The following is a 72,089-nucleotide window of genomic DNA, read 5'->3' as shown; positions in this document are numbered from 1 at the left end:
AAAAACACATTTTTCTGCCTTTGGATCAAGCTTCTTCCGTAGCTCATTTGGCACATGAACGTATGCAACACATCCAAATACCTTCAAGTGCGATACATCAGGCTTCTTGCCAATAAAGCATTCTTCAAGAGTCATACCATGAACTGCAGTTGTGGGAGTTCAGTTCATAATATAAACAGCAGTATGAACAGCCTTAGACAAAAAATGCTTCGGCATATTCTTTTCAGCTATCAAGGCGCGTGCAACTTCTGCAATATGCCTATTTTTCCTTTCTGCAACCCCATTTTGTTGTGGGGTATACCTGCATGTGAACTGTCTCTTTATCCCATGAGACCTAAGAAAATCATTGAACTCATTCAAGAGGTACTCTCCCCCTCCATCTGACCTCAAGCACTTTACTTTCAAGCATGTTTCTCTTTCAACTGCAGCCTTGAAAGTTCTAAACTGCTCAATCACTTCACTCTTTTCCTTCATAAAATATACCCACAGCTTTCTCAAACAATCATCAATGAATGTGACAAAGTATGAACTACCTCCAAGAGATACATTTTGTGTAGGCCTCCAAATGTCTGTATGCACAACATCAAGGATATTTCTACTTACATCTCTGTCATGTGAAAAGGGTTGTCTTGCCTACTTACCAAACTGACATGCTTCGCATACCTTATGAAATTCTGCAACTCTAAATGTAGGCAAATGTGTAACCAACCCTTTGGACTGCATTAATTTCAGCCTTTGTACATTTGCATGTCCAATGCGTTTGTGCCAAATTTCAATAGCTGCAACAACACCTTTTCCTTTAGCATACATAGCACCATTCATAGTAGGAATTCTAGCACCCAGAGTAAACATACGTCCAACTCTACTTCCCTTTGCTACCAACCTGCACTTGTCATTGAAGTCTTCTACAAAGCAGCCCTTTACATTAAATTTGACTTGTAGCCCTTGCTCTACCATTTGACCGACTGACACCAAGTTCTTTGTAATAGATGGCACATGTAATACATCTGAAAGACTCTTTGTCTTACCATCATACAAGGACAAGGAAACTTTTCCAATGTGTGAAATTGGGTGGCATGAATCATCACCCGTCTGCACATAACCTGCATTTTGCAAATCTTACATCTCTCCAAACCATTCTGCTTTGCTAGTCATATGATTGGATGCACCTGAATCAACATACCAAACATAATCATGTGTTCCCTTTCTTGTAACAGCATTTAGCATATGCTGCATAACAAACAGACGTTCATTTTTGTCTTCATTCTATCGTGAAGACGATGCATAGTTTTCTTGCTGCAACTTACCACTGCAAATATCATCTTTCTTAGCATAACATTGGGCTGCAATATGACCTGTTTTGCCACAGTAGTGACACATAATACCAAAGTTGTTAGAGCCTCTGTTCTGCCATCCACCTCTTCCTCTAAAGCTCCCCCTACCTCTAAAGTTACCACGACCTCCTGAAACCTACATATCGCCAAATTGCTGATTCAATCTGTTTTGTTGGTTGTCACTATCACGTCCTGTACCACAGCCTCTTGAAGAGAACCTGCCACGTCCCCTTCCCGAACTAGAGTAGAAAGCTTGGACCTATTCACCACTTCTTTCAGATGTCTCACTCTTCATGTTGATCTCTTCAGTGATCATAAGGGAGACCAACTCATCCAAATCTGGAAGTGGCTTTCTGACATATACGGAAGTTACAAAAGACTTCCAAGCCTTTTCATTGTTAAGTCCACCCAAGGTAGACGACACCAAATCATCATCATTGGGCATTGCATCAAAATCGTTGCCAATGCATCTGCAATGCTCCTTACCTTCAGTGCATTCTCATTGATAGACATCTTCCCTTTCTTCAATGTATTCAACTCTTGCTTGAGTTGAATCTTTCATGCCTTTGTATTTACGGAAAACATACTTTCAAGTATGGTCCAAGCTACATATGAATTCTCTGCATTTCTAATATATCCCAACATATTATTGTCAATTACTGTAGATAGCCAATACATTACCTTCTTGTCTTTTGTATTCCATTCCTTCCGTGCCTTTGTCTCTTCTGCAGTTGGAGGATCACTCACCTCTGGCTCCTTTTCTTCACCTGAAACAAACTCGTAGAGGCCTTTTCCAATAAGGAAGTTCGTGACACGGAACTTCCATGAAGGGTAGTTATTATTGTCGAGCTTCTCAATGATGGGTCTTCCACTATTCTCTACCATTATCACAAAACTAATACCAAACAATAAGCAAATCTTCTGCAACCCTCAACCTGTAGTGCACAGCAATACACCAGACACCTGTAAATAGGTGTAACAACATGAATATAATAAGTAATGAGTCAGTGGCCATGTGAGAGTCATAATGACCACCGACATAGTAAGTGTAGACGTGTGGACCCATCTAACCAGGTGGTCCATCATTAATGTCTGCATGTGTTGATCTTGTCATCTCAACAGTAGTGTCTCTTCCATAAAGAAAGATTCAAAAATATAACTATAAAACCTTTGGGCTCTATAACATCTTCATCTTTAGGGGCAATCCTCATGGGGAAAATTCTCATCATCTCTCCAAAACAATGCCATAGCTAAGATTCACCACTTCTTCATTTACCCCTTAGATCTCAACATGTGTGTGTGTGTGTGTGGCTGTTATCAATAAGTCTTACCACATAAAAGATTCTATTGACTTTTAGATTTAGTGATAACAAAGTGAAGTTTTGAGTAGTCCATGATTACATTGGATATAGAGAATTATATTAAGGTAGCAAGAGTGATGGTGAAAGGATCGCTATGGGGCTAGAAAGGGTGGCACTTTTACTTCTCACTAAACATTGTCAAGGAAGATAGCAAGGGCATGACATTGGTTGCATGCATGCATGCAAGCCATGAAGAAGAAGATCCAAGTCAATGTTGGTGAAGCTTTAGGAAAACACTCAATGACAGAGTAGCTTTTCAATGCAGGTGGACTATGCCTCTATTACTAAGAACTTCTGAATTTGAGGTTTTACATCAACGTAGGCCATGATAGGAAGGTCTTACTGAGTGCACAAGGTAATGACACTATCTAATCCTTTACAAGATAGGCGATATAAAGAGAAAGTAATGAAATGATGCTTAGATAGCATGTTGAAATTGATTTAGAACAATTTGACAAAGAGATGAAATGATCTATGTATTTATATCTAACACATAGCCTTAAAATGATCAAGAGAGAGATGATGAGAGTTAAGGACTTATTGAATATGCTTAAGGTAAAAAACCTAATCTCCTCAAGACTGAGATTCAACATAAAACATCTTCCACATACTAATTGAAAACAAGGTCATTGAGAAATGTAGCATCAATGGTTACAAGCACTCATCTCACAGTATATGCCTACAAGTCAGCTTTTGATGTGAACTTAATGATGCCCACCAAGTGTGTTCAGACCTACGATGGAGGTTCCACATCTGCAATGAGTGCCAGAGATAGTTAATTAGTGATTAGAGTCATTGTCAGAGTTAAAATAGTGATTGGGTTTATGAAAACCCTATAGCTTGCAATGAAGCTTTCATGGCTATGAGGACCCATAGTTAGGGTTTTGCTCTATGTGAGCAATAGAGAGGGAATTAGGCCAAACCATTTTAGGTTTAGAAGGCCCACCTAGGAGGACTTTCAATGCCCCATGGATGTTCCAACATTGCATTGCCTACAACATGCAACACCACGTTGAATGTCACGTTGCTCAAAATTACTCTTGATGCTAGTATTTTTGCAATGTTGGGCAGTAGAGCATGCAATGTGGAGGTTTTAAACAATAGGTTGGTGCACCGTGAGCTAGAAAATAGATCTCTAGAAGAACACATGGGCTGAAATAGTCTCCTTTGCCCTCACTAAGTCCTTTAGGTCCAATTTTGACTATGGAGATTGAGAGGTTCAAGTGAGAAACCACACACTCATGTGCACTTAGGTCAAGATGGAGTCAGAGGGAGCTCAATGGAATCGGAGATGGCTCTAATACCATGTTGAAATATTAGAGTAACAACATGGAAATGTGTGCATAAGAGGGAGAAGAGAGCTCAAGTACAAGAAAAAGATCTTGCTTAGTGAGTTGCTCAAGTACAACTAGAGTACACTCTCTCATCTACATTGAGAGTGACCTTTAGGCTGATTATATGGCCATTGGAAGCTAGGGTTAGGATTTCCCCTATCCTTTAGTCCATTCACACTTCACCTTCCCTCATGCACCCTTGCTTACATAGGGTTCTTATGCCACTTCTAACATTAGACAAATAGTAGGCTTGAGGTGTTAGGGAGCTACATGGCATCACCATTGCCTATTGCAGGTGACCTTCCAATTGCCACTCCCCTAGATTTGAAGCCAAGGCCCACCTCCTTTTAGCCTCAATACCTCCTTCCTAGATGATTTGGTTTTCTATTGCAGGTGACCTTTCAATTGCCACTCCCCTAGATTTTAAGCCAAGGCCCACCTCCTTTTAGCCTCAATACCTCCTTCCTAGATGATTTGGTTTTCTAAGAATGGTTTAAGGCATGGGAGTGTGCTAAGAAAGAGCTAGTATACCTTGTTACAACTTGATTGATTTATAATCAAGCAATAATCACTATGGTAAAGAAGCATGGCAGAAGCCAAGTGCACAAGAAAAGAGAGAATCTTGATGCTGCAAACAAATCATGGTCGCTTACTATGTGCCTTGTTCTATTCTCCTAATAATCCTATCTTGATTTTTTTGTTGAAATTTTGTAAAGTTCTTATAAAGGAGCAAGATCCATATCGAGTTAGTGTTTCCCAAGTGCAAGTGAAGACTAGATGGGATCTTGAGGGTGGTGTACCGACTCCTTTGTACTTTAAAGCACTACCAACATTCATCTCATACCTAGCATATATATTTGAGATGAAAGACTACAAGGTTGTACCCAAAATTGTATTTTGAAATCATGCCCTGTTAGATAGCATAGATCCACATCCCATTCTCATATGAGAACACCATAGAAATCACACTTGATTGTTAGCCCTCAACTTCATCCAAGCAAATTGTCAGTTAGGAGTGATCACAATTAATCTCAAACTCTACTTAGCCCTCCAGTTCATCTGAGCAGACTAATGCTTAGGAGTGATTGTAACTAAGCCCTCAAATCACATGAAAGCTTCAAGCATTTACCTAACATTGGCAAGAGATAGAATTTGGATTTTTGTGTAGCTTTCTTTTCATAAAGTAGTGACTCGCATTTAAACTGTCTTCTTTACCATATCATCTCATAGTTGAAAAGATTCCTGGACATAATAATGTTGAAATCAACTTGCAATCATCACAAAACATATGCATAGATAGTGTTGCCCTTGCCCATAAAAAAGGAATGCTTGCTTTATTAGATCTTTAAAGACCAAGGGTCACTAGAATTGCTCTTATCTTGTTCTTAAGGATTACTCTCATACATAGAGAGCTAGAAATTAGATTACTCTATACATTGGACTTCAAGGTCAGAAGGAAGGATGATTACTTTTATAAGTCTTTGGAATTCAAGGAGTTCAAATACTCATACCATCACTATGTTATGGCTCAGCTTGGACATAATTGGATATAAGAAGTTCAAGGTTTGGATGTCTTTAACAACTACTTGTCTTCAATAGTAGAAGTTCAATCGGTGCCCCTTCAAAATATGAAGAATAAAAAATAGTACAAGTATTTGAGGAGTACCTTCCAATGATCCCAAAGACAATGTTGGACTAGATCGACCATCCCCTTTCTATGGAAGAGGTCTCCTTTGTAGTGCATGGCATGAAAGATCAATAATTGATGGATTCCCAATCAAACTATATAAGTATCTTTTGGAGGTTTGCAAGGTTGATTCACTAATCTTGTTAACTATTGTTTCAAATCTAGAATAATGACCCCTAAGAGCAACTAGGGCATTGGGTGGGTAAGGCCTTTGTTTTGTTGGCTTGATATTGGGGTCTATAGATATGCATCAACACATCCAATAGTACCCTTTGAGGTTGGTATAGCTCCATATGAACATGTCTTGCAATTCCATCATAAGCTCAATGATCTTTCTCTCATCCTCCATCTAAGAGTTTATTAAGGATGAAAATCAACTTGGGTGGTTCTTCCTCTTTACAAGGTTCACCTCCTTGACCTTGATTGGCTGCTTTATGGATTCATAGGACTCCCCTTCCTATTTGGCACCAAGCATTACAACTATGCAATCTCTTTTCTTGAATATGTGAAGCTCTTAGGGAGATCTTGTAGTTTCTTTCACTTTTTCTCATCAACATCTTTGTTTTTTTGAGTATCATTCTTCACCTTCTTAAATGCATCAATAGGTATCTCTTTGACTTCTTAGCTTTTCTTGGCAATGGGATTTGAGGACCCATGTCCATGTTGATGCTAGACTCTAAGTTTTCCACAAGGAATTTGAAAGTAGGAAATACATTAGTGGGCTTAAAATCGCATTCATTTGTGACGGATAACCTCTAAGTATTCTATCCATTCTAGTTCGGACTTCACTCTTACTACTTTAGCATCTACTAGTAATCATTCCACCTTCCTAGACCTAGGATCTACTACAATTTGCTTTATTGTCTTACTATCAAAGTCATAGTCTATCAGTTTGTCATCTCTATCATCCCCTTCATCTTGTTTGGAGAATTTGCCCTTGATGTCACCATACTCATTCTCCTCAAGTTCTTCCCACTCTATAAGTGACATCAATAGATTATTGTGATGTTCAAATAACATCTAGTGTAGCTTGGTCCACTTCAACTCTCATTGGTAAAGCAATCCTCAAAGGTAAGGAAAGTGTCTTCAGGATTTGTCCTTGAAGCATCATTTCCATTGAGTGAGGATTTTTCTCAACTCCCACTAGTCGGCTTGGAATGTTAAAACACTTAGCTTTTTTGGGTTCATCATGAATCTAGCGACTATCAACCCAATCTTGCTAAGATCGAACCATTTGTGTAGTGATCTTCTCCTAACCATACTAACTCATCTCTTTGTGGGACTATTTGTATTCACTCTCTTCCATGAAGGGTAGGTAGCTAAGATGTGGACCCAAATCCTACTTATTCTCTATGCAGAAGTTATAGTTGCTAAGAGGCCTAGCTACATTTGTAGAACTAGTGTCTCCCTTGAGCATGCTAGAGACAATATCCAAGTCCATGGGTGTGGTCTTCCAACTCTCTATCTCCACTTTGACTGCCTCACACTTGTTGCTAAAAAGATTAGCCCATTACCCTAATACTCAATGATTTGTGCTTTTCTCATCTAGGGATGGCTCAATAATGGATCATAGTTTATGCCTTTCATATGCACAAAGTTTATTTTGTGAAGTTAACTCCTACGATCTTGACAAGACAGTCTTGTAGTACTTCCAATGGTCGAAGCTTGTGTCCATCGACTACTATACGATTGAAATGTACACTTTCAATAGTGGGCTTTCCCATTATATAAGCACAAATTGGTTAGCAATATTAACCCATGTGCTTGTGTCTATAATGGAGCCTCTACTAGAAGGATGTGTTGAGATATCGAGCTCCACTTGCGATATGCCAGGGTGACCGTTGTGCATTTATGTCACCGACTTGTCAGTTGCAGATGCGGTTGGTACACCACCCATGAATAATAGCTACATGACAGCTATCCTTATCTACTCTAGTTCGTGGCTCAGTTAGTATGCCACCTTAGTTAGTTGAGTTTGGTTTGAGACCCATATATAGGGTTCTTCTATTTCTTTGTATTAGTTCCTTTTTTTTGGCTTACACAACTAAGAAGAGAAAAATTGTTTTCAGCCTCCACCCTTGTGTGTATTCCCCCATTGTGCAAGCAAGAAAGCTACAAGTGAGACTCCTTCCTTCTCTCCCACAATCTTGACAGGATGGAATGTCACTTAGCTCATTCTCCAAATGTGTTGACTCTGAGAGGGAAGCAATGGTTGTTGTTACAAAACATGGTTGAGCGAGAAGATAATATAAGATATAGGGGAAGAAAAAAGAGCAAGTGGAGAGGCATGATGATACCAAATAGACTTGATTGATTTTAGTTGAACCAAATACATTCTTTTATAGCTTTTTCAACTTGATACCCTCACTTATCTTTGCTTATGGGAACCATTGCATACATTTGTGCGTGACCTCTTTGGTTGCCACCTCATCATACTTATCCACCCATATCTCTTAGACCTAGTTCCTATATGCATCAAATATGCTAAGAAACCCCCCTTGATGCATGGTAAATCATTACCGATTGCCACTATCATCAGGGATGTGATTACAAAAGAAGATTGTCCCCCTTGACTCCCTTATGATACTCATAAGCATGTGGTGTGACTAAGATGTAAGCAAATAGCTTTGGATTGATTTGGAAAGTTGTCCCCTTGGCTACATCATCAACGCCAATGGTGGACATTACAATCGTAGGATTTAGAATAGGTGTCCATTGGATGACCTTTCAAAATGGCCAAATCATCTACAAATTGTGCATTGATATTTACCTTTGTCTTTATAATTCTTTTCTTCATGATCGGTTAGTCCACAATGATTGCATTTGAGCCTTGAGTTTCTTATAGTTATGAAGACATTATGAGTAGTGGTTGAAGTTCCCCTAGTGGATTTAATTTTACTTTCTCTTTCTGTGTTAAAGATGTCTCAATGTTGTGCAACTTAAAATCTTCCATATTAGATAATGTTTCAAACTAGATTTTAATAACCATATATATCACAACTTGCTAATAAAAGAGCTTTGGTCTCATCTTCTTCTAGTGTTCTTTTTAGAATAGCCACTTGATGTTTAATGCCCTTATATTTATTCAAATGACTTGTGATCTTCCTTTGAGTTGAATTTTAGATTCTTAAGTTACATTAGTAGCTTCACCTTGGAATGCTTGGATTCGAGGTACTGAAGACTTTATTGAGCTCCTCCCATGCTAACTTCATACTTGGAATACCATCAATTTGATGTATGCATTCATCATCTAAGCCTACTGCTATGTATCCCGATGATTTCTTCTTGGTTTCTTCATATCCCTCTCCCAAACTTGTTGTGCCTCTCCCAATGATAATGCTCCATAGGCTATTCTACATAAGAAGTTACATCATTTTTTATTGCCAAGTGTGAAACCCAAATCTAGTAAATCTATCAATGACATCTTGAGTTGACACGATGCTTAATGGAGAGGTCTTATTGGGCCTATAGATTAATGCCCAATAGTGTCAACTCCGTATAAGATATCCTTCATATATTACAACGAGAGTTGACTCAATCTAATGAGCTAAATTTCTCATGGGAACGATACTCTTAGAAGAAAAATTGATTTATATAGGTACTAGTGTGAATAGGATTTTGTTAAAAGGTTTTGGAGGAGAGAACTAGTGTAAACACGCCTTAAATACAAACCAATTCGTAGGGTTAGTGCAAAAAGGGTTAGAAGAGTCAAAGTGGTTTAAGGCTAAAAAAGTCTTATGTAAAAAGTGGAGTGGCCACTGTTTTAATAGGCCGCAAAAATTCAATGGACCTTCTACTTGCAGCAACTCGCTTTGATTCCTTTCAAAACCCACTCAATTACCAATCAATTAGAAACTAGAGCTCCAAGATTCTCTGTCTGATAGATAGAAGATGCCCCTTGCTTGGTGAAAAAGCTGCCCCCATATCGTATATGAACCTGCCAACTATGAATGCATAAGGAACCTATGCAATTTTGGCCTTCTAGTCATTAACTTTGGGCCCTCTTGAATAAGTTTCAAATACGGAGGCAATGAAACATTGATAGCCTTTCTCCTCTCCATATTAAAATGCTCCAATATCATCCTAATATATCCCTTTTGAGACAACTAGAGTATCTTTTTGTCTATATCACAAACAATCATGCTAATAATGTGACCAACATCCCCCATGTCCTTCAAATTAAGGTTTCATGCAACCTTTCTTTAGTATATCCACATCCATGACTAACTTTCTAGCCAGGGACATGTATTCCACATAGAGAATCAAAATCATAAGCTAGCATCCCTAGCCTTTTTACATTATATATATTAGATTAAATCTCACTTCTACTATACCTCTAAAACTATATAAAGACATTAAACTTATGATATGATTCTTGGGGAGCCTATTTCAAACCGTATAAGATTTTATGTAGTTTGCATACTAATGGTTCCTTGCCTTAAGTCTACCCATGTGGATGTGGCACTCCTACCTCAACATTAGCTAGTTTTCCAAGCACTAAATCATGTAGAATGCACCATACATACTACTCACGCAATGGCTATCTATTCTTTTGAAACGCTACCTTGTAGATCTCAAGTGCTTTAATAGCATGTGTATATGTCTTATCCTAACTAAAATGGACATAATGGTTGCATACTATATTCTTAGATTTAGGATCCCATAGGTGATAGCCCATTTCTCTAGACTCTCCATATCTTAAACAAATACAATTTTTGGACTCGGGATAAAGTTTACTCCACTTATCCCTAAATACATATATAATTGCCTCATAGCTAAAAAATATACTAATGTGTTTACAGCTTTAACCTAAAACCATTAATGAGATCAATGTTAGAGAGTATACCATGGACTCATTCCTAAATGGTCATACTCATCTTCTCAGCCACACTATTTTGAGTAGGATTTTGAGGAGATATCAATCCTCTTTTGATACCATGACTTTCAAAAAGTTCATAGAGACATGAAAAGTCATTCACCACCACTATCATTTTTAAAGTACCTAAGCTTTTGATACCACAACTTTCACAAAAGTTTGTAAAAGCATGAACAATGTAGTCACCATCATTGTCAATTCTTAAGTGTTTAAGCTTTTTGCATGACTAATTCTCTACAAATACTAATAACTTTTGAAATGCATCTAGCACATTACTCCTCTTATAAAGATGGTAAGCCTAAATCTTCCTAGTGGCATCATCATGAGAGTGACAAACTATGAAGTTTCACCTAATGAGACTATGGTCATAGATCACACAAATTACTATGAAGCAAATCCAAGCACTTAAATCTTCTACTACCATTATTTCTCTTATGTGACATTTCATTTTGTTTACTAAAACTACAATGCTCATTAACCATTATAAAAATAGTTCAAATGTGGAAGATAATTTGAATAGCATAAAGCCTTTTATTCTAGTACTAAGATGTGTATCAAACCACGACGCCATAAAGAAACTAATGTTTGTGTAGTGATATCTACAACATTATCTTTAATCCTAGAAATATGCAAAGGATACAAGGTATCATATTTAAGCTATTTGGCAACAAGAGACCCTTTGTAAATTCTCCATACATGATCTCCAAAGATTACCCTATAACCATAGTTATGAAGTTGTCATGTACTAATCATAATCTTAATTAATTCTAGAACATAACATACATTTTGGAAGACAAAAAGAGATTCATTGGTAGGTGACAGACGTATATGCCCTATACCAATAACATTACATGCATAGTTTTACCAAGATGGATACATCCTAGTTCTCCACCATTATAAGTAATGAACTACTCTTTATATGTAGTGATATGGAATGATGCTCTTGAGTATAAAAGCTAATTATGATACTCCATTATCCACGGAAACCAATAATGTATTACCAAAACAAGATCTATATAAGACATCTCCATCATCATTGTTATATGTTTAATCTCCTCTATTATTGCATTGCCATTCTCTTCCTTTTTGCTATCATCTTTATTTGCCTCCCGGCATTTTACTTATTCTTCCACTTATAGCAATCTTTCTTTATGTATCTTTATTACAATGAAGCATTCCACATCCTTTTTACTATGAGACTTATTCCTTGACTTTCCTCTCTCACAAGAGTTAACATTTGACCTTTCTCTCACATTGAGTGCATTGGAGCTCTTTGACCATGCATTCTCTTCTATTCACCTCCTCAGTGAGCAAACTGCTCTTAACATTAGCATTAATAAGACTACTTGTAAGTTTGGAGTTACTAATGGTTTTCTTGAAAATATTCCAACTCTTAGCCAAGGGCAATAACAAGAACATAGGCTTAACCACATCATGAAAAAGTGATCTTTTATTATGTCAATTGACCAAAAACAGTATTAAACTCATTAAAATGGTTGGACATAGAATCCCCCTCCTTAGTGTGGACATGCATAAGTTTTTTCAACGATAAACCTGTGAAGCAATGCTTTTGTTTTCATACAAGTCACTAAGCTTTTCTCATGTACTAAATGTACTACCGGCCATGTCTTTTATATTAAAATACACAACCTTTGAGAGTGTCAACATGATAATGGAACATGATAACTTATATGTTTCTTTCTATACAATAGCATCCATGCCCTTAAGCTTAACATTATTATATTTGATTGACTTTATCTACTTCTTTTGAATCAATATATTATAGATTTTTCATTTTTAATAAGAACCAATTAGATATTATCCAAATTTTCAATATTAAATCACACCTTTTGAGAAGTAGATTAAGAAGCCATAACAACTACAATATGTCCTACACACCAAAATACCAAGATATGGCCAACTTCAAGTCTAAACTAGACCAATTGATTAGAATCCATGTAAAGCCAAAAAACAACTAAAATAACATCCCAAATTTGAGACAAATGTACACAAGAAAAAGATACAATCAATTGCAAGAAAAAAAACTACACAACCAAGTGCTCACTACAATGGCAAAGACAACACCATAAGCACCTTAAGTACATTTGTAGTTTTTTTTTGGGAAAATTTTGATTGTTAATCTCAAGTAAAACAACCTCCAAAACACACAAATCATGTTTCTATAGTGTGAAATTGGTTGTAGCTCAATTAATATTAATCCAAAGATTGCATAAATGAGTTTATATGATAAAAAAGGTATCTTGTAGCTCCTAGAAGGCTAAAAAACATGATAGAAATGAAAGAAAAGCCCAACACCTCAAAATTAAGCATAGGTTCTTTTCATATAAATAGCCTCCTAGAGCATGAGGATAAGTAGTAAAGCCCACAGACATTACTATCTCGACAAACCATCAAGTTTCTATTTCTTTCCTTTTATCTATGATATAGACTACAGCAAGCCCCTTGTTTAAAGACCCTGCTTAAATCCACTACTTAAGCCCTACACTTCTGGCAAGTAGACCCCCTGCTTAAAAATGACAAGCTACCCCTTGCTCAAGTATGCAATCTGCTTGTGTACATCAAAACCATGTACCAAACCCTATTTCTAAGCATCCAAAGACAAACTCTTTTGATTCAATACCAACTGCTAATGGCTACCTAAAGAGTTCCCAAATGGGCTATTTTAGTCCCCCAAATCAAGCCTCAACGGCATGAGTACCTCTTTGATGTAGATATAGGTCTCCATGATGAGAATAGTACCTTTATCAGGATGCAAATAGTTAGGCATAAATATTGTAGAAGAAGCTCAAATCATCAATCTTTGTAATGAAGCTTCGTTCCTCATCATTTCTTTGAGCATGAGCTCCCAAGAATGCCACTTTTATACCTATTGAGAGGAAAGCATCCTCAATAGTATTGACACGTTGGTTGAGTCCAATGTCGTGATAAGAGACCTGGCTCTACTTTAGTAAAATGGAACTAGTTGGTTCCTTGACTAAGTTCTTACCCCACTTCCATTGGAATTAGACTCATCTTTTGCTCCATTGAGCTAGAGGCTAATCCTTGCATTTTTTTTATTTTGCCTTGTTTTTGCGATAGTGGCACTGTGCTAGATAACACAATGGTGCTCATGTCATAACCAATGTTGGTTCCTTGCCTGGCCGCTTAAGCTTCTTGCATCCACTTCTTAGCCATGTCGATGATCTCTAATTGGTGTCCTATATTAGGGTATCTTTTCTCTTTAGAGGTTGCCACCTTTTTCATTTAATGGAGCCATAGCAGCACTCTTTGTGCTAGATATAGCATTGTAGATAGTTATGTTGGTTGTGGCTCTCTTCCTTCTCTTCTTTTCATTCTTCTTTATGGCGGATCTATTGGCCATGAAAGGTCCAATAATACTAATGCTAGCCTTCCTATCTTGTGCTTATGTGATGGCATTTGGGCTTGTGTGTGGGGGGGTAAGTACGAATGATATCCTCATCATTTAATGCTATATGTGTGATGCCACACTCAATTCATTGCTAATTTTCTTGACTGGTTCTGCATTTTGGGGGCACCTTGAGGGAACATGTCTTGGTTACCCACAATTGTAGCATGGTCTTGGGGCTATACTAGAGTGTTCTTCCTCTTTCTTTCCCTAGTATCATTACTTGGATAGGTTAGTAGTCCATAAGTACCATGCTACCTTCCTTATCAAATGTGACATAGGGATTCATTTTCTTCTCTTTTACCAGCTCTTTCACATAGTGGCAAGAGAGAGTGGTTGTGGAATGCCCAAAGGATTGACTTCTGCCCTTTGCAAGGCTAGTGGGGGTTAGCAAGGTCAATTGTGGAGGCCTCAGATACTACAGTGCTACCCTATTTTTTTGTCAGTAAGAATTTGTAGCATATTGATCCGGATAAGATAAGCACCTAAGGGCTTTATAGTAAGAATTTATAGCATATTAGTTTGGGTGAGGTAAGCACCCAAGGACTTTATAACAAGCATTTATAACATATTGGTTTGGGTAAGGTAAGCACCTAAGAGCTCTATAGTAAGAAACTTCATGCCAGAGCATCTACAATTCATGCACAACAATGGGAATCTTTACTACTTGGCAGGAAAATGCCTTCATAGCATATGCACTACTAATTTCGGCAATACCATTTGGGCTACTTCAGAGTCTTGATAAGCTTGGTTGTCTCAAATTGCTGCTACTTGAAGGTAGTGAGTAAGTTCTTAGTTATGCCAAGTCTTGAATCTCTTCTTGTGGATGTAGCATTGCTCTTTGCCCTATATCCCTTGTCCCAATATCTTTATCAATGCAGATTGTTGATGCACATGGTCTCATCTAAGATGTCATTTAAGTTGTGTCTATCTAGTGTGGAGTTATTACCAAGGCCTCATAAATTCATTCACCACATATTTCTCGCCTTGGGATTATGCTTTTTTGTAGTCAAGATTCATTTGTACAAGTTGTAAGCCTTAAGGACATAGTCTCTCATGCTTTCCTCCTCTTGTTGTGCTAGGTCCATGAGCTGCATTATGAGGTTGTCCACATATCTTAGCTTCCTCGAAGCATAAGAAAAATAGGTCCTCAAGCATTGAGAAGTGGGATTTCTTAATTGCATCCAAGCATGTAAACCATGTTCTCTCCTTATTGCCTAAGCATAGCCCAAAGGCTTGCTCCTTCTTGGTGTCTGAAGTGAGATGGTTGGCCTTGGAAACGTGTTCAAATTGCTCTATGAAGTTGTAGGACCATCCCTTGATCTATATTTCTCTATTGCTTGGCATGTTGGCAACATGTGTACTAAGTTGGATGTGGCATTAGTGTTGTCTAGAAACCTCCTTTGCACCAAGCCAGTGTGACTGAGTCACTTCATGACCCATCTTGCTCCTACTATCATTCAACTCTTGTTACATGCCCTCTTTCTCTCATTGGGCTTCTATGGTCAGGCCCATGAGCTTTTCTAGCATTGCCTTACTCTCTCCTATGAGCGTGTGTTATTGCTCTTCTACATCCAACAACTCATTGATATCCTTCTTTTTTTTCTTTCCATTTGCAATATTCCATAAGTCTTTCTTCATAAGAATTAGTTTGATTCTTATTTTCCCTGTATGAAATGCATAACCTTTGAACTTGGTGGATCCATTTTCACCATTAGTGGGCATGGTTTTAGATTTGAGAAAATTGAGAGGAATGTTAGAAAGCACTTACAAATAAGTGTTTAAAAACATGAGTATTTCATCTCAATGTAGAGAGATAATGGAATTTTGATAAGATATACATGGTATTATAGGACCATAATGAGAGAGCCATAATAGAAGGAATATTGGTAATGTTGAAAACAATACTATTGCTACTCTTTTCACTAATTAGGGAAAGAAGAATAAATCTCAACTATGACAAATGATGCCTTTCTAGTTGGAATGATCAGTGAGGTATACATTTCCCTTTTCATACATCAACCACCTAAAATGAACTCACATATATGATAATATCAATATTCGCATCATAGTAGATTTGATGTAGCTCACTAGATAGATTGTAGCTCCAAATAATGGTGTGCTTTCTGGACACTAGGTACATCTTCAGGGTAGTTGTGAGATATTTTATTATTAACAGAATTAGTAGCAGATCAAAGAGCTTATGAGTAATGCATAATAACCATAATAAATAGCAGTAACCAGTAGGTGAATCTTGCTCATCTTCAATAGCTCAGTCGTGATCTAATAGTCATAGTAGTGGGTGCAACAATAGCATTCCATGTGAATGCAATAAGTGTTGTTATGGATAGCTTATGTGGATGGCAAAGAGGACCAATGCTTGGATCTGATTCATCTTGTATGAGCAAATATCAATGATGAGCAAAGTAGCTTATTGACTATATCCAACAACAACTACTACAACAGATATGTTAGCTTGAACCAATAGCTAATGGTGCCAATTTTTTAGCATGAACAACACTTCAAAAAAATCCACCTAGTATGATTTATATGTACCCATTTTCAATATGTTTTGAGGTAGCATCAGTGATCTTTATCACAAAAAATTCTTGATAGAGTACAATTAGACCAAAAATATGATAAGTATAATGATCAATAATGAATAGTTGAAATGGAGAGCTTAACAATGAAGAAAAGAACCATCCTATAGCAATTGTAAATTTTCACAAATCTACTAAGATGTTGGGTGCATCTTGGCATTGAAGCAGAGATGGTAGCCATTCAGATTAGCTCAAATCATTCGAATTGAAATGGCAATGATCATAGTGGTAGGAGTAAAGAAGAAGAGGTGGGCAATTGACTACAAGAGCTCAAGGATTTATACCTATCATTGCTCTAAGATGCCATGTTGAGATGTTTTAAGAGAGAATGAGAGGGAGAGAAAATACTCAAGTATAATTAAACCAGAATGAAAGCACAATGACAAAGAGTTGTTTGTTCATGTAGAAAGGGTGCCTTTATATAGGCTTATAACCAAGTAGTTTAGAATGTGGATTTACATAGTGGTTTTGGTAGGTGCCTTTCTACTAGTGGTTTTTAGGTGGACAAGGTTGGTGGCTAAAGGTGGATTCACATAGTATAGTGGATGTAGGGAGATTCTCCCTTTATTAATGGATGCAAACCATAGGATAACCCATTAGCATATGTAATATGACTCTTGTGCAATCCCCCAAATACATATAAGGTATTTGTGATTTTAATAGATCCTAGACTTGAGAAAGGCTTGAGAGGTTCCTCTCAAATGCTTGGATGAAGGGTCTGATTAAGGCTTGAGTTTGGCTTTCCTTGGGCCATGGAGTGCTTAATAGTCCTAGTACATGATCGAGTGAAGCTATAGGTCTCGGGTGAAATCTCTCACATGAATGGTCCTAATATCAAATGACTTGATGCGCTGGAGTGATCTGTCAAGGCCAAGATCTTGGCTCTCTACTTGGATTTGGTTAGGCTTGATTGTTGGATTGAGCCTTTGCAAACTCAAGTGGGTTAAGGTAATCAAAATAAAGGTTCCTATGAATCAAGTTGAGGGTCGAAAAGTCGAGAGAGACTATCCTAAGTGGCTCTAATTTAGTCGATTGACTTGAGATGTGAAGGCTCAATGGATAGAATCTAACAAGGTCAAGGATTTGTCAACTTAAGCCATGGGAAGCTTGAATGGCAGGTTACTTTTGTGAATTGTGTGTTGCTTGAGTCTCTAACAAGGCTTGAGCAATGGCAGCTAGAGGTGTCAACCATGGCTGTAGTGCTCTTAATAGAGATGTGCATACAAGAATGCTAGAGGTTCCCTCTCAACTCGCAAGTTGCTCCTAGGCTACCTACGTAGAGCCCACACACACATATCCCCCTTACCAATAATAGAGGGAAGGTAAAGACTTGATGTGCTTAACTATGGTAGAAATGCAATTGGATAAGTCATCCTTAAAGAACTCATGAACAAGAGGCAAGGACGGTATAAATGACTGTCATCAAGGCTATGGTAATGGTAGCATTCCCTCAGTCTAGTTACTTCTCCCCTTAACTCGGCTTGGAAAAATGGCTATGGTGATGGGAAACCTATGACGTGGTCAAACAATGGCAACTTAGATGCAACCCTCACAAACTCTCTCTCCTCGCTCACCAGCTAAAACTCAATAAAGAATGAACCTTCTATTTTGATTCACACCTTATATATTGACAGTGGTTGAGTGTATGTACTCAAGTGGATAATCCATTCGCTTGGTTGCTCAACTGAGTTGATGTGGGGCCATTCAGTGGGATAGCCACATGTTGTACCATAGCTAATGTGTTATAATTACCTCGAGTGGTGCCATTAATAGTGGTGTTGACTAGATACTGATGTAGAACTAGCATTTAAACCTCCATTCCTAATTCATTCGTACCTCCTTAATTACTTAGACTTTGACTTGTACTTTGCCATTTCGACTCAAGTGCATCACTTGATCTGAGCCTATCTATATGTGGCTCTTTGTTGAGAAATAGAAAAATGATGTATGCTCCAAGAGGAGTTGTCCTGAATCCCATATGCACAGTGAGGAGAGTGGAACAACTCAAAGCCTATAAAGCATTGTACTTGACTATGAAATGAACACAATATCATGATGCTTTGTACTTTCAGTTAAGTGTCTGCCATTGTCGATTCTACACAAGATTGTGTTTATGAGTCCAAGATAATCTATCTTGGAACCTAATTCACTTGTGTAATAGTTTGTCTCTACTTGTCCACGTCATTATGAACTTGGTTTACATCTTTGATCCACCATAGCTTGTGTCATGTCCTAGATCCACATCATTTAACATGGTATCAGAGCCCAGTTGGGCATGGCACAGCTCACACTCTGAATCTCTAGTCTCCCTTCATCTCTAGTGATCTCTAACCGGCCCACATTCAGCTCATATCTTCAGTTTCAACTTCAAATCTCAGTTGGACCTTGTGGCAGCCATAGCCAGCAACACCCTGTCATCTTGAAGCTCCTGTATCTCACTCCACATACCAAATCTCTCTGAGCTTCCTTCTGGAAATTTGTTCTCCACCTCACAAAGCTTCCCTGTATCACATCAATCCATGAGATTTGGCTATCTGGACCTCAGCATTGTCACTATTGTCAGTTGCTGCCATAGCCCCAGTTTGTGACCTGCAGGACATACCTCACTTTGAGCTCTCATATCTGTCAAATCAGGCAATATTTCAGTGTGCTTTCTTCAGGAGGATTGTTCTTCTACTCAAGGAGATTCTGCCTATCACATCTAAGCCTGACATTGGATACTTACAAGCCTGGCATTGCTGAAATTTGACGTTGCTGCCATAACTGCGCCTAGTTACGTTTCGCTGATTTGCGCGCATACTGTTGTACCCGATCTTGACGATTTTCATGGGATTCTTGTAGAGCATGGAGTAAGCTACATTTCCATTTAAAAAAAATTCAAAATGATCAACTCTAGCTCTAGATATCTGGAAAAAACCAGGCATGGGTCAAAACCCTAATCAAGGAAGCCATAGCCATCAAGGTGCAAGCTCATTTTTTCTTCAATTTCTCATTCCCTTCAACTTAGGGCACACATTGCCACTCTTATCTGAGTTTGAACTCAATTCCCAGCAATATTAACACTTCAAATCAACAAGCAAGAAGAAGATCAAGCACCGACATTCAATACTAAGCTCAAGAATAGTATCTATTGATACTCAACTAGTGTCAGTTGACACTAACCTCCTTGTGACACTTCACAAATCCCCCTTGCTGGTCTTTTCTCAGTTAATTGGAGCTGCTCAACATGGCAGAACTTGAGCAAATAGCAAAGTTCAATGGAGAAGGCTTCCATGCCTGGAAGGAAAAGACCATGTACCACCCGATGCGAAAAGATTTATGGGACTTGTTTGAAGATGATGCAGATAACAAGAAGGAAGATGATGAAGACGGGTTCGTTGAAGAAGACCAGTTTAAATCCAAAGAATGGAAGAAGATGAATAATAAGGCACTAGGCATCATTGCTTAGGGATTAAGTGATGATGTGCTACATCATATATCTGGCATTAGAAATGCTAAAACCGCCTGGGAGGAACTTGATAAAATGTTTGGTAGTCAAGCAAAGAATTCAAAGGTAAAACTTCTCGTGCAGTTTTATAAACTGGATATCAAAGACAGTGCTTCTATGACCATACACATTAATAAGTTTAAGAGTTTAAAAACTCAACTTGCATCTCTTAAAAAGAATATTGAGGAAGATGAAGCAATAGCCGTATTGCTTGCAAGTGTAAACAAGGATCCATATGAAAATCTTGTGTCCACTTTGAGTAATGTTCCAGGCCTCACACTTAAAGATATTGAGCATTCACTACTCGATGAAGAAGGCAAAGTAAAAACCAAGAATGCAAAAGACAATGTCTCATCATCTAGGGACAATCTTTTGTATACCAAAGAAGCTGCTGGACCTAAAGGAAGAGGTCGAGGATTCATCAACAACAATAACAAGGATCGGATTACATGTCACTATTGTGGTAAGACTGACCATGTAGCCAATGAATGTTTCCACAAGAAGAGAGCCCAACAATTGCAAAGTGATCATCACCAGAACCAATTCATGGAAGAAGGAGAAGAAGAAGAATATGCTTCCACTACCATCAACAACTCTGACAGATTGTTTTGAAGAACTTTCATTGTATCTTTCATATGTTTTTCCCATAGTGGATCTTTCTTTTCCTTAGTGAATTTGATTTGTACAACCCTTGCCAAGATGTAAAGTCTCAAGCTTTAACTTGACTAGGCTGCCTATAAGCTAGTCTTCCGGGCCATGTTATCATGAAGGGGGGGCAAAAGCCAGCAAGTGTAGGGACTCATCATTTGAGGGGGGGTGTTGAGAAATAGACAAATGATGTATGCTCCAAGAGGAGCTGTCCTGAATCCCATATGCACAGTGAGGAGAGTGGAACAACTCAAAGCCTATAAAGCATTGTACTTGACTATGAAATGAACACAATATCATGATGCTTTGTACTTTCAGCTAAGTGTCTGTCATTGTCGATTCTACACAAGATTGTGTTTATGAGTCCAAGCTAATCTATCTTGGAACCTAATTCACTTGTGTAATAGTTTGTCTCTACTTGTCCATGTCATTATGAACTTGGTTTACATCTTTGATCCACCATAGCTTGTGTCATGTCCTAGATCCACATCATTTAACACTCTTAAGGCCGTTGACTTAGTCAATAGTGTTATGTTACTGTTGTGCTCGAGCACTCAAGTGCTCAAGTTGATAGCTCTACTTAAGTGCTCAAGTTGCCACTGCAATAAGCTATCAGGGCGAGTTAAGTCTAGTTATTCTCTAACACCAATGCTAAATCTTCTTTTAAATCAAGCACTCAAGCACATTAATTTTTAATTTAATAAGATTCTTTTTTCTGTATATTTTCTCCTCTCTAATTTTGTTTCTTTCTTTGCACTAAATTGAAATGCAAAAGTACTCATGTTTCTTCAAACAACCATTAACATTTCCTTTTACCTCCTACTCTAACAATGCTTGTTTTGGAGGCAAGCTCCTAAACATAGTGGAGAAGCAAGCACCTTTGTCTATTAATACCGATCTTATCCTAGCAACAAAACCAAAAATGTTGAGGCACTTGTGCACTCAACAATGGAATATGAGTTGATTCCGCTCTTATCCTAGCAACAAAACCAAAAAATTTGAGATACTTATGCACTCAATAATGGTACCTCACTGGACCTCTTATTGTTTCAAGAGTTCAATATCCTTTGGTGTGTGCAAATATACATATTGATGGGCCAAAATTGCAAGATGTAAAGGATGCTCTCTTGAATGAAGAGGTTAATAGAAAGAATATTGATGCTTCCCACACCTCTCATGCTTTGACAATTAGAAACAATAGTGGTAGGAGCGGTAATGACAGTTGTAGGAGAGACTCTTAGAAGTCTCATTCTTAGTCACATGGACAATCTTGGAGTAAGTCCAACGGTCGTAAGTTTGCATTGACTTGTTACTATTGTGGAAAGTAGGATCATATTCGGCCACAGTTCCATAAAATGGGTGATGACAAGTACAAGGAAAAGATAAAGGATAAAGTGTAGGAAAAAAATGATGATCACATCATTATCCATTGCAAGTTGAGTATCAAGATTAAATAGATTAATGTCGTACATACTGATTTTGATTATGACTATATACTTGCAGCTTTTTCTCTTAATGTTTTACAGTTGACTGATATCTCATCTACCTATGCTCAATGTTGATTGCTTGATTCAAGAGCTTCATTTTGTCACCCCTCATCATCAAGAGTAATTCCACACCTATCATAGTGTCATAGGATCTCTTAGATTGGGTAATTACCTAGCATCAGCTCTAGTTTCCTTCAGGCAATATATTTACTTTGCATGATGTACGTCATATTCGAGCTTTGACTAAAAGCCTACTTTCAACTGGACAGTCTAATAATGCAAGTTATTCTATTTCTTTTGGTGATTCCTCGTGGAAGCTTACTCATGGAAATCTTATCTAGCACTCCTTAACCCTTATATCTAGGTCTATCGATCATATTTTAGTAGCAATTGTAATACCACATGTATCATTATGGCATCGCTACCTTTAACACATGTCATTAAAGGGAATGAAAATGCTTATCCATTTGTAGTATCTTCTGCCTCCCCTTGACTATAAGTATTTTGATTCTTGTAATCATTACCTTTATGGTTGGCATACTCATAGTTTACATAAGAAGTCTAGCATTACATGCATGGGTGAGCCTCTGGTTCTTATTCATTATGATATTTGTAGATGCTCTACAAATCTTTAGGTAGTATAAGTTATTTCATTACTTTCATTGATGATTATTCACATAAGATCTAGGCATACCCCATAAAACAAAAATCGAAAGTCTTGGCTATATTTCAGCGTTGGCTTGCTTTTATTGGGAATGAGTTTAAATATAGACTCAAATACCTATGATCTAATAATGGGGAAGAGTATGTAACTAAAGCCTTTGAGTAGTTTTGTGACAAGAGAGATATTAAGCATTAGTTGACCACCTTGTACATCCACCTCAAAATTGTATAACTATTGTATGAATAGAAAGTGGGTGGACATGAAAGTCCCCTTCATACAAAGGTCCATAAGTTTCTTAGTCAATACATTTGAGAGATAGGGCTTTGGTTATCATAGACATTTTGAATTTTAATCCATAACTTCTATGTCATTTACTTATGACATATAATATTATAGTAGACTTGCTCAGAGAGTGACAAAATAATTGTAGATTTACATAACTCATCTAGTTCAATCCAATCCTCTATATCAAAATGTTAGGCTTTACACCCTCATGTCTCAATGGATTAATTTGCAATTTTCGCACTATAACCTACTAAATTTGTGCATTTTAATAGCTATAATTTATGCCATTCAACTTCTTAATATTAAAGATAGCACAATCATTCAACCCATCGACCATAATGCAAATGATAAAAGCATAATCGAAGACAAAAATACTACTGTCAATGGTAGCAAAACGATCCCAAAATAATAGCTAAATTAAGGACTAAGCAAAAGAAACTGTCAAAATACATAACCAATTGAGTAAAGCTCAATATATAATCCAAAAGCATATAAATATTACTAACATGTGACATAAGTGCCAAGTCCAAAGTAAGTGATCAAATTAGTCCACTATAAAATAATTACATCTAATACATATCAAAAAAATATGTACATGAAAAAAATATTACATTTTTTTAAAGAGTGAATTTCTACCAAGTATAAGTATCTCCCATTTGAAGTAAATCTGAAATGCAATATACATCAAAATATCCAAAAAACCAAAGCATATCACAAATATATTTGAAAGCATAAGTGTTAAATGAAGCTTCAATATTTGTAAAAGCATAAAAGCTCAAAACGACTGACCAAAGCCCAAGTACATTAAATGTAGCTCAAATCTAAGTACCAAAGCATTTTATAACCATATCTAGACTCATACATTAATATTAGACATCACTGTAGACATGTAGTATACCTAAAATATCATATAAGCACAACAGTCATTCAAAGCATGAAGCTTGCTGTTATATGCTTGTTATCCAAAGTGTTAGAACAACAATAAGTATATATAGTATACCTAAAATAACATATAAGCGCAATAGTCATTAAAAGCATGAAGCTCACTATTAGATGCTTACTATGCAAAGTGTTATGACAATAATAAAGCTTTGTAAAACTAAGCTAATCAAGCTCTTAATAATCCAAGTAGCATCTCAAAAGCATAACCATATCATCTGCACATCAAAATAGCATTCCCAAAGCTTCAAACATGCATTATGAAATTTAACGTTTGCTATCCAAAACAAAACTGCTTTGTTTTTTGTTAAACAAAAAATTAAAAAAACACAAATTTAACTCTATGAGTCCCCATATCTGTGATTCTTGTCACACTCTTCATTTCTAGCTATAGAATGTCTAAATTCAATATTGTATATGAAAAACAATGCTATCAAACTGCCATAATGTCCACGACTTCTACAATATACTCTATATCCACTCAAAATGGATAAAATGGTTGCTCCTCAGCTCAATAAGCACTCAACAAGACTTAGCTAAGCCTCAAAAGCTCCTCAACAAGTGAAGAGCAAGCTAAAACAAGTCATAAGGAAAAACCCAATGCATATCTCAAGAGGAAGAAACAATGGCTACCATGAAACCTTGAGTTGAAGCTTTAAATCTGATCTGAATCAAAGGATGAAGAAGCTCCTTGAATTGTCAGCTTTGATACTAGTTGTAAGATAGAGCTTGAGTAAAAGCACACAAGCCAAAGGAAGAGATGAGAGAGAGAGAGAGAGACAGAGACAGAGAGAGAGAGAGAATATGTATGTGGGAACTCCAACTGTCACAATGTGTGACCGGCCTTTCCTTGTTCAAATGTCATTGAAAGAATAAAGAATGAAGTGACTAATGGACGCTTGCCACTTGCAATGTACATGTATGCGACAATTGTCGATGTAATGAATACACGGGCGATTAGATAGAGACACCTTTACCCCTAACAAAGGGAAAGGAACTCGTATCTAGGCTAATGTGAGAAGCAACAAACTAGAGATAAGCTATTAAGGATAATTAAAAGCCTCAAGGCTAGGCCTAGCAAGAACAATGTCTATTGCACTCACTGTAGAAGCCACCATTTTTCATCTAAATGTCTTAATTTGAGTAGAGTTTGCTCACACATTGAAACATAAGGCCATTAATCCAAAAGTATGCTATATACTTAGATAACACCCATGTTGTAATCCATATACGAATAACCATTATCAACCCAACTAAGGGCTATCTTATGTGACAAAAGCATCATTGGCTCTCCTTTACTCTAAATGAGCAAAGGCCTATAATTCCTAGGGGAGACATAAATCCCACAAGGTTCCCAAACCCACCTAACCCAATAATCACTCTTACTAAGCAATATTCATAACTAGTATGTGGAGGAACACAAAAAGAAAAGCCATGTATGAAACCCTATCTCTCTTATGTCAAGAAGGTAATGCAATTCTTATTGTCTGTAGACCCATTCTAGTGATGATCCTTGGGTAGAGAAGACACCATGGTAAGGTATAGTAAAAAGAAGACATCTCTTATTGGCATTGTGGTCAACCTATGCATGTATCGTCCCAAAGCCCTAAAAGCAAGATTCAAACATGGATAACAAACCACAATTGAGATACCTTAAAGGGAGCATCAAAGACTTATTTTTAGATTGCTTGAAACAACAAGCTTTCAAAAGTAAATCAATTATCCCTCTATATTGCTAAGTCTCTTTGGTGTTGAGTCATTGGATAAGGAGTACGGTTTCTCATCTCTAAATCTCATGGCTAGGATAATACACAAAGCTTGAAGTTAGCCTTCCTAGATCCTAAATGCTGGATGGACCATCAATAGAGAGAGAACAATAAGGACAGATCAAGGCTACAAACTACTAAGGTGGTACTGAAACGTGAAAGGGACACAACAATAACATTTGGCAAAGTAGTTACAAAATGAGATTCCATCACTACATTGAAAATAAGAAAATAACAAGTAGAAAGTTCAAAAGTACATTGACCCAAAACATCAACTCAAACTAATTGATAAGGCACAAGATTGGGTCAAGGAAGCTTAAGAATAGTTTCGAGGCAAAGCGAAGATCGACCTTAGTGCCCAAGGCATGATGATCACCATGTTATAATCGAGCCCAAAAAACTTTGAAACCTGATTAGCTCAAAGACCAAGCTCGATAGGCTCAAAGATGTGAATAAAAGCATAATTGTATCATTGGCCTCATTACACGTATCCTTACCAATTGGGAACTAATAAAACAACTAGAGCAATAGAGTGGTATTCTTTAGAAAACACAGCAACCATCCATGTGAAAATGGGAACCATCTTTTGGTGAAGGATGTGACCACAGACTGTTAAAGGGTAGCATGGACAGTTTTTACACTGCCCCAGCCATCTGGCTGGCAGTGTGTAATCACTCTCAGGGTGTTGAAAGTAGTCCTTAGAACATCAGATTTAACTGGTTCTCCTTACAGGCCTGTGAGGTTTAGGAGCTGCCACAGAACCAACATAACATTAGGTTCTATAATGTGTGTCAATGTATGTGTACATACATCCATACATAAACTTTGCAGCAAGACATGAATAAAAGTAAGTTTCCTCTATTCTGAAAATGAATCATTTATGAATGATGTTCCTAGAACATACAAAAACCTAATAAAACAAACTACCATTCTTTCTATATATACCTCTAATAAATACAAAACTCTACATTTTTCATCACCCTTACTATGAGGAAACAGCATCATGATAAGAGTGCTCAAACTGAATGGTGATAATGATATTCAATGCTGTGTGCCCAAACTGAATGGTGACTTGGGGATGGCCATTGCACTTTGTGAATTTTCAAAGCTTATTCGTGAATGTACAGTGAAAGGACCTGCAAAGCCCATTGAAACTCAGCACAGACAGTGAAATTCATGAGGAAGACACCATGGCTGAACAACAGACCAAACAGAGCAGCATGCATTGGTTCTGTCAATACACTCTGATATTCAGGTGGGACCAGTAACTGGGTCTCTCAGAAGATGAAGGTAGATGGTGTTAATGATGTCAACTGGGAGGATGAAAAGCACAAGCATGAAGAGGAATTTCCAGGTAAGGCTAAGGGAAGAATATCAAAAGACCATCCATCCTTAACGTTACCTAAGTCAGGTGTGAGTGACTTCTCTACTGGATTAAGGCTCACAAAATGCCATAGCATACATGAATAGAATCTTAACCATGAGCTGAGTATGGCATTCAAATGATACAGATGGCACATGTTTGGTTCATAAAGGTGATACACAAGCTAGACCTTGCAACCACCTTCCTAATCAACCAACCAAAGTACACTGCTTAGATCCACCTAACTAACAAGTTGAGTCCACATTTATTTTAAAATACTCACCATTAGGATTTCCCTGTTCATAGAAACTCTGAAGCAGCGCAATTGCATCATCTTCCAGGAGGCCTCCAACACATGGGAATTTATGAACTTTGAAGTCAGCCGGTAAGCTACAAATGAAGGTAACTAGACATTAGAAATGCCGATCATTTCCTCATCTGTTATGAATAGCCCCTTGATTACAGCACCTTTGATTAGCAGAATCATACCTGTAACCACAAGGCCCAGATCCCTCTTCATGCACATTGAGGACAGAACCACAACCTCCAAACCTGTCATTACCACAGCCATAGAAAACCCTACCTATCCCTGTAAGCAAAGATCTGGCTCTTAGTTCGACCGGGGGGGGGGGGGGGGAGGAGGAGGAGGAGAGGGAAACATTTCTTACTATTAGGAGATCTGTTAATCAAATGTCATTACACCCATTGTAAAAAGCAGATACATCTGCAAACAAGGAGGAGGAGGAGAGGGAAACATTTCTTACTATTAGGAGATCTGTTAATCAAATGTCATAACACCCATTGTAAAAAGCAGATACATCTGCAAACAAATCCAGAGTTTTTTCATACAGCAATCACACATCAAACGCATGAGTATGAAAGTATGAATGGAGTATCATTTGGACCTTGGGGCTAAATCATACATTGCCATAATTTTTATTCAAATAATCAAGAAGTGTGCCATTAAAACTAGTCATTTATTGGTTGGTAACTTTAATCATGGGCTGAGTAAAAACTAGCATGCCCTAATTGCCTCGTGAGTCGGGAGTCTTATCGATCATATCATAAAATAGAAGATTCACATGTCAATGATCCAACTTTAAGATTGAAGACTTGAGAGTCTTTTTTTTTGCAAATAAAGTGTGGCTAATTATATTACTTCAGAAAAAACCTTGAAATACAAGGCCCTCTCTTTGGATTCCTTCTCTCTTTGACTGTTTGAACTTTGAACTTTGACCCTTCTCTCATCTACAAAAGGTGCTCCTCTCCTCCATGCTTCCACACCAATTCAGCAAGCACTTACAAGTTACCATTCTCATCTTCCTCTCTTGGATCTTGATTCTTGAATGGACTTGTGATTTGTCATTCTCGAATCTCACCTCCCATCCCCTCTTTCCCGCACCCTATCTTTGCCATTCTCAAATCTCATCTCCCATCCCCTCTATCCCACACCCTATCAAAGCATTTGCCATTCTCATCTCCCATTCCCTCTCTCTCACTCTTGCTCTTTCAACTTTACCCCAACCCTTGGGCCTCTCGAGTCTCCCTCCCTCCCTTTCAACTTTCAAGACTCCTGTTTCAAGAGTTGAGACTCAAGCATCTCTCTCTCTCTCTCTCTCTCTCTCTAGGGCCTCTTTATTCGTCATCAGCACCATGACTCATGAGAAGCACGAGGCCTTCAATTTGCATGCGATCCATGGGGAGAGGGACACAAAGAAGTCCAACTCCCACCATTGGACATGCAAGTATTGCGAGAAGCGCTATACAAGTGGTGCAACTCGGCTTCTCCAACATCTTTCCAAGACAGGGGGCAAGTAGCTCCATGAAAGGAGATCCCTCAAAACATTGCGGAGAAAATTCTCGCCAAGATGAGAGGGGGATCCACAAGAGGCTTATCGGCACCAACTCCTATGCCTACTAACGAGGAAGCATCCAATGTGGACGTATCTTCAAGTGATGCAGGAGAGGCCTCTACCATTGGTGGTGGCGGCTCCACATCCGCATCCGGCTCCGATAAAAGACAAAGAATGGAGGCTCATGTGGTGCCGGAGAGACAATCGCGTCTCTCTCTCAAGCTCCAGGTCATGTGCGTGAATTGGTTGCCTTTCTTAGAGAAAAGTAACGACTTGCGGGCATTGAAATTGCACGCACGGTGATTGAGTGCAATCTTGCATTCAATGTCCTAAAGCAAGAGCAATGGAAGCAGATGGTAAAAGCCATTGCCAATGTGGGTCCATGTGAAGGATAGACCGGTGTCACATACAACGACATAAGGATGAGAAAGATTGATGAAGAGAAGGAGAGGATTGATAGAGCCTTGATTCTATTTGGGCCGCATGGATAAAATATGGTTGCTCCATTCTCACCGACGGATGGAGTGATCGTGAGAAATGGGGTATCATTAACATACTCGTCTCATGTCCACTTGGTACTTACTTTTTGCGGGCCGTAGATACCGGCAAGAGGGGGAGAAAAACGACGGGCGCATTCATCTACCACCACATTCGACAAGCTATCATTGAGGTATACATTGCAATTTGCATTTTAAATTTGTTTCACTTTCTTTCATTATGATAATATCATGATTCATGATTGAAATTTGATTTATACATAACTTGTAATTTGTAAATTGTGGTTGTAGGTGGGCCCCTCAAATGTGGTGCAAGTTGTTACCGACAATGCATCGAATTGTCGGCGCATGGGCCGTTTGCTTGAGGCCGAGCTCCCTACGATTGTGTGGACTCTCTGTGCATCAATTGTGTCCATCCCTTCTGACCCTCCCCACGATTGTGTGGACTAATTTCAACCCTTCTGACCCCCCCAAAATTAAATGTGTCCATCCATCATTAAATTGGCTAGGCCATTTGTAACTTGAGTGGTCCCCAATCTCTGTTGATCCTTAGACTAGCATTAAATGATTAATTAATGCTAGTCCCTAGTATCATCACTGACATTCATTGGCCAAACAACTATCCTAGGGTCAAAGTCAAAACTGACACCAACTAACTACCAAAATCCACTTGGCATAACTTATCATAACTTTTGCCTTTGACATCCCTTGCATCCTCAAGCTCCTTGGCCTGTTACTATGAAATAAGTGCCATGTGCATCACATGTGCTAAACAACCTTGCACATTTGATTAATCAAAAGTTATCGATAAAATTAAAGCATCTCAAACTCTCATGTCCTCGTGACAAACCTCTCCCTTAAAATCCCTGTAATTGCCATCGATTGTAGTTCATTGCACCAAAGGAAAAGCATACTACACTAGAATTTCCGTAATGCATCACAGTCACAACATTGGCCACTATTGTGTAACCATGCTATATGCCTCGAAAGATCCAACACTAATTAATTGGCTTTCTCAGACTAACCATTTGTCTATGGATGAAAGGACGATGAGAATTTCAACGTGGTACCCATTTTCTCAAACAACCCCTAGTCATCAAAGGGTCTTGATCAGTAAACGATTAACTCTAGCATACCATGATACTTAAAGATGTGCTCCAAAAACAATCGTGCCATATGATCAACCTTTTCTTTATCTCCTAGGCCCCCTCTGCAAGACTTGTTACCTCGCTAGTACTAGCAGCCCACGTGGGACTCGCGGATCCTTCCATTGGATTTCACTCCGGAGGACCATTCAAAACTCTTTTCTCGCATTATTTCTTCAGAGATAGTTCCATCTGAGCCAGGTCTACTATTCGCTCCTGACTCACCCACAGATCCTTTATCTCCCAAGCCCCTTCCGCGAGACCCGTTACCCCGCTAGTACTATCACCATATGGGATTTGCGGATCCTTCCATTGGATTCCACTCCAAAGGACCCTAAAAGATCTGCCTAGCTTGCATCCATCTTAGGCTTCATTTGCATCACTATTTACAGTTGATTATATAGCACATTTTAAGCTAGATAGTTGGCAAGAGTTTCTTTAGCACCTCCAATGGCGAGAAGCCATGGAAAAGGAGCTAGAGAGTATTGACCAAAATGAGACCTAGACCTTGGTGAATCATCCAAGCCACAAGAAAGTAATCAAAATGAAGTGTATTTTTTAGACTAAGCTAAAAGCTGATGGAACTTTAGACAAGTACAAGGCTCGCCTTGTGATGCAAGGGTTTCAACACAAGCAAGGTATTGACTATGAAGAGACCTTTGCTCCTACTGCACGGTTGACATCATTTCGTTTTGTGGTTGAGCTCACTGCTTACTACGGTTGGCCAATCTATCAGATGGACGTCAAAAGTGCCCTTCTAAATGGTTATCTGGAGAAGGAAATCTATGTGGAGTAGTCTCTCAGATTTTCTTCTGCTAACCAAAAAGATAAGGTCTTTCGCTTGTGAAAAGCTCTTTATGGGTTGGAGCAAGCACCAAGGTCTTGGTTCTAGAGAAGGGATAAGTTCGTTAGAACTCACAGATACCATTCTACCTCTTATGACCTGAACTTATATGTCCATACTACTTTAGAGGGGGTTAGCTATATCTTGCTATACGTAGATGATTTACTTATCAATGGCTTGGATTCATAGTTGTCACATAAGAAAGATACGATACGATAAAATACAATACTAAATGGTATCCTAAGATTTTATAAGATACAGTACCATAGTAGAAAGAAAAAAAATTACTTGATTATTTTGAACTAAAGATAATAGAATAGATATTTCAAGTCTAAATAGCAATGCTATTAGAGTATATAAGATGAGTACTTAAGGGTAACATACCAACACCTAATGCTGCATGCGCAACATGCGCTACTGCTACCTACAACTTATAACTACATAGATGGGAGTGGATACATCATACATTCATGATCATAGAAATAAGAGAAGTGTGGGCTTGAGAGAGAGAAGCATGAGAGAAATTGTTTGAATCTCAAATAACCTAATCTCATGGGAGAATCATATTAAATATAAGGAGTATTTAGCTCGTCCCAAAGTGCAGTTCGAATGGGAAAGATGTATCAGTTAAGTTGATACCTTACGGTACTAATACATAAGGTACAGTAACTATAGTATGGTATAGTATGAAACCTTTCGTACGTGGTACTAGTGCAACTATGCTTAGATTCTACTGCCATAGCAAAAATAAAGGCCCAACTTTGTTCTAATTTTGAGATTACAGAACTTGATTTATTGTCTTATTTTTTAAGATGTGGAGATAGTTCGATGTATGGGTAGTATTTTTGTGTTGCCTCTTGCATAACTCTAGTGCATTGGCATTCTATTCTGTAAACATGCATTTGTGCGCATTTATCCCTTTTCGGTCTTTTTAAGTGGTCGACTCTGGATCCACCATATTCACAACATTGCACATCGTAGTCTCCAAGGCAATCTCCCTTGCTTGCTTAGCTTGGCTAGCTTGCTTTCCGCGCATCTTTTTTGCCTCTCCACATACCCACCATATTTACTTCACACACCACTAGCTTCTTTCTTTGTCATCAACATCCAGTAGTGGTAGGGATAGCGTACTTAATTTACGAAAGCCTTTGGGTTTGACTACTAGTCTCCCATCCATTACTTAATCGACCGCCACCTCTACTTTTTAAAACAATCATTATCAAACTTTTTTTAAAAACAAACAAACAAACAAAACCCCAAAAAAAGACAACAACAACCACTACCAAAAAGAAAAAAAGTCATTATAGTTCCATCCATTATGCACCCTTTGTGCAATGTCCTAGCCTCTCTAGAGTGACCACTTAAACTTTCTTGGTAAGATATCCATCACCTCTATAGTCTTGATAGGCCACTAGGCAACCACTGTACACACTTTGCCCGATGCCTTGGCTGCTTTGGGATGGACGCTTTAGGGTGAAAAAACATAAAACCAAAAATACTCAAAACCTTGGGTTGGCCTTCCTTTCTAGCTCAGTTTTTGGGCCAGAGAGAGGGTATTGAGCTAAAATAAGTATTATGTGCAGAATTGGCCACTTAAACAGCCCCAAAAATGCTTAATTAATGAAAATCCTAAATAGTGCGCAGTTTGAGAGAGTTTTAGAACAATGCACGGTATGAGGTTCCGAAACTTTCTATAAATAGGCATGTTGCCCTCCACTCAGTCTAATCTCGTTTTTGTGAGTTTCATGCCCTCTAGCTTCGCTGCCCACACCTTGTTCACGGAGAACATCTCAATACAGCCGTGCTGTTATTTATTATTTTTGGCTATTTATAGCCAGTGTGTGGCACACTCAGATATTCATTCATTCAAGTTCTGGTCTTGAGATCTGTTGCCTGAGACAGACTGTGCTCGGTTTGACAGAGATCGAGGTCATCAAGTCGGAGACACACACAGATATTTCCTCTGCCCCCGTGTATATTTCTGCACTCTTATACAACATATTACACTATAGATTTTCTGTGTTTACACTGTCTCCTTTTCTCTCTCTCTCTCTCTTTCTGTTCACTCTCTCTCAATCTTTGTCCTACGCTTCCGCATCGCTGCACTCTGACATGGTATCAGAGCAATGGAGACGGATTGACTGAGGTTGAACCTACCTAAAGAGGAGATTTCAGCATGACAAAAGGCTGCGTTTCCAAGATTTGAGGGCGAGCGAGAGGGCTGCGCATCGGATCTAAGCTGAAGCGAGCGTGGGCGTGCGGGAAAGGAGTCTAACTAGTGAATTTGCTGCAGATTATTGCTGTTTGAAGGGGAGGAAGGCTCCGTTTTAGGCCTTCCATTGCAGATTTTATCTTTTCATCGCCTCCGGTGGGTGAAGAAGATTTGGGCAGCGGAGGAACCAGCCCTAACAGGCTGCGTTTACACAATCAGAGGGGGCTGATTTTGCATTTGTGCAGGCATTGAAGGTGAACATGTCTACAAAGGCTGATTTGGAGTTCGAGGCGATCATGGACAAGAAGGTGCCTGTCCTACCGGCTCTTCCATTGGATCAGAAGCTTGATGGTGACAATTACCGCATTTGGCGGGTAATGATGTTGGCCATCCTTGAGTCTTATGATTTGGAGGAGCTTGTGTTGGAGGAGATCAACTAACCCTCGGTGCTAGATGAGTCCAAGCTCTCTTCCAGTGCTCGTGCAGAGTTGACCAAGGCCCAGTCTCATTGGGACAAACTAAATGCCAAGATTCATTCTTTTCTTTTTCTGTCTTGCACTACAGCCGCGATAGCTCACATCGAGAACTTGACGGTGGCTCGAGAGATATGGCTAGAGCTCAACCAGATGTACAACCGGATGACCCTTATGAAGAGGGTTTCTTTGGAGGTGCAGATGTGGGCCTTGTCCGTGAATAAGTCTTCTTCGCTTCGGGAACACATCGACAAGCTTCAACAGCTTCAGATGCAGGTTCAAACTGCAGGAAAGCCTATTTCCTCCGAAGACATGGCGATCACTTTACTGTCCCAGTTGCCGGCACGATTCGGTACCTTTTATTCCGCTCTTATTGCATCAGGGCGGGAGTCAACTCTTCGGTGGGAAGAGTTGGTTCCTATGGTCTTGGACTAGGAGGAACACTTGAAAGGACAGAATGCTTTTAAATCGGAGGCTTTGGTTGGTCAAGCCTCTCAAAAGAAGGGGAAGGACCAAAAGAAGAAGAAGGAGGACGACAAATCCAAGAAGAACAAGAAGCAGCAATCGACTTGCCATATTTGTGGTAAGACCGGTCATTGGAAGAAGGATTGCTCCAACAAAGACACGAAGGACACCAAGAAGAAGGACACAAAAGATTCTGGAGCGGTGGCTGCACCCTCATCAGCTGCTTTTCTACACTTAGCAGTCATTGAGGACTCTACACCGACGACTTCTAATGTTGTAATGGCAGCTCCCCAAGCTCGTGAGTGGATCGTGGACAGTGGTGCCTCCCAATACATGACTCCTTCTCCCATTGGTGTTGCCCATTTGCGACCTTCGCGTGGGCAGATTCTCATTGGAGATAGCTCTTCTGTGTCTATTGCTGCACAGGGTGAGATGCAACTTATTCCAGATAGACATGGTGGTATCCACACTTCCGAGGAGGTGTTGCATGTGCCACGCTTGGGGTATCACTTACTTTCGGTTCATAAGATTTGTGATCTTGGCCTCTTGGTGGAGTTTGACAGTGATACAATTCGAGTTCTTGATTGTGGATCGAGGCAGGTTCTCTCTGCAGGGTATGAGGAGGATGTATCTATAAATTGAAGTCTTCTACAACTCTTACCTCTCTTCTTCTTACCTCTCACACACAGTCCGAGCTATGGCATGCTCGGTTTGGCCACTTGAACTATGAGTACCTTCGGAAGGCGTCACGAGGATCGTTTGTCTGAGGTTTGCCCGATATAGTGGTGAGCCATCAACCATGTGTCTCCTACATTTGCCGGAAATTGCATCGGAATGCGATTCCCAACAAAGCTTCGCGGATGCCTACTTCACCTTTGGAGCTTGTATCTACGGATCTTTGTGGCCCGATGAGGATCAAGTCCCTGAAGGGGAGCTTGTACTTCATGTTGATCGTAGATGACTACAGCAAGATGACATGGGCCTAATTTTTTACCTTGAAGTCGGAGACTTTTTCTCACTTTGAGGATTGGCTTCTCTTTGAGGAGAACTGATCTGGCTAGCGACTAAAGATCTTGCGTTCAGACAAGGGTGGTGAATTTATGTCTAATGAGTTTGCTCATTTTTGTGCAAATAGCGGCATTCACCAAGAGTTTGCTAACACCAACACTCCTCAAGAGAATGACATTTTGGAGCGGAAGAACAGAAGTGTGATCGAGATGGCACGCACCATAATGGAGCACCAGCAGACGCCTCAGTTTCTATGGGCCGAGGCCATGGCTACCGCAGTTCACATCCTCAATCGATCTCCCACTTCGGCCATTGACAGGATGACTCCTTTTGAGGCTTACTTTGGGACAAAGCCTGATGTCTCTTATTTCAAGATCTTTGAATGTGACGCCTATGTGCACATCCGGAAGACACAGCATAACAAGTTTGAGACGGCTTCCCGACGACAAGTTTTTGTTGACTACAACTCCCAGTCCCAACCCGTGACACACTCCGAGATTCAAGGATCGAGGAGGTCCCTGAGAAGTGGGAACCGCAAGATGGTCCGCAGAGGTCACGGAGGAATCATGCACATTCTACGGAGCTTGTTTGCTCTGACTATTGTTTGATGACCCGTGTTATGCAGGATCGTGAGCCCACTTCAGTGAAGGAGGCTTTGCAGTCTAACCATTGGCGGAAGGCTATGGAAGCCGAGTTGGACGCCATTGAAAGAAATGGCGCTTGGTCGCTTGTGCCTCGTCCCTCTCACAAGAAGGTGATTGGTGTCGAGTGGGTCTTCAAGACCAAGTACCTTAGCGATGGTTCTTTGGACAAGCACAAGGCTCGCCTTGGAGATCTATGTTAAGCAGCCTCCTAGCTTTGGGTCCTCAGATGGGAAAGTTTACAGGTTGAAGAATGCCTTATATGGCCTCAAGCAAGCTCCGCGTGCATGGAACGAGAAGATAAACTCGTTTCTTCAGTCGAAGTTGGGATATGGGTGCTCCAAGGCCGATCCACAGCTTTATGTGCACACTTCCGAGGTTGGTCGTGTGTTGTTTGTGTTGTATGTTGATGATTTGATTCTGACAGGGGGATCATGTACAGAAGGTCCAAGAAACCAAGACAGCTTTACATCAAACATTCGAGATGAGGGATTTGGAGCTTCTTCATTTCTTCCTGGGTCACGAGATTTATCAATCTCAAAGGGGGATTTTCATCTCTCAGCAACGATACATACAAAAGCTCTTGGTGACTTTTGAGATGGAGACTTGTCGGCCCATTTCTACTCCTATGGATCCAAACTAGAAGGCTACTTACTTCCCACTTAGATTCTCCCGTGAGACAGATGCTTCCTGCTACCGTCAGTTGATTGGATCCTTGATTTGGCTTCTCAACACTCGTGTTGATCTTTGTTTTGCTATGGGTCTTTTGGCAGGGTCATAAGTGAACCCAAACATGTGCATTGGCAGGTTGCCTTGAGGATTCTTCGGTATTTGAGGGGGACCTCTGACTTAGGAATTTCTTATCCAGCAGGTACAAATGCTTCAGATCTTGTTCTTGTAGGTTGGAGTGACTCGGATTGGGCTGGCGATGTGGACCACCGGTGGTCTACTACAAGCTACTATTTTACCTTGGGTACATGTGTTATCTCTTGGAGTAGCAAGAAGCAGCCCACAGTAGCCCTTTCTTCTACTGAGGCGGAGTATCGGGATGCATCTTCCACCACATGTAAGGTTGTGTGGCTTCAGAGATTGTTGGAGGAGCTTGGCTGCCCCCAGACTCGTCCTACTCTTCTGCGGTGAGACAATGAGAGTTGGATTGCCTTGGTACGGAATCCTGTATTTCATGCCCGGACGAAGCACATTGAGATCCAGTATCACGTCATTCGGGAGAAGCTTCTGGATGGGACCATTGATGTGGAGTACTGCAAGACGGAGGATAATCTTGCAGATTTGTTCATGAAGGCACTTCCCTGGGTTTTACTTCGTCAACATTCCAAATCCCTTAGTCTGATGCCTCGTCCATGATCTGAGAGGGGGTGTTAGAGGTAGACTCATCCCTTGGACAGGCAGTTGGACACGTCAGCAGGGTACGGCAATGCCACATCAGCACAGTACGGCCGAGGACACGTCAGCAGGTGCCACATCAGCAATGCAGTCGGACAGATTTTCTGTCTGCAGTCAGTCAGTTTTCTGCAGTCAGCTGCATTTAATGCAGCCGACCTGGTGCTGTTATTTATTATTTTTGGCTATTTATAGCCAGTGTGTGGCACACTCCGATATTCATTCATTCAGGTTCTGATCTTGAGATCTATTGACTAAGACAGACTGTGCTTGGGCTGACGGAGATCGAGGTCATCAAGTCAAAGACACACACAGATATTTCCTCTACCCCCGTGTATATTCCTGCACTCTTATACAGCATATTACACTGCAGATTTTCTGCGTTTACACTGTCTCCTTTTCTCTCTCTCTCTCTGTGTTCACTCTCTCTCAGTCTTTGTCCTACGCTTCCGCATCGCTGCACTCTGACAACTCCAGCCATGTTGTTAAGCCCATGTACTGTCAAAGTTTGAGAAATATAATTGCCCACACCTTTTGCACCCCATCCCCCAAAAAAAGAACCATCTCTCATTGAGTATATTCTTTTTCTACTAGTTACAATTTCAAACTTGCTTATCTTTGTTTGATTCATGTGATTCATGCCAACAATAAGTTCCTTTTGTTTAATTGCTAAAGCTATACTCTCTAACATTGAGCATACTCTGTAAGGAGTCACACACTCTTACCAGCAGTAGTCAGCAGTCTACTTGTTGCTAGTTAGGAGTTTACTCATCCTAGTCAATTGTCTACTGGTGGTTCCATTTTTTGATAGGAATAAGGGCTCCCTACAAAATCAATATAACAGCAGTCTACTTGTTGCTAGTTAGGATTTTAGTTGAGGAGTTTGCTCGTCCTAGTCAATTGTCTACTGGTGGTTCATTTTTTTATAGGTTTTCTCCAAAATAGGAATAAGGGCTCCCTACAAAATCAATATAACAGCTTTGATATATCATGGATGCATAGTTCATCCAGTAACGTACCAAGAATAGAAAGAGCAGCAGCACACATGATGCATGGTTCACACGTAACATACAGTTCACAGTTGGAGAATCTGTCTGCAACTTCTTGTGGGGAGAGACCCTCCTGCTGCCATGCTAGTAAAATCTTATCTATTGCTTCCATTTCTGCATGCCGAGTTGCCTAGGATAATAAAATTAAAAAGAGGCAGAACAACATAAAGTTTCTGTCAATCTTCATATTTTTAAAGCACAAACAGTCAAAAAGGATTGCAGGCAAAAGTCGTTATGATTCATTCACTTGCAAAGTAAAAATTGGTTGTTCAAAGCATATTAGTTTTTGTGTCACAGATCAGATCATTTTACCACAAAAGACAGCCTTAAATCTTATTAAGAGTTGATTCTCAATGACAACTGCACGTTTAGACTCCCTAATATCTCAACATATACCAAATGAATACAGGCAAATTCCAGAATATCTCACATGCCTGACATTGAAAAAGCGAACACATGTCACTAGGACACATCACAGGCTGCTCTTATCACTACCACCTTCGTAGATCGAATCTGGCTTACAATGGCCATAGAGTAGTTGCCCACAATTTAAACCTCTTACTAACTTGTTGAAGGATGTTGATATCGGAAGACAAAAAATAAGCATGACAGAGGCTGCATAAAATCATTTGAAGCAGCCAAGGTGGGCATTCACACAAGCTTCTGAGTTTAGATGAACCCCTTAATGGCATCATTCATGCAAGCAAGTTTTCCTTAAAGCAATGCCTCAATGATGATACTAGTAAGTTGCCTATACAAATAAGAATATTTATTTTTCTGTGACAAGAAAATTCCCATGGGATTGGGTCAATGGCAACAGGTGTATCTTAGTTTGCCTTTGACTAATAAATTGTGACCTCCCACGCTCAATAGCACTTTTGACTATCAGAATAAATGATTGGTAAATCTTGTTTAACATGAAATTACTTCAGTAATCGAAGCATCCAAACTCCCTTCAAGAAGCTTCAGAAAAGTAGTATGCTTTGCACTTTGTATTCAGTATTCAGTAGAGAAGCCTACAAGAGTTGGTTGGATTCAATTCTTAGTTTCAGAGAGAGAGTTTGGAGTTGGCCTAGGGGCAGCCAAATTCACATTCAATAAGAAGAACGCGAAACATGAATAAGCCCTCCAGACTTGCTCAAGTCCATAAAGCGCCTTTTTATGTAAGCATCCTTTGCCTGTGGTGGGGGCAGTAGGGGGGCAGAAAAAGAAATACTCGAACACAGAATACGAGCACAATCACACAACAAAGCACAAATTGACAAAAGAACTAAGGAGGGTTCATTGGTAGGGTAACTCAAAGACAATGAATATAGAAGATGAATGAATAATGAATCAATAAATACAATGCTCAATGCAACAAACATGCTATGCAAGTTAATACCAAACCTTGGACTCTAATGCTCTAAAGGACCAAGGCGAAGGATATGCATTAGAGATTGTGCCGTACTCTATACGGATCTCGAAACATTGTAGACAACCTCCAAAACTGTTCAGCAGCAAAAAACACAGATCTAGAGATTTTGGATCCAGCTAAACATGTCTAGTGTCACAAGGACATGAGATTTTGAGATGCTTCAATCTTGCCAATAAGATTTGATTAAGTTATTAATCAAATGTGCAAGATTGTTTAGCACATGTAATGCACATGGCAGTTATTTCATGATAACAAGAAAAGGACCTCAAGGATGCAATGGATATCAAAGGCAAAAGTTGTGATAAGTTATACAACTGGGCTTTGGTGGTCAATTGATGTTAGTTTTGACCCTGGGACAATTTTGGCCAATAAATGTCAATGGTGACACTAGAGACTAGCATCATTAATTAATTAATTAATGCTAGTCTAAGGGTCAACACAAGTTAGGGACCACTCAAGTTGGAAATGGCCTAGCCAATTTAATTATGGATGGGCACATTTAATTTTGGGCAAGGTCAAAAGGCTAAAATTAATTTTCAAGTTTATTTAATTATGAAAATTAATTAAATGGCTAGAGAAAATGAATCAAATGACTCGATAATGCTAAAAAATGGGTTTAGAAGGCTACCACTTAGCAAAAATGCCCATGCAAACTGAGAAAACGTTTACCAGTCTAAGGATCAACAGTGGTTGGGAACACTCAAGTTGCAAATGGCCTAGCCAATTTAATTATGGATGGGCAAATTCAATTTCGGGCAGGGTCAGAAGGACTAAAATTAATTTTCAAGATTATTTTATTTTAAAAATTAATTAAATGGTTGGAGAAAATTAAATAAATGGCTGGTTTATACTGAAAAATGGATTCAGAAGGCTACCACTTGGCAAAAATGCCCATGCAAGTCGTTCAGCCAATTTACAGCCTGGTAGAGAAAGAGAGGGAGCTGCTAGTCCATTTTTTTATCAAAAAATGGTAATTAACTAAAGAAGACAACCACCTGGGGGGTTCAGCAGGCAAGGGACAACAAGGAGACACCTTCCAAGGGCTGGCAACAACATTGCTAATGAGGTGGCAACATTTTGGAGGTGCTTGGCAGTAGGTGAGTGTATTAAATGCAAACTGGAGCAAGCAACAAGAAGATTTTAGGGTTTTCTCGCGAAGAAAATCAGATTTCTCTCTCATCTTGGCCTTTTCTCACCTTCTCCAAACCCTTCCAAGGAGATCTCAGCCATTTTGAGCAGATCTCAACCAAATTTAGGGTGGATAGTAGAGGAATCTCTCCTAAAAACCCTAAATTTCTACATAAATTAAGATCTAGTAGCGACCTTGGGACTCCTGCCAACAAGAGAAGGCATCATACACTGAAATCAACACCCGAAATTCCTAGAATTAAGAGGGATTTCAAACACCAAGCCATCCATTGTGAATTCGGGCAACATTTTGTCAATTGCTAGTTTCATTTGTGCAAGTCTTGGATGAAAATCAAGGGGAAATTGGCCCAAATTGCTTGTTGATTGTTTGTACAACAAGAGGCTTTTGGATCAACAAAGGAGTTGTGGAATCTCAACTTGTACTCAATCCATCAGCAATTAAGGTTAAAGAAATACCAAAAGGGACGCCAATTTTGGGCCCAACCAGATGTCTATTGTCCAAGATTGATAAGGTAAAATGTGCATTTCAATTTATGCTCATTTATCAATTGTTGTAATTAAGTGCTTGATCAAGTTTTACCACCCTCTTCGAGAAGGAAGGCCAGTTTAATTGTTCCATTGCTGAGATACCGCTCAATCCCTTGATTTGGTGGGCCTGAGGCACTTGATTGAAGGTCAAAAGCTTTGCTCTAGTGCTGAAATTGTATTAAACTAAGCATTACAATAAGAATGTCTTCAAATACTAAGATGGAATCAAGCAAGGATAATGCCTCTCGATCTGAAAATTCACAAAGTATTGGGGAAAATGCAATGCCTAATCTTGGACAAGGCACACAGCATGGACAATAAGCTGATAATGTTGGTTTAGACCAAAATGTGGATCCTTCTAGGCCTTTAGAAGTTGATGATCAACAAGAGGAAGAGGAATTTGATAGCCAGTTTAAAGGTCAGCTAAGGACAGCAGCTGAAATGTTTATACAATTGGCAAATGATCCTCAATTCATGCACTTTTTGAACCCTTAAAGGATGGCAGCAAAGGCAAGAAGAGAAAATCTACTTCAAGAGCTTAAGAACAGCAAGATGCACTGAAGGAAGAGCCATATGCAAAGCCAACTTGGAAATGCCAATCCAATGTTTTTTGGACAGCAAGGCATGCATGCAATTATGGGGCAACTAGGATACTTTGGTGGTCGCACTAGTTTCCATGCTATGGTGGGTCAGGGAACATATATGAGGATGTATGGCACAACTCCTTATGGTATGCAACAACCAACGTGTGGTGTGCAAGGCCCAATGTATTCAAGTATGACTACTAATATACATAACCCCATGTATAGCAATGTTGGTATGATGCTAGGGCACAAAGTGGCAAGTTTGGCAATGCATATATGCAGTTCGCTATCTTTGGGACTCATGGTATTAATGTTGGTCATGCAAATGCTCTATATAGTGTTGGTCAAGAGGAAAAATGTAGCTAGTAATGCATGCAAGGTATGGGAAAATATATCTTGGTATACTTGGTAGTATGCAAATTCCCATGCATAGTCACATTGCAATGGTCCAAAGTATGCAAATAAAAATGTTTCCTAATGCATCCGGTATTGCTAGCATTTTAGGTACACATAAGGGGCTAGTCAACTAGATGCAATTTTGCATATTAGTTAAGTTGAAGTGCAACAATATGAAAGTATAAAGCATCACAATGCTTAAGGGGAAGAAAGACCTACAACCTAGTGGAAGTCTGAGGCAATTTAAGTTAGAGGTAAAGTTTCCATATGCTTCTTGGTGAAGATTCAGCATTGTTTTACCAATAGATGCAAAGTGGATGGAAAAGGATGACTTGGGAGATGATACTCATTTGTTGCAACTTTACCAAGATGCCTTTCAATCACACCTAATTTCAGTTCAAGCTTAGTCAGGTTCCGCAAAGCAAGGGTCCAGAGTATTGCATGATATTCAAGGGGAAGGTAGCACTTCCACTCCTCCGGTTGTGGACAACCCTTGTATGTAGCGGATCTCGGATGTATTTAGCATGCATCCAAGGTACTATGCTGACAGTATGTCTGCCATGAGAACCGAGGTAACTACTCTGTATACTACTCATTATGAGATATATGCAAATGAGTATGGTTATTACCGCAGCTCTAAGACTATACTCTGCATCAATTTGAAATCACTTCATAATCACTTGGACATGAGCTTTTGCCTCAGTTTTGATATCGATTTCTGATCAGTTTCAGCTCAGTTCTTGATCAATTTGAGAGCTGTTTATGGTCACTTTTGAAATTAGTTTTGCATCAATTTTTACATTAGTTACTGATCAGTCTTTACAATGAGTTTGTAATCAATTTGGGGTTACATTTGCAGCAATTTGTGATCAGTTATTCTCAGATCAGCAGATGATTGGTTTATGATTAGATTATGCTCAATTCTCAATGGTTTACAACTGATTCCATGGACAGCAACATGTTAGTCAACGCCATTGATAGTTATAGCAATGGTTTATATTGAGTTTATCCTTTACTATGGTTGTGAAGTTAAAAGAGTTGAGACACATGAGTTATAGATGGATCCAATGGGTTTCTAGCAACAATTCTAGACTATTTCTTAATATTATTTGATGTTTATGCAAGCTGGAATTTTCAGTAAGCTTTCGGGCATATAGCATGATTAGACAACAGTGGCCAATCTTATGATTGTGATGCCTTATGAAAATTCCAGTGTAGTAAACTTTTCATTTGGCACAATATAGTGCAATCGAGGACAATTGCAAGGATTTCAAAGGGAAGGTCTGTCATGGGGACGTGAGATTTTGACATGCTTTAATCTTGCCAATAACATTTCATTAAGTTATTAATCAAATGTGAAAGGTTGTTTAGCACATGTGATGCACATGGCAATTATTTCATGGTAACAGGTCAAGGACCCTGAGGATGCACTGGGTGTCAAAGGCAAAAGTTGTGAGAAGTTATGCCAACTAGGTTTTGGTGGTCAATTGGTGTTAGTTTTGACCCTAGGACAGTTGTTTGGCCAATAAATGTTAGTGGTGACACTAGGGACTAGCATTAATTAAAGTTAATGCTCAAGAGAGGTTGGGGACCACTCCAAGTTGCAAATGGCCTAGCCAATTTGATTATGGATGGGCACATTTAATTTTAGACAGGGTCAAAAGGGTTGAAATTAATTATTTAATTTTGAACATTAATTAAATGGTTAGATAATGCTTAAAAATGCACTTAGAAAGTTGCCATTTGGAAACAGTACCCATGCAAACTGAGAAAACGTTTTTGGCGGTTGGGTCTCAGCTTTAGTCAATTTATAATCTAGTAGAGAGAGAGAGAGAGAGAGAGAGGGGAGTTGTTAGTTGTTTCGAATCAAAGAACAACAATTTGTTGCAGAAGACAACCATCTAGGGGCCTCAACAAGCAGGGGACAGCAAGGAGACACCTTCCAAGGGTTGGCAATAGCATTGTTGATCAACTAACAACATTTTGGGGATACCTGGCAATAGGTGACTACATTAAATGCAGGTTGGAGCAAACAATATGTAGATTTTAGGGTTTTCTCGCAAAGAAAATCTGATTTCTCTCTCATCTTAGCTTTCTCTCACCTTCTCCAACCCCTCCTTCGGAGATGTCAGCATTTCTCAACCAATTTTGATGGATAGCAAAGGAATCTCTACTATAAACCCTAAATTTCCGCAAAAATTAGGGTCTAGCAGCCACCTTGGGACCCATACCAACAAGGGAAGGCATCATACACTGAAATCAACACCTGAAATTAGTGGAATTGACAAGGATTTTAGATGCCAAGATATCCATTGTGAATTCGGGTAACATTTCGCCCGTTGCTGGTTCCATTTGTGCAAGTTGGGTGAAAATCAAGGGGCAATTGGCCCAAATTGCTTTGCTGATTGTTTGTACGGCTAGAGGCTTTTGGATCAGCAAAGGAGATTGTGGAAGCAACTCGCATTGTGATATCCACTGGAGAGGGATGTGGACAGCAAAGGAATAGGGTGCCACCAATCTACAAAACAAGATTGGGTTGAGTGGTGGTCTATGAAACCATCTTTCCCTCTTGGCAAAGATGGTATAAACCTGATTGAACTTAAATTACAGCAAGCATTAAATACACAAATCTGGAATTATACACTTAACCACTCAATTTTGGACAGCCAACACCCAATTGACCCCAATAATTGGCAGCCCTTGCAGTATTTCATTAATTGTATTGCTCGAATTTGAAGTACAAAGCGATATAGGCTGATCCCTCTTCAAATTCAATACAATGGGCTGTCATAATGACCAGCACTGCTTGCGCGCAATTTGCCCCTTGATAGTACAACAATCCGAACACGGATTGGGTCAAAATCTCTTGCATGTATGCCACAATAATTTGAGAATGGACTACCCCTTGGTTTGGCTGTAAATATCTTGCTTTGAGCACCTACTCCAAGTTCTAAGTTTTCAATCATTGGTGGCTGTGGAAGCCCTGATTTTTGCTGTAAATTAGGGTTTCAACAGCAATTTCTGCACTTGCTCTTCACCTCAAGTTGGCATTGGCTAAGAATTGCCAAGGGCTAATTGGTAGACAAGAAAGAAAATCAACTGTAAGGATTATCTTTTGATTGATAGCTCTAATTGCAAATGCAATGGTTCCAACAACTTCAAAAGGGTGATAAAATCCCAATTCATCTGGCAAGCCCTCCTATTCTACCGCAACCTCTCACTGAGGGGGACGAGGAAACCCGTTTCCCTTGTCTTGTCATGCTGCACAATCAACTATCGCCTCTCTTAGCTCTCATCCAATGGCTCCTCTTGTGAGAGTGCACAACGGAAGAGAACCACAAACACAGAGAGATAAGAAGAGGAGAAGAGAAAGCAGGAAGACAAGAATGATCTGCATTGAACAAAGAAGAAAGTTGAATACAATGAGTACTAATTCAAACTCTGATTAGGGCTCACAACCACGAGATTACAGACTGACAAAATAAAGGCAAGCTAACACCCCCTCTCAGATCTTGGGAGAAGAAAGCATAGAAGCCTTGGACAAAGGCTTCATGAAGAGATCCGCCAAAATTGTCTGCCCATAGGACAATAGACCAATAACTTGAAATCCACAATCCGCTCTTGTACATAATGATATTGAACCTTGACATGCTTTGTGCACGCATGAAACACAAGGTTCTTTGCAAGAGCTAAGGCACTCTGGTTATCCCCATGCAACTAACTGGGACCTGTCTGCGAATAGCCAATCTCCACCAGCATCTGATAGAGCCAAATTGCCTCCCTAGCAATAGAACAAAGGGCACAATACTTGACTTTTGGAGAAGAAAGTGACACAATAGGATGTTTCTTACTACTCTAGAAGATAGCTCTCAATCCAACGGAGAAACCATAACCTGTAGTGGATCGTCTTGAAACCACATCATCTGCCCAATTGGAGTCACTCCATCTAGAAAGAGTGGCCCCCTCTCCATATTGAATCCACATCAACTACTCAATTGGAGTCGCCCCATCTAGAAAGAGTGGTCCCCTCTCCGTACATGATCCCATAGGATCAAGTCCCCTATAAGTAGTGTAGAACAAGCAAGGCAGCTCTCAAGTGATCATGAATAGGAGTCTTCATAAAAGAAGACAGCAATGTCACCACAAAGGAAATATTTGACTGAGTGTGAATAAGCCAAATCAATGAACCAACAAGGCATCAGTAACGGGCAGCATCTGGAAGAGGATCTCCTGTAGCCAAAAGCTTGGACTATGGGTCCATGGAGCAAGAAATAGGCCAACACTTGGCCATACCAAACTCCGAAAGCAACTCAGAAATAGGCCAACACTTGGCCATACCAGACTCCAAAAGCAACTCAGAGTTAAACATGTGTTGTGTGCCATCTGATAGATCTCCAAGCCAAGGAAGGAGCGTAGGACCTCCAGATCCATCATGTCAAACTCCTATCTCAATGTCTCAGAGTCCAATCAACCTCCTATGAGTCACTCCCTGTGATAATCAAGTCATTCGCATACAAGATGACAAGCACACACCTATCACCCTCAACCTTATAATAAAGGCTAGGGTCATGATCTGATCAATGGAAGCCACTTTGTAAGAAGAATTAATCAAGCATGATGTGGTGAGCCAGAGGAGACACGGAGACATTGCCTATGGGACTGTTCCAAAGCCCAGGAGATTTGGAGGAGAGCTCTTAGGATAGTATTCCATGGTACAGCGAAGTCCATGGTGGCGACATGGGGGGCTATAGCTTGGATCAGACAGAGGTCCAGCTTGCGGCTATGAGGACACTCAAGGGAGCATTTATTTTCTCATCATTGGACAACATCTAAGCAAGATCCCTACCCCATACTACTCACAAACACAGTGGACTCAAGGACATTGTCACAGATGGGAATTGGTTTCCAATATTATAGCTTGGTACATATGGACTGCGAGATGTAGCTAGGTCATTGATCTTCAAGATATACCCACTGGGGAGTCTTTATCAACGATTTGGATAGAGAGTCCACACTCTCCGTGGGAGATGGGAGAGGATGCAAGGCCGCTTCGAGAGGATAAGGAAGAAAAGAGAGGCTTTCTTGCGGATTTGGGATTCAGACACCTTCTTTCATACTATCCCTCAAATGGTCTAGCACTTTAGCCAACCAGATTGGTTATTCACACAATCATTGTATCTTTGATGTACCTAGTTACTCTTCACAAAGTTCCTTGTATGTTGTATTTACCTCAGGGATTTTCTTTGAGGTGTTATTAATAGAATTCTCTTTTCTTGGGAAAAAAAAAAAAGAAGAATCAATCAATCCTTTGATATCAAGCTCGAGGAACTTCCTCCAGGTCATAGAGAGCCTTCTGGAACCTATAAACATGGTCCTTCTCCTACACAAGAAAACCAAGAGACTATGAGACACGAATCTCCTCCTCTAGGATACCATTGAGAAAGGCAAACTTTACATCCATCTAGAAGACTGGCCACTAGTGATGAGCTACAAGAGCCAAGATAGCTTGAAAATTAGACATCCAAGCGGTAGGTGAAAAGGTCTCCGAGTAATCCAATCCTGTCCTTTGGACAATTCCCTTGGCAACAAGCCTAGCCTTATGCTTATCCAAGGATCAGTCTACAAGGTACTTGGCCTTGCAGACCCAATTCACACCAATCACCTTCAACTTCTTTGGGTACGAAACCAACTTCCAAATTTAGTTTCACTCGATAGAATCGAGCTCTTCCTACGTAGCTCAACACCATATACATTGTGCAAGAGCCTTATCAATTGTAGTAGGCTCATGATCTTGAAGAATCTATGACATAAGGGTGTAGTTCACACAAATTGAACTATCCCACTGGGTGTGCAATCTAGCTTATCTATATGGACCTCTAGGGGTAGCAAGAAAGTGGAAAACACTGGAGTCCTCTATAAGCTGCCAATACCACAACTGTGATAGGATCATCTTGTTGTAAAGGAGATTGAATAGTCTCATATACCTACAATGCACTTGTCTGGAATAGGGACTCCCCTCCCCCTCACTAGGTGAAGATAAATCCCTCCCATCCAAAGACGAAGACTCCTCTTCTAATAGCTCAACACCCCCAAAAGAAACCTAAGGGGATTGGGATGGAGTCGTCAAAGAAAGAATGAGTCATCAAAGAAAGAAGGAAAACTGGTGGAGAGGGAGAAGGAGGGGGACGAGTTGCAAGCTACTAATGCAAACTTTGGGAATGTATTTAATCAGCTTTGTGATGGCCAAAGATAGGGGCATTATGTGCTTAGAGATGGCTTCCTTATGATGCATAGGCAACTATGTGTCACTAAGCAATTGAGGCCTAAAATCATGATTGAAACTCGTGCTCTTCCATATGCAAGACATAAGAGGCATTGATGCCATAGTCAATGCAATGGATCATTTCTTTTATTGGCCATAGGCCTTGGCCAAGCATTGCTATGGATTTCATTTTTTATCTTCCATAGAAACCTACAAGAAATAACGGAATTTGTGTTAGGAATCATGATTGTTGTGCCTTGTCATCTCCTGCTTGTGAACCTCAGTCTGAGTCAACTGAGTACTTTAGGAGCTCTAACATGTCTGTCATTTGTTTTGACGGAGGAGGTAGCTCATTCTAGAGCAGCCATTTCATTGCCTTTTTTTGCATTTTCTCCTCTAGTCAAGCTTCAGTGTGTATTTCCTGCACAATTACTGCATTTCCAATCTATCATCACCTACCGAACACCATCCATCCCTATTGAGATTTTTTTGCCATGTCAGCATATTGCGACTGCATTTAATGCAATCAGCCCATATTTTGGGCCCTCAAGTGCAGGTTGGCCAGCATTTTGGGATTTGGGCTATTTATAGCCCCTAGTTGGCTGGTCATTTTCATCCTTTTGTCTTCCACTTTGCAGGTGCACACTCCGACTTGGGTTTTCTCCTCCATCTCCGGTCCTCACTAACATTATGGGCTGCGTGCAAGGAGTGATCAGTCCTCTTCTTGTATTCAATCATGATGCTTGCCATTTTGGAGTCTTATGATTTGGCGGAACTTGTTACACAGGTTATTCATCGTCCTTCTTTGAAAGACAAGTCTAGACTCTCTTCTAGTGATAAGGTGGAGTTGGCAAAGGCTCAAGCACATTGGGATGATAAACTCAATGCTCGCATCTGCTCGTTTTTATTTCTCTCATGCACTACAGTTGTTATCTCTCATATTGAGCATTTGACGGTGGCCCCCAAGAGATATGGCTAGAGCTTGATCAGATGTACAATCATATGACCATCGTGAAACGAGTTTCTTTGGAAGAGCAAATGAGGACCATGAGTGTCAACAAGTCATCTTCTATGCCGGAGCATATTAACAAGCTGAGGCAACTTTAGATGCACATACAAAACGCAAGAAAGGTGATCGCTTCTGAAGAGATGGCGATAACTCTTCTTTCACAGTTACCGCCCCATTTCAATGGCTTTTATTCCGCATTGATTGCTTCAAGGTGGTCTGAGACTCTTTGGTGGGAAGAGTTGGTTCCTATGGTCTTGGACCAAGAGGAGCAGTTGAAAAGGACCAATGCTTCCAAATCTAAAGCCTTGGTTGGTCAGTCCTCTCAGAAGAAGGGGAAGGACCAAAAGGAGGAGGAGGACAAATCCAAGAAGAACAAAGAAAAGGAGTCCACTTGTCACATCTATGGCAAGACAGGTCACTGGAAGAAGGATTGCCCCAACAAGGAGAAGAAGAACAAGGAGAAAAGGGAGAAACCTTCAAAGGATTCCAGAGTGGTGGCTACTCCCTCATCAGAGCTTTACTCCACTTTGAGGTGGTTGAGGATTCAACCCTAAAGGCTTTTGATGCTGCGCTGACAGCCCCATACACTCGGGAGTGGATTGTTGATAGTGGGGTACCTCACAGCACATGACTACTCCTTCAACAGATGCTGCTCATTTGCAACCTTCGCATGGCTAGATTCTCATTGGTGATAGTTCGTCTATTCCTATTAAGGGACGAGGTGACATGCATCTTATTCGAGATGGCAGAGGTGGTGCTGATACATTTGAGGTGCTTTATGTACCAGCCTCAGGATACCATCTACTTTCACTGCACAAGATACGTGCCCTCGGCCTTTTGGTCGAATTTGATGTGGATTCTTTTCAAATCCTTGATCATGGATCGAGACAGGTTCTTTCTTCAGGTTATGAGGAAAATGAAGTTTATAAGTTGTGGTCTTCTTCTGCCTTGAGTTTTCTTCTTCTTACCTCACACACTCACTCCGAGCTTTCGCATGCTCAGTTTGGCCACCTCAACTATGATTACCTTTGGAAGACATCAAAGGGACAGTTTGTTCGAGGTTTGCTCGATATTGTGGTGAGCCAGCAACCTTGTGTATCTTGCATCCATGATGGGAAGCAAACTCATGATGCTCTTCCCAAACAGCAACGCTTCAAGGCGGTCTTCAACACCCTTGGAGCTTGTTTTCACCAATCTCTGTGGACCAATGAGGACGAAGTCCCTTCGCGGGAGCTTGTATTTCATGCTAATTGTGGATGATTACAGCCAGATGACCTAGACTTATTTCTTGAAGCTAAAATCAGAGACTCTCTCAAGTTTTAAGGGTTGGTTGCTCTTTGAGGAGAACTGATAAGGCCGAAAGCTGAAGACCTTACGACCGAATAAGGGCGGAGAATTTGTTTCTAATACTAAGCTTGCTCGTTTTTGTGCAGATCGTGGTATTCACCAAGAGTTTGCAAATACAAACACCCTCAGGAGAAAGGCATCTTGGAGCAAAAGAATTGCGGTGTGATCGAGATGGCCTGGAGCAGCGTCATGGAGCAGCATCAAACACCGCAGTGTCTATGGGCTGAGGCTGTGGTTACCGCAATTCACTTCCTCATCGTTCCCTTACTTCCGTTGTTGTTGGTATGACTCCATATAAGGTGTATTTTGGGTCTAAGCCGGATGTTTCTTTTTTCAAGATTTTTGGGTGTGATGCCTATGTTTACATCCCGAAGACACAACATGACAAATTTGAAGCAGCTTCCAAAAGACACGTGTTTGTGGGCTATAGCTCACAATCTTAAGGCTATCGATTGTATGATCCCGTTAAGTGGGATGTACACGAGCCATGATGTTAGGTTCATGGAAATTCCAGCCTCAAAGGGGGGTGAGAAACACCGTGTTCTTGGAGATCCCAATAATAGCTGGGAACCAGCGGACTGTTCCTCTAGAGCCTATGCCTCTTGAGGACTCTTCTTTGGATGAGGAGCTTAGTTCTCAACCACCAGATTTACTAATTGCACCCCAGCCATCAGTGGATCTTCCAAAAACTTCAACAGACGGAGAGCAACGAGGTGAGATCTGACCTCCTCGTTGGGCTCATGACACTCTTTGTGATGTAGAGATTGTGGGGGTCCCTGAGGAGTGGCAACCGCAAGATGGCCCACAGCATTCTCTGAGGAACCAAGCACACCACACCGAGCTTTTTTACACTAATTACTGTTTGATGACTCATGTCATACAAGATCGCGAACCCACCTCTGTGAAGAAGGCTTTACAACATGATCATTGGTGAAAAGTGATGGAGCAAGAGCTGGGGTCGATTGAGAGGAATGGCACTTGGTAGCTTGTACCGAAGCCTCCTCATAAGAAAATCATTGGAGTCAAATGGGTCTTCAAGCCCAAGTAATGTAGTGATGGCACGTTGGACAAGCACAAGGCCTACCTTGTTGCTAAAGGTTTTGCACAACGCCCAAGTATTGATTTCCATGATACCTTTGTCCCTACAACTCAGATGGCTGCTATTTGCACCGTTCTTGCCTTAACTAGCCATAGGAGCTGGCCAGTCTATCAGCTGGATGTGAGGTTTGCCTTCTTAAATGGGGATTTGAAATAGGAGCTCTATGTTGAGTAGCCTCCAGGCTTTGGTTCTTCTAATGGTCAGGTGTACAAATTGAGGAAGGCTCTCGATGGCCTCAAGCAGACTCCCCGTGCTTGGAATGAGAAGATTGACTCGTTTCTCCAAGAGAAATTGGGGTATCGGCATTCCAAAGCCGACCCCCAGATTTATGTTCACACCTCAGGTGGTCGTGTGTTGTTTCTCCTTTATGTGGACGACTTAATTATAACATGTGACCATACTCAGATGGTCGAGCAACCAAAGGCAACACTTCATGAGAAGTTTGAGATGACGGATATGGGACTTCTTCACTTCTTTCTAAGTCATGAGATTTATCAGACTCCCAAGGGGATCTTTATTTCCCAACAGCGGTATGTACAGGAACTCTTGACTACATGTGAGATGGAGAGATGCAAGTCTCTTACGACTCCTATGGACCCGAATTGGAAGGCTACCACTCATTCCAATTCTCCTTTGGCCGATGCTACTCGTTATAGGCAGTTCGTTGGCTCCTTGATCTTACTTCTTAATACTCGTGTTGACTTATGTTATGTTATAGGTGTATTGGCCAAGTTCATGAGTGAACCCAAGATGGTGCATTGCCAGGCTGCTCAGAGGATTTTGCAATTCCTACGAGAGACTCCTAATCTTGGGATCTATTATCCAGCAAGTACCGATTCTACAAGGATGGAGTGATTCGGATTGGGCTGGCAATGTAAATCATCGGAGATCCACGACCGGTTATTGCTTTACTTTGGGTGTTGATGTTGTTTCATGATGGAGCAGCAAGAAGCAACCCGCAGTTGCCCTATCTTCGACTGAGGTGGAGTATTGGCCAGTGTCTGTTAGCAGTCATGTTTGTGCGCACTCTCACAGTGTCTTCTACTACATGTGAGACAATGTCGATCACAAGCTCTTGGAGGAGCTTGGTTGCCACCAGCACGGTCCTACTATTCTTTGGTGCGACAATGAGAGTTTGCCGGCGTCTTCTACTACATGTGAGACAATGTCGATCGTAAGCTCTTGGAGGAGCTTGGTTGCCAGCAACACGGTCCTGCTATTCTTTGGTGCAACAATGAGAGTTGCCGGCATCTTCTACTACATGTGAGACAATGTCGATCGCAAGCTCTTGGAGGAGCTTGGTTGCCAGCAGCACGGTCCTACTATTCTTTGGTGCGACAATGAGAGTTGCATCACCTTGGCCAAGAACCTTGTGTTTCATGCTCGGACGGAGCATATTAAGATCCAGTACCATTCCATTTGAAAAAAGATTCTGGATGAGACTATTTTCCAATCTATTGCAAGACACAGGACAATCTTGCAGACTTGTTTACGAAGGCACTTCCTCAAGCTTTACTTCAACAGCACTCCAGACCCCTTAGTCTTCAGCAGTGTCCAAGATTTGAGAGGGGGTCTTAGAGCTAGACATAGGCAGGTCCAGCAAGCAACAGCAGGTGGCAACAGGTATAGCATGCGAGCCACGTGGCAGTTGACATGTGTCAGGCGACCAGGGCAGCAGACTACAGTCAAACAGTTTTTCTATCCAATCGACTGCATTTAATCCAACCGACCTGTTATTTTTTGCCATTTATTGCTGGATTATTTATTGGGCCTCGATCTTCACATTCTTAGTCAATTGTGCTCCCAGTTTTCAAGCTGTAGGCCATAAAGACTACCCTTGGGGTTCACAAAGAGTGAGATCTGCGAGATGGAGACATACGCAGACATTCTCTCTACATCTGTGTATATATCTGCATCCCTATACAACATTTTTCATTGCAAAATTTCTACGTTTCACTGTCTCTTTCTCTCTTACTCTCTCTGTTCACTCTGTCTTGGTCATTTACTTCCGCATTGCTTCACTCTGACAAGTTCAACCTGCATTTATGCACATTAGTCAGTTTCTTCATTTGGGGCTATTTATAGCTGCCCTCCCCACTCCACTACCAATTCACATCATTGTTAGCCGTTCTCATCATTCTATCATCATTGTTTTGCCTTCGTCTAGTGCCCTTATTGACACTCTGTGCTCCATATAGGGGCTGACTTTGGATATAGTCAATTTGTTTCTTCGGTTCTAATGCATTCTTCTTGTCTATCTCCATCTTCTCTATTCACTCCATGTTCTTGTTCTTTTCCGTTGTGCAATCTCACATGAGACTAAATAATGGATGGAAATCAGGGTGCCGATAGGGTGCTTTTATTTAGGCCACAAATATATAATACTCAAGAGAGTCAACATGTTTCAAAATAGAGAGATTTCAATGAGAACAACCCCCCTTAAAGCATTTCATCAGCAATATAGATCTTGTAAGCAAATCCGTACCAATTTTGTTTCCTAGAACAATGAATTGACATTTGAAATGATTGGCTTCTATGTTTGACAAGCCCATACAATTATGGAATTCATCAATCTAGTAATCTAATTTGTATTTTCCAAAAAAGTTCAAGGCATTATGGCTCCCCTCTTCCCCCAATTCCAACATGTCTAAAGACTTTGATAAGAGTTCATGTTGTTATTAAATTGTGTCGCAACTTGAGCAAACATCTCCATATAGTAATTGAAGAACTCTAATCAAAGCCCAAATGAAAAGAACAGACCTCAATATCGTCTGGTGCTTAATCCAATCTACTTCATGATAAAGAAAGGCTAGGTCAAGACTGGTTCATAGATTAATATTTCAACATAGCACCCTTCACTATTGTCTTGACGTTGCTGAAAACAAGACAGGCAAAATGAAGTTTACGAGCAATAAGGAAGTGCTATTGAGGAGTACAGATAGACGTACATTTCTAGTTGCATTAGTTTTGTTGCTTCCGGCTGCAATAACTTCTCCATTTTCCACGATCACACACCTGCGATGAGAATATTTGCAGTAAGCTTTAAATACAGAGTAAAGAACCCCGTGAAGAAAATTGGCTGCGCAATAGAATACTACCCGATGGGGACCTCCAACGCTTGCAAAGCACTCCTAGCCTGAAATGTGACTCAAGGAGAAAGACAAGATGTCAGTAGAAGCCTTGTACTTACAGCAACTTAGATACACTAATTAGCTTTGTAGTGATGCACCTCTTTGAGTGCGAGTTGCATGAAAGGCAGTGGCAAGTTTTCTGCTTCTGCATGAGTGTCATCCATTGCAATGCCTCGGAGCAGTACTCTGATATATCTCCTTTTGACCGTCTCGGCGGATTTGCTCGGCTAGATTTGTAGGCGGGAAAATAGCTTGCAACCAGTTTACGTGGGCTCCTTCGAGCGTCGAGAGGGTTGGGGTGATGGTCTTCAGGTCGTGCAGGTACGCCCCTGAGAGACGACGCATTACAAATGCCGCCCACCCACCAGTGACATATACAGTGCGCTGTACTCCGACCCTCTGCTACTAATACTAAGAGCCAAGCCACACCTAAGTAAATTTCACTTGCAAATATATATATGTATATATATATTTAAAGGGAGTTTATAGATTATATTTTATTATATATGTTAACATATTTATTATTATATATATAACCTACATACGCACTTTCAAAACTATGGTGCAAGAGACTTCATTCTCCAAGGTATGAATAACCTCTTGCAAGGCTATACTCCTATTGTATCTTTCTTATGTCTTATAGGCTAATGTATTTATACTTCCTTATAGAATTTTTTGTGCATTTGGTAGATATTCCATCCCTTGTTTTTTTCCCACTTCTCTTTCACTCTCCTTTGACTCAGTGCTCGTATTATGTATAACACATGATAATCCCATGATTTATACTGCATAGTAGCTTTCCCTTCACCTTTCCACCCTCTCTTTTGCTCCCCTACAATACCAACCTAGGCTTATATTACTTGTGTTTTGCAATGCAAATGGGATCATTATAACCCTACCACCACATCTTTCTACTCCTTCTCCCTTAGATTCTCTTCATATGAATTTTCGGCAATGTGGTAGACTCACGAGGGAACTACTTTCTTCATTGGCTTATTCAATTATACACAATATATCATTCGCTAATCAAGTGGTAAAAGCAAGTTGTGGATAGAAAATAGTTTAGCACCTTTGACTATTTCCATTGTGGCACACTTACACACGCATACATATGCTCTTCATGCTATTCTCATCCTTTGATTAAATTCTATGAGGCCTTGTGTAATTATAACATTTGGGGAAAAAGAGGTAGAACTGTCATATATGCATACATACATACGTGTGTGTGTGTGTGTGTGTGTGTGTGTGTGTGTGTGTGTGTGTGTGTGTGTGTGTGTGTGTGTGTGTGTGTGTGTGTGTGTGTGTGTGTGTGTGTGTGTGTGTGTGTGTGTGTGTGTGTGTGTGTGTGTGTGTGTGTGTGTGTGTGTGTGTGTGTGTGTGTGTGTGTGTGTGTGTGTGTGTGTGTGTGTGTGTGTGTGTGTGTGTGTGTGTGTGTGTGCGCGCGCGCGCGCGCGCGCACGTGCGCATGCAAAGAGTTTGACTACCTTGCATCCTAGCATGTGGCATATTTTAGTTTCCCTTGAAGCTTTTGGGGGAGCTAATATGTGACAGTTGCCCCCAAACCTTTCAATACAAAGTATAATAAAATAATAGAAGATGTGACTAAGCACATGACTATCATTTAGGGCATCTTGTGAGCATCTCGAGAGAATATAGTCACTTTTTGGTCACCACTGCCAATGACTTTGACAAATGAAAAAAGGCCCATTTGAGACCAAAACTCGTTCGTTAAAGTTTTTTTGCTGATCAATAAAACTAGAAAACTGAGATATGTGTAGTTTTGACACCTCGACTCTTGAGAAAAATGTCATTACTGATGTGCACTTCAATATATATATTGTCATTTAGGACTGTGAGCTTTACAAGTTGAGTATCATTAGCTCGTGTGCGCTAGTTATAGAATATTGCAACAGTACCAAGAAACATAACATGCTTTTTAATTTTGTTAAGTACCCCATATTATGCTATAATATGGTATAATCATATGATATATAGTCTATTACTATGAAAATAGTCATTTTGTGATTTTTTTATTGTTATTTTCTATTCATCACATAATAGTCACTCGTTATACATGTAGGCGTATAGCAGTAGTCACATTCTGGTAGGTTAATGGGTACAAAATTCATATGTGTTGTGTTTCTTATTTTTATTTTCTATTCATCACATAATAGTGACTTGTTACACATGTACACATGGCACTAGTAACATTCTATTAGGCAGATAGGTACAAAATTCATATCTTTTGTATTTCTAGTATTACATGCATATGCATATAGCGTTGATTGCATTGCACACGTGTAATAAGTCACTATTATGTGACTAATAGAAAATAATAATAATAATTTACAAAAACATAAATAAAAATATTTGTATTTTCATAGTAATGAACTTAAGGTATTCTACGTTCTTTAAAATTTGGTTCTTCTTAACTCGAGTTCATTCTTTTTTACTTTTAAGTTCCCTTCTCTCTCTATTTCCCTCATTCTGTATCTTGATTTCTTTAAACAAAGTGATGGAATCACAAGGGCCTACCATGATAAAGAGTACTCGTGAAGTTTAAATGCTTCCTAAAGGTTTAAAATTTACCATAAAGAAAACAAGGGCTCACTATCATGCGCAAGAGCATTGCCCTCCGGTGTTTTTTCCCTACTTTATCTCGAGTGCCTATTGTCTCAAAATGCTTGTAGGATAGGCAACTAAAGTGCCAACAGACAAACACCCTTGTAAAATAAGAACAGATTTTTCTTTGTATGGGTATCTCTTTGATCCCTATGTAACATGGGTATCTCTTTGATCCCTATGTAACATACTACCAAATCCTACCAATTTTGATTGGATATGGTACCAATAACATGGCAAGGCTCCGCCTTTTAGGCAATTCCAGGCTAGATATGCCAAATACAAGTTGGATGGCTATGTAAAAATCAAAATTGGTAGGATTTGAACTATCATTGGCACAAGTTCCACCTATCTTTAATTTCCACATACATTGCTTTGTTATAGGGCCTTGGATTGCTCTTTTAGGAGCCTATGTGCTCCTTTTGGAGGACTACTCCTTCTATGCCCTCATGTTGGAGCCCATGTGCTTTGAGTATATTTCCTTCTAGACTCATGAATTAGCCTAGTTCTCTTTATAGTGGGTGGCAAAGTTGTTGCTTCAACTCCTCTTATTATGACCCCTTCTACATGCCCACAAACAAGTACATCGTGGCCAACCCCATGCTACTCTCCACCTTTGTTGATGTGTCATGTCTACTGCCCTACGAGAACCTTAGCCCCAAAAAGTGCTTTGAGCATTGCCTATTTGCTCATATGATGATGTAACATTTGTAATATCATAAGATGTTTTAAGTCATTTAAAGCAGCATTGTATAATCACATATCTCACATTAGAGTAAGTCACCCAAATTAACAATCTCCAAATTGATGCCTTAAGATCTCTATGGATTTAAAAATGGTGCAAATATTTAGACTAACTTCCATCTTGCACTAGTATAAGACCATTATGGAAAGGGGAGCAATTCTAAAAGGCAAATAAAAGAATAGTGAACATGTAATCCAAAGGAGTAAAAACATTCAGTACTAGATGCCAATCTTGCATGATCCATAACTTGGTCCACTTAACTAGTAGCTAATTTTTTGGGGGTAGGCACTAGCCATGGCACAATTGTAAGAGCCGAAACATGCTTAGGTCAATTGACATAGGTCTATGATGTTGCCATAGCTTTCAAAGCACTAGAGCAAAGGTAACACCATCTAAATGGACACCCTCAAGTTGCATCCCCTTGAAGCAACATAGTGCTTCCTGGCCACTTCCATGTTGGATGCATCTTGCAATAAGCACATTCTTACAACAATGTTGGAGAGGTAAACATCTTTCTTAAGAGATCCATTTTTTGTGATGTTAGCATGTATCTCGCTTCCTATTTCCAAATATTTTAGCTCGGCATAAACCTTCAATAAGGTTGCAAAAGTATACAAGCTAGGAGATAAGGCATCCTCCTCTTGCATTTTTTGGTATTGAGTGAGAGACATGTTGAGCATGAGCTATGCTTCTGACTTCTACCACCACATAGGGATAAAGTGGTTACTTAGCACTAGATGAGTTTCAAAAACAAAATTTTGCAAGTGAGCATGCATGCATAGTGTGACTGCATGATCTTTCTCCTTTTTGCACTTGGTTAGGATGTACAAGATGGAGTCCCCAACCAAATCCTGCCATTAGTGTGGCACCTCAAAAGAGGCAAGCAATTATGCCAAAATAACCATCTCTGCAAGCCCACCATTGGTACATCCATGGTCCACCACCATTTGTGCAGGGATAGTGGTGCATGGCCTTTTTCTAATGTACATTTCTGAGCATATCCATTTTCCTTACACATGGATTCTCTTCTAAGATCTCCAATACTCTACTTCTAAGGATTAGAACTAGAGTTGTTTTGGTTGTCCATCCATATCAAGGGTCTACATTTTTTAGGGCATGGGCATGTCTGTGCTAATGTGCATGGCACTACGAGCAATGAATCCTATGAGTAGACAAGCACCCAATAGACTTCAAGTCCAATCGAGCTAGGAGCCAACTGTCCTCTTTTCCAAAATCTTCATCAAACCCTATTTATCACAATTGCATGTGTGGTGAAATGTTTGATAATAGCCTAGGTTGCTACCACACTCTTCTCACTTTTGCTTGTGAGGCATAGCAATAGCCCTCCTAAATCACCCATGCATGGCCAAAGATAGATATCAATATGGAACCCACATTTGATTGATAAAGGTCTAATTTTTCCCAACATATGTCAACTGGTTTAGAGCATTGCACCTTTTAGGAGTGTTTCATTCTTAATTTGATTAATTAAGGAAGGATATTTTGTGTGGGTGGATCATCTCCAAGGTCATGTCGTGTTTCAACCCAAAAGGGCACTGCTCGATTCACGGGCCAAAGGTCGAGTGGTGAAAAGGCCAACCACGGAAGTTGTCTCGCTCCTAGGTCGATGGGGTCAGTGGAGCTCTGGACACCCCTTGCCTAGTCTGGAACGGAGTTGAAAACTGCCCTAAACCCAACAACTAGGGTGTTGGAAAAATCTTATTCTAGATACTAGATGGAAATTATGGTGCCATGTAATTTGGACCGGGTACTTCTATTGGACAGAAGGGATACATAATTTATTTTGTATGGGCAGGAGACAAAGATTAACGTGAAGATAACTTAAGGAATTTGTTTGAACTTGTTTGTCAAAGGATTGCTTGCTCTGTATTTGTGTTTGTGTTGTAAATTACACGAACGAACCTTGTTTCCTAAAAGGCTTAATTAATGAATCTGATTTTAAATGCCACACATAATTGTGGTAGGACCTAATTAGAAAACTAAAGCTATCAAGGGAAGCGGGTGGGCAGAACCCCGACGGGTCTGTCCTACAGCAGGGTGGTCCGAGAGAATTGGGAGGCTTCTCACAAGGTTTTACCATCGTTCTCGACCTTAGGCATTGCTAGATTAGAACATGATTCATGTCGTTTTAGGGGACCGGAATGGGACTATGCCCTATGGGCAGAGAGGTTAAGCGATGCATCCCTCTCATGTCCCATTCTCTTTGAACCAAGTGCAGTATGGATCTGCTTTGGCTTGGGTATCTCTATGTAAAGTAGAATATCTAAGAGTAGCAACTGCCATTGTTATAATCTAATGTTCAATGAGATGGAAATGTGTGAGCTAAAGGAGTGTAGATCGAAATGACAATGAGTCGATTCTTGTTGGGACCATTCATTAATAGAATATCTAAGAGTAGCAACTGCCATTATTATAATCTAATGTTCAATGAGATGGAAATGTGTGAGCTAAAGGAGTGTAGATCGGAATGACAATGAGTCGATTCTTGTTGGGACCATTCATTTTGAAAATTTATCATGTATGAGCAAGGGTGACCCACATGGATCGGGGGACCCACACTGATATGTATCCCAACCCACTATTTATGGGCTTGAGCATATTAGTGGTGATGGGCTAAATGGAGGAAAAGGAGTAGGATGAGCAGCACGATGTTACCTCCAACTCCCCCAAGAGGGCCCATGCTAGGACACCTACTCCTATTCACACATGTGTGCATGCACAACCATCTATTGCAAAAGCTACAACTTGCTATTGTAGCTACAAGTGGGGTGGTGTCCTCTAGTCTTTGTCATCTCAGTAAGCCTAGCCCAAGAGGCCCTACTAATCAAAACTCACAACAAAACCTCCCATGACAATCTAATTGTCTCCCTCCATATGATCCAATGATCCATGAAAACCCTTCGAAATGAAGTATCGAGGAAAAAGTAGCAGTATTATGAGACCTCGTATTTATTTTTGAGTTGAACAAAGAGGAAATTTCCATTCCCCTTCATAGCATAGCATCAATGACCCTCCACTACCACTCAAATTGCAAGTCATCAGTGAATTACATTGCTTTGATGATAGCATTTATAGGGATCCAAGTACCTTCTCAAGAAGGGCTTGGTGCAAGCTCCCTTTAAAGAAGGTAATATGAACATTCCCACTCCCTATGTTAAAGCTGAAGATTGCTCATGATGATACCAGGATTGACATGCGAGCTTGAATTCATGTCCCAACAAGTAAGAGATCTAATGCATAGAGGCATGAGGAGTCATTTATTTGTTCTTTTATTAGCACTACCCTTTAGGGTATGTGCTATAAGAGAGGTGCGACGCCTAAGTCATCAACTTGACCTACCATGGTGTACACTTGTAGTAAGTATGCCACATCAAAGTGAATAACTACGGAGCCAAGTTTGGAATGTAATCAATTACAACCCATCATGAATCTCTCTCTCTCTCTCTCTCTCTCTCTCTCTCTCTCTCTCTCTCTCTCTCTCTCTCTCTCTCTCTCTCTCTCTCTCTCTCTCTCTCTCCCCCCATTTCTAACAAGCAAGTCTATAGTGATACTTTTTGAGCACTTAATGGTCAAGTTGCCCTAGCAAATGCAAGTCTCTCCATTTTTAGTATAGCTACATTGACTGTGTGAAATTCCTTGAATTTCAGATGAGAGTGATGAAAGTACTATAGGCACACATCCTCAAGATTGCTACAAGGACATGTTGTTGTTGGGACCACATTGGTTAACATGTATGCAAAATGTGGTTGCCTTTCAAAAGCACAAGAAGTGTTTGACAAGCTTCTAGTTTGAGATGTGGTCTCATGGAATGTGCTAATTACAAGTTCTAATGAACACATGCAATTTGGTGAAGCACATAAGTATTATGAGCATATGCAAGATGAGGATGTCTCTCCAGACACTATTGCGCTTATGAAGAACTTGAAAGCTTGTAGCAACATGAGAACCATAGACAAGGGCCAAGAAATACATGTTGAGATCAATAGGATGACATGAACATTGGAAAGAGGGCCTCTTGTTGGCATTACCGTGATTGATATGTATGATAAGTGTGGCTTGCTTGCAAAAGCTTAGGGAGTCCTTGACAAGCTTATAGTTAGGAGTATTGTCTCATGACTAGTACACTCAACATGGATTTTACAAGGAAACTTTGGATCACTTTGATCAAATGCATCTTCATGGTTTCTCTCCTATTGTTGTGGCCTTCATCTCTATATTAAAGGCTTGCATCAATGTGGGAGTTGCACACAAACAACAATAAATACGTGATAACATTGTTAGAAAGGGTTTACCACTAGAAGAGATCTTGTAGTTGGCAATGAATCGATGGATATGTATGCCAAATGTGGATTACTTACAAAAGCACATGGAGTATTTGACAAGCTTGTGGTTCATGATACTATCTCATGGACTGCACTTATTACATGGTATGCATAGCATGGGCATGGTGAGAAAGTATTGAATTGTTTTGAATAGATGATGCTCAACGGTCTCTCTCTAGATGTAGTCACTTTTGTTTGCATTTGGAGACCTTGTAGTGGGATAGGAGCCATAGAAAGGCCCAACAAATACATTGTGAGATTTTGAGAAGAGGTATGCTACAAAAAAGCATCATTGTTAGCAATGCATTAGTTGATGTGCATGTCAAATGTGACACTGTTGAAAAATCATAGGAAGTGAATGATGTTATTCTCCCGTTCAAGATATGCTCTCATGGAATTCATTAATCAAAGTTTATGCTCAACAAAACCATAACAAAAAAGCATTGAACTCTTTTGAACATATGTAACTCGAGGGTGTCTCTCCAAATGGCATTACCTTTGTTTGCACCTTGAAAGACTGTGGACTTATGGGAGCTACAAACAAAGGCCAAGAAACACATGCTGAGGTTGCTAGCTAGAGGCTATTAGAAAAACATATTGTTGTTGGCAATGCATTGGTAGAAATATATGCAAAATGCAACTTGATTGCAAAAGCATGAGAAGTGTTTAACAAGCTTCTAAATTGAGATGTAGTCTCAAGGATTGCACTGATCACATGGTATTCACAAGATGGGCAGGGTGAGTGTTAACCCTCAAACGAACAAGGTGAAAAATCCAAAAAATCTAAACCAGAAGAGAAGGCCAAGGCAAAAGTGAAAAGGAAGATGAAGGCGCGCCAAGAAGAATCTGGAAACACAAGAAGTGCAGAAAAGTCCTAAATCAAGGAGAAAGGCGCACGAGAAAAAGCGCAAGTCAATACTTTTGTAAAGAGCACAAGGCGCACCAGGATTTATTTTAAGAGTGTCGGTCTCGCCTGTGCAAATTGTAAAGGTGGATGGGTTGTGGAAAGAAAGCTAGGAAGATAGGAGGACAATGGGAAAAAGGGCCTAGTAGCACGACTGGCCATGTAAAAAAGGGGATAAGCAGATGACCGTCCAAAAGGGATTTAGGGTTTTGTATATAAAGTTGAAAAGTGAATGAGAAGCTCATTCTTGTGTGTGGCCAAAAGTAGCTCTCCTCTTCTTCTTCTTGAGAGAGGGAATATGAGAGTGTGAGGGAGTAAGTGTGTGAGGATGAGGGACTGTGGTGGAGAAGCTCTCCATATTCTCCTCTCTTCTTCTTCTCTTCTCTTCTCTTCTCTTCTCTTCTCTTCTCTTCTCTTCTCTTGCTCGCAGCAATGGAGCTTGGAGCATGGAGCTTAGGGATGGAGTCCGCTTGAAGCTTGCACTTGGATCGTGGAGCTATCGAAGTGCTCGGGAGAGGAGGCAACTCGATCGAGAATGGAAATAAGCTCACGACACTGATAGAGATGGATAGCACATCGGCTATGTGAGAGGTAGCCATTAGTGCTTGGCTTGGAACACTTGAACAATTAGCGGTCCGTGGGTCTTAGTGGTTGAGCTCGTGCTCACCTCTCCATTTTGGTTTCGTTGCCGGGACCAACGAATTCAAGCTTGAGCGCTTGCGCGCTTCGAATTGAGCATTGAAGTAGGGTTTTCCTTGAACTGGTGCTTGAGGTAGATAGGTAGGAAGCGAGGGAGTTTAAAGAGGTATTCGATCTCCTTAGCAAGTAAGTTTTTGGTTTTTTGGATTTGAAAAAGCATGTTGGAGTAGTGTAGGTAATTGCTTTGTGATTTGTATGCATTAGGGTTAGAAAAAACAAAGAAAAAGAAGGAAAACAAGCATTGGGGTCTCTGCTGTCATAACAAGGCAAGAGGGTTTAATTTGTTTACCGATTTGCATTTTGGAGTTTATTTGCTATTACAGGTATATACAACTCTTTCCCTCTATCCATAGCTTTGATCTGGAGGTGTGTGCGATAGGCCGTGACCTAAATCCTGTAATTCAAATGATTTATTGTTGCGCCAGCCAAAATCGCGCCGCGTTCGGCCCGTCCAAGTGACCGCGATTCTGGGTCGAGTCCCAGAATCGGTCCCTGGCCCTCCTGTATTCGGCCATTCTACCCACTACCACTCGGACGCCCACCACTCAGCCCATCTGAATCGACCATTCGGACCAACTTGGCATTCGGCCAACTTGATATTCAACCCTCGGCCTTGCCGACTTGGGCCAACCCCACTCGGACAAGCTGACATTCGATCCCGACCGAATTCACCATTCGGACCAAGTTGGCATTCTGCCCATTCTGCCCACCTGACTCGGCCCTTAGCCCTGTCGATTCGGCCCACTACCATTTGGCCATTCGACCCTCAGACAACCACATTCGGACCAGTTGCATTCGGTCCTCAACCATTCAAACAAGCACATGTTGAACAGAGAGAACCAATGAGCTAGGCCATGCTTGAAACAAGAAGGTCAAGAGACAATGCCAAGGATAGGCTTTGGACCTACAAATATCGTAGAAGACCATAAAAGAAGCCCAAGCCTTATAGACGAAGGTATCGATGGAGGGCTAGCACAATGCTACGATGGATATCCAAAGCATTGCTACGTGCTCAAGGGTATTATGTAGGTAACCGATGGATTTGGGTACTAAAACCCTTGCTAAACCGCCTCTATTAACTAAAGACCAGGAAGTATCAAGAGCGAAGTAGCGCAAGAGGAAATCGAAACGAAATAACAAGTCTCGAGTCAAAGACATTGGAGTGATCGAGCTCCTCACGATTGAAATCAAGAAACCAAACCGGACTATTCTAAGGAGGGTAGATCCTTAGCCTAGCGTGCTTAATAAGCAGATATCATATGTGATCATTGAGGGTACACAAAAGCCACTAGTGCCCAAGGAGCCTTTGATTTCCCAAGAGGATAACGAGCACCATAGGTGCAATGTTGCTCAGGCTAATTGCTCAATAAAGCAAATGGTAGAGTCATCTAATAGCCATGAGCAAATCTTTCAACCAATGCCAAGTCCATCTAGGACTCCCAAATCTCCTACACCCACTTTCCCTAACTGGACACAAGAATTGTCAAGTGCAGCTCCTCAATCCCAATCCCTATCTCCATCTAAGCTTCCAAATGTCTAAGAGGTGGGACATGACACCACCCTTAGCTCTTGGCCTAAGGATATGCCTATGCAATCCATTGTGACTAGCTCAATTGATGCTCGATATGCACAAGTGAATGCGCAAAGGGCACCAAAAGACACAGCCACTTCTAATTTGCTTAAGGACTTGACATCGCACTCTACCAATAGTGGCTAGTCCACTGAACTAGCAGCTACTACTTCCAATTAGGAATCACAGCAGTCGCAGCCTTTGGCCGTGACAATGCCTCTTGCAGAACGTGTCCTTAGCAATTCACCCGTGGAAGAGGTGTCGCAACCAACATCCTTGACACCTCCAGCACTACGGAAGCACCTAAAGCCTAGGCTTGAGGAGAAATATCTCAAAGATTTGGCCAGGGAGATGGTGCATTTGACCAATCTACCTAGCGAGGCTGTCCAGCAGACCATGGCTATGTCCCATGAGGGCACACCAAAAACAGAGAATGATGAGGCCCAACTAAGCACATCAACGACTAATCTAGTTCAGGGTCTTGAATCTTTAAAGAGTACACCTCAATTTCCCAAGAAAAAGAGGAGAAAACAATGAAAACAACGGCAGTTGCAAGTGGCTGTAGACACAAAGACGATTGAGACCAAGAGTGTTGAAGAGCTGAGGAATAAAGCATCGAGCCCATCCACCAGTGAATCCATTGCCATCTCTCCTAACAATGGTGAAACCTCAGACACATATGTGTATTCTGATAAGTCAAAGCAACCATTACCATCAGTGGTTACTTACCACACTCAATCCACCGACAACAGAACTTACATTGATCAATCAAGAGTGGATACAATACTATCACAACAGGTTGACAAAACTAAACCAGTCACATCCGAGGAGAACCATGGCCCAATGGCAACAAAGCCTCAGGACAAACATGAAAACCCTGAGAATGTGACCAATTCTAGCATTGACCAATCTTGCTCATCTAGGCCTCAGTCCCTCGGCTATGCTAAAGCCTAGGGAAACTCCTAGAACCTTGCATGAGATAGCAACCGATTAAGCCCTCATTGAACATAGAAGTGTCACAGAATGCTTAATCAAGTTGGATGCTAAACTCAAATTATTCGCACGTGTCTACATCCTAGCAGGCATGGATACATTCCCTAAGGAGCAGCTTGAGGAATACTTGCCATTTTCTCTATCCTGGGAAGAGCAGGAATATCTTAACGACCACTATGACAAGCTCTTACATGAACACATGCAACTCATCTCTGACGAGGAATCCGACAAACTACGCCTAGCTGCGACATTCAACGAAGCTCTTTGCCAACCAAATCTCTTAGAGATAGACCAACTAAAGCGACAATCAAAGGGTCCAAGTCAATTTGAAAAATGTTGGTTTGAAAAATGTTGGTTTGAAAACCGCGCTACAATGGCCGAACTTGGAGCCTAGATTATGACAGTCTTAGAGGAGAGGTTGGCCAAATGGCAGTCTCAAAGAGACCCAACCTATGTGGTGCCAACTTCCTTTTGAGTACTAACTGCCATTCGGGGTATGGACTTAGAAAGAACTAGCCAAGAGAAGTCTCTGGTTGATAAGATTCTCACTAAGGAGGAGCTACATGTTGTGAGTAGACTCAGACAAGGTACCATGCTAATCGATGTTGCGAAATATATGTTGATATTGAGTAGAATGCCACGAGTACTGGATGCGTGTGCCACACTCCAGTACAATCCTGATTTCTACAACTAGTTCTTATCTTCATGAAGTGACATGGATTCATAAATTGTACATAAATAAACAATGAGTTTTGTGACTAGTCGTGTATAAATAATACCAACACACAAAAGAAATGATAGTCAAGTGTAGGAAGAAAATTTTGGGTTTGATAGGCTGAGCTCCCTAGGTCCTCCCCTCACCACATGTCTAGAAGTTGTGTGACCATTTTCGCTTCCAAGTGGAGGGTATGTAGCCCTCATTGCTGCAACTGGAAGCCCTGGCCAACACATTTGAGGGCGTAGATGGGGCGCCATCCCCTCCTAAATGCCTTTTCCCTTTTCAGTCTATTCTTCTGGGGACGAGCACTGCTCCATACCATCACGACTAATCCACACAACTCGGCATGAGCGAAGATCTACTACTGGCTAGAATCCATCCCACACTTGAGGCAGGACGAGTATCATCACCGGGGCCATCCCTCTACAATAAATACTGCATGCCTCGCCTCACCTCTCCTCGTCATATGCACATGTTAACCTGCTGTGTAATCTCTCTCATGCGAATAGCTCTGTCTTGCCTCGGGGTCTAACCCTTGGTTCACATTTTGTAGGTTCCTCAACAGTCACCAATCATGAAGCACTCCATGCCGTTGGCCTGCAAGAAAGCTCTCCTTCGCAGAAGGGAGCATATGGTGCAGGCTCCGCCATTGGAACGCTACATGCCCACCTTGAAGAGGTACTTGCCGAGACGAGGCCCAAAGTGACACCACCCAAGATGCGGGTCGAACGCTCCCCAAACCAAGAAAAAGAAGGTTCAAAGGAATGCCCAGAGGGTAGCGAACCCTAATGTGCAGACCTTCCCCAGACATTCGGGCACCAAATGCTCGAAAGAGAAAAAAGAAGCAAAAATCAAGAATGTAATTGCTAAACTGTTCCAAAGCATTCTTGATACGACAGTGGCGAGGGACTACACCATTTGAGTTCCGGCCGATGTTTCCCTTGCATTGCCTAATAGGAGCTCACCACCAGCAATGCCCAAGTCATCTGGTCACCCGAACTCATCCCATTTCATACAAATAGAATAGCCACTATTTTGTATAAGATGCTTACCAAGTGTTATCTTGCCATGACTTTTTGTCTTTAGGTGGCTAAAGGGGCAGGTTCCCCAATTGTACAAACTTGCCTTACCTGCTTCTAATACATTTCACGTCTTTAATGAAAAAGATAATCAAGCGCAGGTGATATGTGTCGAAGTCAACACCATGGGATTCAGATATGTGATGTCTCTCTGCATTGCACCTGTTCATTATAGTTGAAACATATAACTTGCATGTACTCTCACGAGTTGTTAAGTGGATACAAGAAGATACACGTCTCTATACAAAAGCGTTCAATGTCCAAGTTACCACAAGACCACCAACCCCACAGAGAACCATCATAGGAAAAGCAACAAAAATACCAAGAACAAAGAGCCATGACGGAATCCCTGCTGCGGGAAGAGAAATTCACCCCTGCAAAAAACACACATTGCATTTGAGCATGGCCCGATGCATAGTCATTGGCTACTCTCTCTTTCTTGGCCAAACTCTACATCTGGCTCACTGCAGTTGCTATCTCAATTGTATCGATGTCTCACATGTTAGAAAGAGGTTTGCAAAATCTCGTGTATCTCTTCATCTCAACAACCATTCCACTAGCATCGAGGCTAGTAACGCAATCATCTTTGTAATATCAAATTTTCACAGCCTTTGGATCTCGACATTTCCCAATCCAAATGAAAGGCTGATAGCCTCAACGTATTGCAATGGTTGTATTTATGTTATGAAAAGAGAGAGAGAGAGAGAGAGAGAGAGAGAGAGAGAGAGAGAGAGAGAGAGAGAGAGAGAGAGAGAGAGAGAGAGAGAAAAGAGAAAGGCACCCACGATCATAGCACAACACCTAGGGGTCCTCAAATTAGTTACATCTAGTGACCTTAGTCGGGCTGGCTCTGTCCCTAGTCCCCTAGCCCTTTACACATCTCCCACAATTGTTCACGACACATCAAGGGCAGGATATACCTAGGGAGCTTGTCTTGCCTATGGTTAGACCTGTCACCCTAACCCATTTACACGATTCTTTTTTCGCACTCCATCTCAGTACCATTGCAATCACTAGTGGTAACCAAGGCATGAAAGACCGTGGAAAGTACACCGTACTCTTCGAACAATATAGATAGCCACCAGCTACCAAAAGCTAAGGCGTCAATGAGATCAATTATGCTACATCGTGTTGTCCAAAATCACAAATGATGTCTCAAGAAGCCTTCAAGTGTACTTCTCCTCAACATCAACAAATTTTCCCACCCCATCGAACCCTTGCTTCATCCACCCATTGCTACGAGGAACTAGACCAGTAGTCTTCTAGCTACGTAATATCTAAGTATGCACGTGCACTCACATAATATCTGCACCACGATATATACACAGTTTGGGTCCTCAAGTGCAGGACAATACTCTCAGCCTGCTTAGAGTTCGACTTGTCTCCCAAGCTAATCAAACTACATCTTGTGCACGATAAGAAGACTAGCACTACCCCAGGGAGAGACCACATATGAGAGGTTTTCAATTGTAGGTATTGCAGACTCCAATGAAATTACTGACAGCTCTTCATCAACACTCAACTCTGAATTCTTATACTTTATATCTTGCAAATCCACCAAAGAATTGTCGCCCACCACAGAATCCCCAGAACATCAACACTTGTGCCAAGCCATGAGTGCAATTCCCAACAAAGAACAGCCCTATCACCAACTCCAACAACCCTACCACCAACCACCCAGGACAACAAGGTGCCCCCAACAACCTTCATCCGCACCACCACCACAACTCCTCCAAGGCAAACCATAAAGGTCCCTTTCACCCGCGTCTTCGGTACATGCCAAAGCTTGCTACCTACAACGGTGAGTGCCATGGGACTGGCACTCGTTTAGGAGGGGGGTAATGTTAACCCTCAGACGAACAAGGTGGAAAATCGAGAAAATCTAAAGTAGAAGACAAAGCTAAGGCAAAAGTGAAAAGGAAGACGAAGGCGCGCCAAGAAGAATCTGGAAACACAAGAAGTGCAGAAAAGTCCTAAATCAAGGAGAAAGGCACACGAGAAAAAGCGCAAGTCAATACTTTTGTAAAAGAGCACAAGGCGCACCAGGATTTATTTTAAGAGCGTCGGTCTTGCCCATGCAAATAGTAAAGGTAGATAGGTGGTGGAAAGAAAGCTAGGAAGATAGGAGGACAATGGGAAAAAGGGCCTAGCATGCCACGATCGGCCATGTAAAAAAGGGAATAAGGAGATGACCGCCCAAAAGGGGTTTAGGGCTTTGTATATAAAGTTGAAAAGTGAATGAGAAGCTCATTCTTATGTGTAGCCAAAAGTAGCTCTCCTTCTCTTCTTCTTCTTCTTCTTCTTCTTCTTCTTCTTCTTCTTCTTCTTCTTCTTCTTCTTCTTCTTCTTGCTTGCTTGCTTGCTTGAGCTTGTGCTTGAGAGAGGGAGTATGACAGTGTGAGGAAGTGAGTGTGTGAGAGTGAGGGACCATGGTGGAGAAGCTCTCCATCTTCTCCTCTCTTCTTCTTGTCTTGTCTTGTCTTGTCTTGTCTTGCTCGCAGCAATGAAGCTTAGAGCGTGGAACTTGAGGATGGATCTCGTTTGAAGCTTGCACTTGGATCGTGGAGCTACTGGAGTGCTCAGGAGAGGAGGCAACTCAATCGGACATGGAAGTAAGCTCACTACACTCTTAGAGATGGATAGCATGT

At 40.6% G+C, this 72,089-nt stretch overlaps 1 protein-coding gene across 1 annotated transcript; it reads right to left on the bottom strand.

Annotated features, from left to right (window-relative positions):
• Window positions 1–26,345: 26,345 nt before the first annotated feature.
• LOC148022570 (tRNA-specific adenosine deaminase TAD2-like) lies at window positions 26,346–56,185 on the bottom strand. Its single transcript, XM_087695517.1, has 7 exons — window positions 55,867–56,185; window positions 55,736–55,773; window positions 55,586–55,652; window positions 38,817–38,976; window positions 27,748–27,847; window positions 27,542–27,648; window positions 26,346–26,645 (listed from the first exon to the last, which is right to left on the bottom strand). Exons 1-7 carry the CDS (start codon window positions 55,930–55,932, stop codon window positions 26,608–26,610), a joined length of 576 nt encoding a protein of 191 aa, XP_087551643.1. The 5' UTR covers window positions 55,933–56,185; the 3' UTR covers window positions 26,346–26,607.
• Window positions 56,186–72,089: the final 15,904 nt, after the last annotated feature.

Source organism: Lygodium microphyllum, chromosome 16 (assembly GCF_053477565.2).
Source record: "Lygodium microphyllum isolate KBCC chromosome 16, Lygodium_microphyllum_v1.1.10, whole genome shotgun sequence".
In the NCBI taxonomy this organism is placed as follows: Eukaryota; Viridiplantae; Streptophyta; class Polypodiopsida; order Schizaeales; family Lygodiaceae; genus Lygodium; species Lygodium microphyllum.
This window is presented reverse-complemented; position numbering and strand designations above follow the sequence as displayed.

What these genes read in the sequence shown, in the direction of transcription:
- LOC148022570 (XM_087695517.1), bottom strand. Translation starts at nt 55,932, where the DNA reads ATGGATGACACTCATGCAGAAGCAGAAAACTTGCCACTGCCTTTCATG. An exon ending in TGCTGCTCTTTCTATTCTTG is followed by an intron (nt 27,848 to 38,816) that starts GTACGTTACTGG and finishes CTTTGCTTACAG; the next exon opens with GGATAGGTAGGGTTTTCTAT. An exon ending in TGAACAGGGAAATCCTAATG is followed by an intron (nt 26,646 to 27,541) that starts GTGAGTATTTTA and finishes GTTCTGTGGCAG; the next exon opens with CTCCTAAACCTCACAGGCCT.